The 72089-nt window shown below is 40.9% G+C and overlaps 3 protein-coding genes across 3 annotated transcripts; 1 reads left to right on the top strand and 2 right to left on the bottom strand.

Annotated features, from left to right (window-relative positions):
• Window positions 1-1428: 1428 nt before the first annotated feature.
• Window positions 1429-26604, bottom strand: ptpn9a (protein tyrosine phosphatase non-receptor type 9a). The gene is made up of 13 exons (XM_030424969.1): window positions 25923-26604; window positions 16710-16853; window positions 11652-11741; window positions 9265-9389; window positions 8865-8970; window positions 7984-8094; window positions 7218-7534; window positions 6628-6715; window positions 6217-6286; window positions 5658-5736; window positions 5381-5531; window positions 4513-4720; window positions 1429-4350 (listed from the first exon to the last, which is right to left on the bottom strand). Exons 1-13 carry the CDS (start codon window positions 26004-26006, stop codon window positions 4160-4162), a joined length of 1764 nt encoding a protein of 587 aa, XP_030280829.1. The 5' UTR covers window positions 26007-26604; the 3' UTR covers window positions 1429-4159.
• A 6668-nt stretch (window positions 26605-33272) lies between these two features.
• On the bottom strand, window positions 33273-42195 carry snupn (snurportin 1). The gene is made up of 9 exons (XM_030425486.1): window positions 41958-42195; window positions 40157-40321; window positions 39554-39740; window positions 39221-39325; window positions 36762-36858; window positions 35838-35935; window positions 35595-35672; window positions 34998-35078; window positions 33273-34827 (listed from the first exon to the last, which is right to left on the bottom strand). The coding sequence occupies exons 2-9, from the start codon at window positions 40312-40314 to the stop codon at window positions 34507-34509; spliced, it is 1125 nt and encodes a 374-aa protein (XP_030281346.1). The 5' UTR covers window positions 40315-40321; window positions 41958-42195; the 3' UTR covers window positions 33273-34506.
• A 2624-nt stretch (window positions 42196-44819) lies between these two features.
• Window positions 44820-71721, top strand: snx33 (sorting nexin 33). Its single transcript, XM_030425485.1, has 2 exons — window positions 44820-47237; window positions 67971-71721. Exons 1-2 carry the CDS (start codon window positions 45806-45808, stop codon window positions 68222-68224), a joined length of 1686 nt encoding a protein of 561 aa, XP_030281345.1. The 5' UTR covers window positions 44820-45805; the 3' UTR covers window positions 68225-71721.
• The last annotated feature ends 368 nt before the right edge of the window (window positions 71722-72089 follow it).

The raw sequence follows: 72089 nt of genomic DNA, 5'->3' as shown, positions 1-72089 counted from the left end.
AACATGTCTGGAAACTGTCCCGTCTCGTTAGAAATGTCTATGGGTTCATTTTTAATGTTGAGCTGAGAACTGTAATTCTGTTGCCTTTCACATGACACTTTCATTTGATCAACTTGTAATATAACAAAATTGATTTAGTGCAGCTTTAAAGTTTTTCATTCAAGGATTAGTTCAGCCAGAAATAAAAATTCTGTCATTATTTACTCATCCTCAAGCTGATGGAAAGTTGGTTAACATTTTATAATCCACAAAACATCCCTGGAGCTTCACAGCACTTGTGAAAAAAAGCTGAACTCACTGTACCCTCTACTTCAGTTGCTCAAGTGAATGCTGCAACACTGTTTTGCTGTGAAGCTCCGGAAATGTTTCTTGGACTATGAAACTTCAACTGATTTTCTTTGGACATGAGGGTGAATAGATAACCGAGTTTTCATTTTTGGGTGAACCTGTCCTTGAAAACATATTAAAAAAACTGTTTCACCATTGTTCATCTTTCTCCGACTGCTTCCTTCTGATTTTATTTTTCGTGATATTAGATTTATCTTAACCTCTCACACCTACAAATCGTTTTTTACTGTTTGTTACAGTTATGCGCTTATTTTGTATGCCTTGCTGAAAAGTGTGTCTTAATTAAGTGTTACCAGTGCAATATCTGGGAAGATTGGTTTAAAACAATAAAAAAAGATCACAAAATAAATATAGTACTGATATACATATTAGTACTGATGTTATGTCAAAGATGTCAGTGTATGGTGTTGCAGAGATATCTACAGAAGCTAGCATGCTAACCAGTTAGCTCCTGCCAAAACTTCTTAGCTTGAGATGTAAACAAGATCAACCAGTCTGTAACATTAGCTGTGTGGCTAACTGAGCTAATAAGCTAATTGCAGCTGCTGCTAGTGGTCACCCTGGTAGTATGCTAGTCAGTGGTGGTTCTAGACCAGTTTTAATAGGGGGGCCAGGTTGGGGTCGGCTTTTTTGTTAGGGTGCACATACAACCCGGAAAAAAAGGTAAATCCCTCATTCAGACAAAACAGTGTTTACAATTACAGCAATTTTGATTGGGTAGTAAACTGCTGAGACACTTTATTTCTGCCTTTCCCTTCAAAACAAAATCATTGCAAGAAATCTGTCATTGTATTATTGATGCACACTCCCTGTCGAGGGGGCCACAGGGGGGTCCAGACTCGGAATTACGGGGGCATTGGCCCCTGTTGGCCCCCCCCCTAGAACCGCCCCTTATGCTAGTATGATGATAGAATTGCCAGATGTCCAGTTCTTACATACTGCACCTTTAAGTCTTTGACCAAATAATAAGACCAACTAAAAAGTCTTCAATCACCAAATTCTTGATTGGGAAATGGGAACCATTTCAATTGAAATCCGTGCAGTATGTCATTAAAAACACACAAACACTTAACAAGTGTATATGTTGACAGTTTGTATTTAATACAGTATAGCTTGATTCAATAGTCACACGAATGATAACGTAATAGGTTATAATAAAACAAATATAAAATTAATGTAGATAACTGTATATCCTGGGTAATCATATGAAAACAGTTGTTGAATACAATAGAAAAATAAAATAGGGCACATTTTGCGTCCATCATTGAAAGGAAAAATAATTCTAATGAAAAAATGAGAGTGCACGAGGATGGCAGACTTAAAAATGCTTCACTACAAGCAAATTCAATATGAATTCTGTAGTAAAGAACACTTTTTTTTTTCACCCAGCAACAGCATAATGCAACGTATGACACAGACACTCAGTTTTTGTACATGTACTCTATAATAATGGCAAGATACTGGGACCAGATGAAAGCACGGATTACAACCACAGTCTGTAGAACTTAAAGAAACACAACAACAATGAAAATATACTTCAGACAAGATTTCTGACTCTCAAGTGCCCAAGAAGGACTTAATCGGGTGTAGGCACAGATTTGTGCATGCTTCTTTAGCTATTCTGTCTTTAACTTGTGGTTCCCCTGTGGAATCCTCTCGATTTGTCTCACTAAAGCTCTACGCAGATGTTTACAGTGAGTCCAAAATATTGCTAAATGTTTTTATATTCAAGCGTTGCTAAATAACGATCAAGTTATCCCAGCATCACATGTAGACCTACAGAATTACTATTACGTTTTATTTGTCATCCCATCATATCGCAATGAAGTCTAATCTCAGATCACATCGGGAATAATTATTTAAAAGTGCTAAGACATGATTTATGTAAAAAAAAAAAAAAGTATTGCACTACTCATGAGGTCTTAACTGATGACTTCCACAGATGAACACAGACGTACGCTTCAGTTGGCATAGTCACTTTAGACTGCTCTAAATGTGTTTGCGTGTGCATGTGTGTGGGCACTGAGCAATACACTCCCACAATCGCTAAAGCATGATGGCACTGCTAGTGAGCAAAGGCGGCCAGGCACTGGTCACTATCTCTACTGCGAGTCAGGAAATCTAAAAATATTCAGGAGAGATGGAAGGTCTGGGGTTCAGTGAATACATTTAGGAAAACAAAAAAAAAAAAAAAAAGAAAAAAAACAACTAAAGATGAATTCACATGGACAGCGATTTAATGAGTGATCACAGAGAGGGGGAGAGTACTACCTGATCATCTTGGATGTGCTTTAACTCCTCTTTCCTGCCATTCGGGGGGGATTTACTGAGGCAGAGGAGAACGAATCATGCAACCTCCTGGCAAAATACTTCTTCACTGAATTGTTTTTTTTGGCGATATGTTTGGAAAGTTTCACCTCCTTGTGTTCAGTATGACACTCCTGAGACTATGCAGAACTAGCTCGTACCATCTTTACGTGACCCATACTGTATGCTGAAAATGCACTACAGTGACCACAGTATTTCCTGCACACAGGAGGTGTAAAAACTAAGCCAACTTCCCCCCAAATCACCAGTAAAGTTAAACCTATTCCTGTTGCATAAAAGTGGTGATCAAGCTTGACGATCGGAATAAAAATTGTTTCATATAGTTAAAGGATCATTTCACCCCAAAATTGAGAATTGAGTCAGTTTCTTTCCCAGTCTTACTTGAAACTCAAATAATGGCAAAAGAAAAATAAATACAAGTTTACCATTGTAGTTCCATTTCAGCTATATTCAAAATTAAGTTAATGCTTACTTTGTGCACCTGACCTAGATAGTCGTCCGTACGTGCACAGAATTTTTATGCCTATGAGGTATTTATTTGGCCATAAATCAGTTTTTCCGCATAAGTTCCATGGAGAAAAGTCTTTGCTTTGCTAACGTCGGCATTTAAGGCTACTTCTTAGATTAGACTGAAATGTAATTTAAAATTAAATATGTTGTTTTGCAGTGTTACAACCTTAATGGTGCAAAATCAATGCCATGGCCACTTGTTGAATTCATACTCAACAACAAATACTTGGCCCAACATCACCCGAGTAACTGTTCACTGCTGCCAACTGTAGCTGCCGTTAGCTAGATAGCTCAGTTAGCCACGCGGCTAGCCGTCTGGTTTTTGGCGTTAACGCAGCTGACACAAGTGCTTTGAACCCGGCTGGGCCAGGGCTAGCATGCTTAACATTACAACACAATACATCTTAATGTCAAAACTGCTATTCCTCCACATTCTGTTTACAAATTTAGTGAAGTCTTGAATGTTGCACCTTTAAGTTTTAACTAATGAGGGAAGAGTAGATACTGATAGAACTTTTATTTTGGGGTGAAACACTCCTTTAAGTTCCCCTAAACAATTCATTTAAAGTGGCAGAAAAACAAACAGAATAAATGAAAATGATCCCAATCACTTCACCCAATGTGCCTGACCACAGAGCCACGGAACTGCACAACACAAGAGCAGTTTGTCCTCGCTGCCACATACTTTACGAGACATTGTTCAGCGACAGAAACTAAATGTCACATTGTTGGAAGCGAGAATGTTAGCACGTTGAAACATCTTAATGTCAACACTCAAGACTTGTCTTGTCATTGTCCTGTCTTGGTCTGGCTTGCAAATGGAGAATGGCATAGTTTTCAACAGACAACTTCAGTGAGGAAGTCTGAACTTTCCTGGGCTCACTAATTGGTCACACAACACAGCTCGGAGTTTACAGATTGACTGCAGAGATCTCAGGGTTCATGGACTGGTTTGGGAAGTCAGGGCTGAAGCTCACTGATTGGTCGGGAGCAGTCCCTGCCGTTGGGCGTGCTCCAAAATGGCATTGTAGCAGAAGTAGTACTGGTCCGGGGTTTGAATGCTGAAGGCCCTCTGTGTTCTCATGCGTCGCACCGTCTGGCACACATTTAGTGAGCCTACGTCCTGTAGCTGGGACAGACAGATGTCCAGGGCACAGAAGGTACCTGCCGACAACATGGGTTCTTAGCAGTGACACTTAAAAAGAAAGGATTATTTACAACGAAGCACAAATGGCCTTTTTATAGTTTTTAAACAATATGTAGATGAAGACACATACCAATAATCACACGTCAAGCTTGTGGAAAAATACAACCTCGGGACCTCACCTGTTCTCCCAATCCCTGCACTACAGTGGACCACCATTGGGGGTCCCAGTGGGTGGCCTGTCCACTGAGGTCCCAAAGCCTTCACCGTTTTCCTCTGCTGCCTCTTCACAGCTCCCAGGAAGTCAATGAGAGTCACTGCTGAGGTGGGAACGCCGTAGTCAGGCCAGCTGAGGTACTGGAAGTGACTCACTTGTCTCTGTTCACATGTCTGAATGGATACAAAACTATTTTTAGTTTCAAGCTTGTTTTACATTTGTTGCCACTTTTAGTTGCATTGCTCTTAAAGTGTTGGCTTGATAGAGATTTTCCCCAGTCAGAAATATGTTTTTCTGATATTCCGACAGGACATGAATGCACCATTAGCTTAACTTAGCTTAGCATAAACTAAAGACTAAAAACAAGGGGAATCAGCTAGCTTGGATCTGTACTAATTAACGCTGTATGCAGAAAGATGAACATTGTAGTTTCATAGAGAATTATATGCTAGAACTATTTCTTGGCTTGAAGCGGGGACTTCCTGACGTCTTTTCTGGATTCCTGGCAACTTCATGGTGATGACAAGACACCATGAAGTCAAGAAACAGTTCCAGCAGGGCTCCTGGAGGAGAAGGATGTCTGGGCTACATTACTTATCCTGCTTCCATCTGACCCAGATAAAGAGAGGAAAACAGATCTCACTGGAGCAACTTCTATCTATCTATCTATCTATCTATCTATCTATCTATCTATCTATCTATCTATCTATCTATCTATCTATCTATCTTTGACTCAACTGTGCATGTATTTTCCCTGCGTTCGTTGACAAACTGAATACTGCTGCTTTTTGAATAACCTCCCCACATATTCTCTCAGTGGTCCATCTGTGTACCTCAGTGTTGTGCAGTTCGAGGGTGGTGTGGTTGTAGTGGGTGTGGTGATCAACCCTTTGGTTAACCACTGCCATATGGCCATAGACCTCCTGCCCCCCTTCCTCCAGAGGCCAATACTGTCCACACTTCCTCCGGCTGCCCTCATCTGTCCTGCAGCACAGAGACGATTACATATATTTAGCACACAGTTCCAATCCTTACCAATCTCATGAAGGCGCCCCTTTTTCACTCAACAATCAAGAATGAATGATTTTCACAAAAATCTACTCAAATTACCTGGTTGTCATGACGATAACAAGCACGTTCTGTTCCCACACCATTCTCCAGAAGTCACTGTAGGTCTTTTCCAGTGGTCCTAACACAGTTTAACAAGAGACGTCAGTCAAGACTGTTGTATGTACCTTCAAGCACTTGTACATCCACCAGCTTCTACTGTCAGACTGAGAAGTTCACCCTTGATGTCTTCAGTAAAATAGTACTTAGAAGATACTGGCATCTAAAGACCCACACTAGGTTTCACAGATTATCTCTGAATGTTCTTCAGTCATGGTGTACCCCAAGGTTCAGTACTTGGTCCAATGCTAATGACAATTAAATAATCCTTCTTTATATATTGTGCGGATCAACAGGTTTAAGGAAATCCAAACCCACATCTGGGTTCACCTTTTGATCACAACTTTAAATTGGATACATTTCATACATTTCGTTCTTCCATTCTTGGCAAACATTTCACGTCACCATCTGTGTATCAATCTCTAAAAATTTATGAATATTTAAGTGCTCCAGAGAACCATCAAAAGAGCGTCATCTAAAAAATATCTGGCAGTTGTCGTACCTTGAGTACCAATGTATGCATTCCTCTGTTTGTAGCCATCCATGAAGCTTGCATTGATGTAGTCTGATCTCTGTAGGAACAGTGAAACTTTGGCATAAACATGGCAGGGATCCTTGCAAAATCTGAAGTGCAGTGCAGTTCAAGAAATCTCTCAAAGTGAATGGCGCTAAGATCTGAATGAGATTGTTTCAGTTGTCCTACATGAGGCTAACAGGGTATTAAATAATAAAAAACAACAGATTGAAAATCCGTTGGTTAAACTCTCCCTGGCTGGACTAATACCAGCTCGCTTGTGAAGCTGGAATACTGGCAGTGTGGCAGCCTTGGCAGCTGAGAGTGACCATGAGTGGAACTGGCTGTCTTTTTTCTTTCGATATTAATGACACATGTAATATTTAAAAAAGCACCAACCTCGTTCCTTCTGGCTTTCAAACGAACTCTCGTTTGATCAAGGCACAGCACATCTCCATAGCGATTCTTCTCCTGATTGTAGACTGATCTGCAGACAAATAAGAGAAACAATTACCAATGACACTTAAGTCTTGTATCCAATACTCAAAATGACAAAAGTAAGCCTGATGTCCCAGGTTTTAATCATTTTTGTGCATTAAAATTTCCCTAGGCCCCAGGTGGCATATTCTAATTACTTGTTTTATATGGCGAACAATCCAAATATATTGAATTTACCATCTCAAAACGACAAAGACAAAGCGGTGCAAATTGTGGCATTGTTGCTTTAATTCATTATCAAATTAGCTTCAGATCAACTTTTTGTTCGGGTCTAATCCATTCATTGTTCATTTTACATCATCATTTGTCTACATCTGCTACCTTTGTGGGCTTACGTCCACAGTAATTAGTCGCCTGTTGAACACAAGTAGCCTAAACTAGGACAGTTTCTCTGGGAAAAGTAAAAAAAAAGATGATAAGTAAGACAACTTTGTAATAAATATCCAAGTCTTCAGCATATATATTCTTTATCTCTGCTGCTGTAAACTCACTGTGCACAGTGAAAGGTTCCAGGCGGCGGTTCTTTGCGGAGCTCCTCATACTCTTGATGGATGCCCGAGCGCTGGAGCCTGCCGAGGAGTGTCAGCAGCTCTTGCGGGCGCATGGACTCAGGTCCAGGGACGTGAATGGAAGCGTCTTCCACTGGGATGCCCACCAGCTCGTCCACTGGGTCTACGCGGCCGTTTTGGCCCGCCAGTAGCTGCTGGTTCCAGCTGTACATTTCCAGTGGCAGCAGGCCTCCAAGGTGCTGGGGGAGACAGTCTCTGGGGAGGTGTTGGCGCAGCTCGGCCATTTTCACCATCTGGACCTTGAATTAGAAGAGAAAGAGGTCGACAGGAGCCAATATGGGTACATTTCATGCAAATACCTCTGCTCAACATGTATCTACAATGTGAATACTTCATTTCATGTCATTTATTTATTAGCTTATTATTGATTGTATTAATGCTCGTGTAGTAATTTACAGAAAGCCATCAGGTGACTTTGTCCCTACAGCAATCCATACTCATGAAATTCTTCAGGCACAGTAAGGTGGAGGTGTGACTGACCTCAGTGAACATCCCGGGGACACGTGAGGAAGCAGCGTAAATCAGTGGTTAGAGAAACCCACCTGATCAAATGATCACTTACAACAATCAATGGCCCTGAATTGCCCTCTCACTCATTGTACACCACTCCAGATAAACCAGACAGACTCTTTCAGAAGTCTTGATCGGTGCAAATGTTAGAAAATGAGCAACAAGCATCTGGATTTACCCTCTCTCTGAGTTTCTCCTTGAGAAGCAGGCTGAGCAGATTGTAGGGCACTCGAAACCAAACGGGAGCCCCAACAATCAGCACCTTCTTCAGCCTGGCAGGGAACGCCCCCTGGTGGAGAGAGGACAGCACAACTTAGAACAGACCACTTCGATCACCCATCAACAGAACTTGTTTCATCCTCACTTGTTATTCATTACGTTTTCTACTACAGAAACTGACCAAATGCGGATGCAGATCAACATGCCGCATCAAGGGATTGAGGAAAAGTTGACGAAGCAAACAAAACAGTTTCTTTTTGTTTACGTGCTTCAAAAAAGCAGAGCAGACTTCGTAGACCGGCGGTTGGTAATTGCAGGTCCAAGAATTTGCTTTAGTCTTCTTTGAAAGTCACAATTTGGACAATCATGTGCCAGTTTGTTTGGTTTGAGATAAATAGGGATCCTCAAAACAAGACTTGGCCTGTGTTTTCACATAAGCTCACCCTCTTTTAGTTAACTAGTCCTTGAAAACAAACACACATATGTACGCTTTCTCCACCTTACATTGCAGTGCTTCACATCTGCATGTACTGACTCAAATGATGAGCTTAACTCATCCACTCCAGTCGAGGTTCACATCAACATGTGATGCTGACATGTCTCCGTTATTGACTAGATGATATGCAACTAGAACACTTAGGTGCAGGCCTACTTGCAGGTACCTGCCAAAAAAAGCACCACTCTTGAGAATTACACAGTCCACAGTAACTTAACAGTTATGTATCAACCTGGTCCTGGAGAGGAGTAAATACTACACCGTTTCTCAGCAGCATTAATCTCATTGGCTTTGTTTGGCAACTTTTGTTTGGTTAAAACATGAAGTGCATCTGTAGTTCCAACCTTGAGCAGGTTCAGGATCTTCTTGCTCAGGTCCAGCTCAAAGTTTGTGTAGTTGGAGCCTGCCATGTCGTAGATGAACACCAAGCCATTCCTCTGGGTCTCAAAGCTGTGGGCGAACAGAAGATCAGGCCTGTCAGTTAATGTTTTGGATGTCTTTACAAACGGGTCAGATTACAGCTTGCATATGCAGCAACTCAGGAAACGGACAACATTATGAGATATGGGAACACTTCAAATACAGCATGGTTGCCGTGGATGATTAGGACTCCCTAATGGAAAACTAACCGACTTGGAGAATATTTTAATATTCTAGTGAAAAACATGGCTGCCAAGTATGGATCAGATAACACATTTTTACAACTTCTTTTATTTTCAGGCTACAAAAAGCCACTGTCGTCACCTTTCCACCGCCCGATCCAGGAGGTAGAAGAGGGCCTGCAGCACCACGTGGTTGCCTGTCTTGTTTGGGTGATGAAGCTTGGCCGTATACAAGGCAATGGAGGCCCCTGATGGGTCCCGTACACTCTGTAATACACAAAACTAACAGGTTATACCAGCATTCAAGTTGGTGTTACAAATTTACATGCTTTTCACTTCCAGCTCAAACTCCCTGTACAGAACTGATGACAACATCAGCAATGGGTTAAATTCTTTTTTTGGCCTCCCTCAGTTCTCCTGAGAAAGGATGCCATCAGGGCTGAAACTAACAATTATTTCCATTATCGATTAATGGTTTTGTCAATAAAATGTCAGAAAAACATGAAAAATGCTCATCAAGATTTCCCCGAGCCCCAAATGAGGTCTTCAAATTGCTCCTTCTGTCCAGCCAAAAGTCTCAAATAACTCAGAGGCTTTTCATTTACTATCACAACTTACAAAGAAAAGCAGCAGCTCCTTATATTTAAGAGGCTGGGCCCAGCAACCTTTTTTTAACATTTTTGCTTTAACATTTAAGCGATTAATCTACCAATCAGCTCTTTGCAGCTCTTGTGCAATGCGTCACATTTCTGATAAAAACATTTGTATTCTGAAGGTTTAATCTCTCTTCGCCGTTTCTCCTTTCCCAGTAACTGTGACCCAATTTCTCCTTAAACGCATGAATTCTATGAAGAAATCGTTACCAGGAGGAGTCATGTTTTTCGAGGAAAGTCATGTGGTACTTTTAACCACTTGACTTGAGTTTAAAGTGTGACAACGGGGCAGCCTAATGGAAGCTGCGCAGCAAAACAAATGAAGGATGAACAATGACCACAGGGGGGCACCTCAGTCCATGTGCTGATTACTGGCACAACGCCAAAAAGGGCTGTCGACAATTCAACAGGAGGAACAATTGTTGTCGAAAATGATGCTGCAGGTCTTACGGCTCCTTTTCCTGCTTCCTGAGACGGACACAGAACTTATATTTCATGTCAAAACCTGATCAGTTCAAAAGACTGCTGGTGTCAGAGGAACTGCAGGCTCCTCACTTGAATGAAGCCACAGACCAAACACACAGCGACGCGGCCCCTTTGTAAGCAAATAAGCCTGTGTTCTCGGGCAAACGGGCTAAAAATACCTCAGACAGGATATGAAGCCCGCTGCTGAGGCTGGAGAACTCCGACGTCAGACAAGAGGATGTGCAGCATCAATGCCACTGTGGCACGTCAATGGGGAAGGAAGAGGGGAAGCGACAGGAGAGTGCGTTTGTGTGGGCGTGCTCTGATCGTTTACGGTTGTGATTTGGCTGACAAAAGGCTAAATTTATCTGGCACAGGATATCGACATGGCACATCAGTCTGTCAATAACTTGCACCCAAAAAGGCCCGTTAAAACTCTTCATTAAGACAACTTGCTTTTAGAGTTTGTTCCCTAAAAGTTTTTGTGAATAAAAAATGAGCTCATTACATTAACAAGTTCTTTGAAGTGTAATGTATTGATCTACAAAGCAGGCTGCTTCCCTGACGGGTCCAGAAGAAGCCGTGTTTAACTCAAGGGGAAAAGGAAACGCATCCAAAGCAAGACAACCCAACAACTGTAGCGTGTTAAACAGGGAATGTTACAAGAACTATATCGACCTTCGTTCAGAACAGACAGAACTGTACAGAATCCACAATAACAAGAACTTCACATAAAACCTGAGGCCTTAACAGCCAAATAAGGGAAAGTAAGCTGAAACGGTAAAAATACCAAAACCTACCATGCCTGTCTCACCATGCCTGCAGCGCTAATCTTTAAAAACAGGTCACAGGTATACAGTGTCAGTTTTAAGAAAGACTCAGTGGGTTCCTAAAAGAGCTGCACACTGTAGTTTGTAGCAAATGTTACTCAAACAGGAGTTAATGGTGCATTTTGGTGCTCGAGTTAGCATATAATCTGTCTCGTCTGTTGTGTTTTCAGGAGATTCTGGACAGCAACGTAGAACAAAAGTTGTGTATCAAGTTTTGGACACAGATAAAAAGGATTAATTCAGTTGACTTTGGTCTTCTAATTTTGTTTGTTTTGTTTGGGTTATAGAATATTGCCTTCCTTATTCTGTACTTGTTCTGTAATATCACATCAGACTAGACTTTTCCTTTTAAAAAGCTGTCAAACAACCGCCATTGTTGACGAAAAGCTATCTGACATAACTCAGACAGAAAGCTTCTCGGTCGAGGAAAGTTTTATACACATAATGTTTAGTCACACTGCCAGCTTCCTTCCTCACTCTCCAACGTATCATCTGTCATTTGTCCCGTCATATGTCTGGATGTCTGGCTCTGGACATTTATTGTGAAAATGTTACAAGTTGTATCTTTAGGAGACTCTTACCAACACAGTAAACTTCCCACTGAGCAGCTCTGAGCGCAGAGGTTCTTCCTGAGGCTGAAGTCTGACGATTCCTTCTTTAAGACGTGTTTCCTGCAGAAAAACAGATCACAGCAGGTGAAGTCAGGCTGTGGAGTGTGACTATAACAGGCTGTCAACACTGAGGTGGATTCCTCCCTGTGAACAATGGAGAATTACACGCCCCACTTTCCTGCCAGGAGGATCCCCTCTCTGCAAGGTTTCCATTTCTTTTCTGCCCCCCTTGAGGTTGTGTGGGAGTTTCTTGAACTCCTTTTTAGAGCCAAACATGGGGTGGAGGTTTTTTCCATTGACTGTTGTATTTACTATTTCTTTCTCTAAAACAATACAAGCGCTTAACTGTAATTGAACAAACCTCACCCTAAATATAGGATGAACCTGACCTCCCAGGAGGTGTCATGAAACCCAAAATAATTTCCCATCATTTTACTTGAGCTGCTTTTAACAGAGGGCTCGGTTTTTCATAGAGACTTTTGCACTCGATTGTGGCATCGAGCTAATTGGGCTACCCCAGGGCTAATGCTAACTACCAAACAAAACATTTATTTCTTCATATCAGGCCCTGCGTACATGACCAAGCACCTCACTTTGAATGCCAGCTTGGCCTGTTTGCACGTCCCCCACCACCAAACAAGCACTTCACTGGAAACTCCCCCCCCTTAGTTTGTTCTGACAAATTACTTGTACCCAGCCCCTGTTCCTGGTGCTGACGCAGCATTAAACCGAGTTAAATGAACTGTGGTGTGGCAGGGGAGACTAATCCTTTTCAAAGTCACTTTCGAGGTTTTCACAAATGAGTCACGTTTATGCAGGCCAACTATTCATCGGAGAAATAAGAACCCACCTTGGTGATTGAAGCAACTTTGCTCTAAAAAAGGTAGGTGGTAAAATCCTGCCACGTCTTGAAGCTATTCAGGTCATTATAGAGTCTGTGCAAGACGTCTGGGAACTTTCCGTTAGCTGCAGTGGATAAACCGGAGCAGATCTGAGCAGATAAATCCCACTTTGCATGTTCAAATCTGGCCAGAATTGCAATTTAGAGCAGTGTAGACCATTTAGGGAGAAAATGAGACATTATCCTCAACTCCCCGGTAGTTATGAATTGACTCGGAGGAGAAGGTCTTGATTATGTTATTATATAGATGTTATTTTGAGATCATAAAGTAAATGAGACCTGCAGGCCCAGCCGCCGGAGGCTTCCTCTTGATCATCATTTTCCGGTTTGATGGTAATAATATCACCAAGGTCACCGACTGCTATTTCTGTGATATTTAGGGAGCAGACATCTTTTTCTGCTACATTCGGTTCTAATCTGTCCTCAGCGAGTCCTCAGACTGCTCTTATCTTGTTCTTAGCTGTGGTGTACAATCAGGTGGCCTCTCAATGTCCAGTACGGTCCAAAAGTCTGAGACCACAAGTCAAAATCCTTTTTTATACTATTTTTTTCCATTACAAATGACATTAGTTTTACAGTTTGAGTGAAAAGTTGAATCTTTGAAAAATGTCCAAGAATTTCAGAGTATCCAAGTAGTCCGCATTTTCCCCTTTCACTTTAATGACAGCATACCCTCCAGCTGGCATGGACTCCACGAGCTTGTACAGAACTTGCTGACTCCACAGTCACTTGTCCTCGACCCAAGTGAACATAAATGGGGGCACTTGATGACTGAGGAAGCCAGGCTGTTTGTGACATCACAAGAGGTTTTGCCATGACTCATGTTATCCCAGCATGACATGACAGAGTTACACAGTCCTGTGGAGTCCAGGCCAGCTGGAGTGCATGCTGTCATTAAAGTAAAAGGGGAAATTACAATATACCTGATTATAATTGGCCCTCAGTATTTCCTAAGACTGCACTTATCTTTTTCCCAGCTGTGGCACAATATCAGGTGACCTCTCATACAGTGGGGTCCAAAAGTCTGAGTCCACAAGTCAAAATGCTTCTATTTTGTAATTGTTTCAAATATAATACTATTTATTTTACTACAGATTATGATATAAGCTTAACAGTTTGAGTGTAAAGGTGAAACTTAAAAAAATGTCCATAGATTTCCCAATATCTATTTTGTGTGTCCCTCTTTTGCTTAAATGACAGCATGTACTCAAGCCGGCATGGACTCCACAAGTTTCTGTGAAACTTGATGACTCATGTTATCCCAGCATCTTTGGACAGTGTTCAGTAAAAGTTCTTGGTAAAAAGCTTGGCTTTCTCAGTCTTCAAGTGCCCACATAAATGTGGTTCAGTCGGTGCAAACTTGTGGAGTCCATGCCAGCTTGAGTCATTAAAGCAAAAGTGGGACATACCAAATACTATGATATACCAAAATTAGATTTAACTTTTAAATCTCGAATTATTAGGCTTATATTATCATTTGTGATGAAAAAAGTTGTGCAAAATAGAAGTATTTCAACTAAGGACCTCAAACTTGGGACCCTACTGCAGATATACAGCCAGCTGCTATAGATAAACTCTAATGCATGTTTTAAAAATGGTTTCAATTCTCTGTTCTCCAAAAGGCGGTGGTTAAAAGCCTAACAAACAAACAAACAAACAAACAGGAAACAAACAGGAAACAAAAAAGGAGAAGAACAATGTTCAAGAATGTTGCTTAATGTTGGAGCTGCTCAAAAACAGCCCAAAACTAAATTAGCCAATGTACAGAGAAGCCATGTGTCGACTCTTTTCAGCTATACATTATAAAATATTCAGCTCCATAAATTTTGTTTTGTACGAGGGCTGTGAAACTTCATGTTCCTCATTTACTCTGACCTCATAACCTCAGCTGTACCAACCAATGAACACTTATTTCGTGATAAGCTCTGAGCTCTCTGGGAGGCTGAATAAGCCTGCATGCTGCTTCTTGAGACATCCCCTCCCAGTGTTTAGTACTGTGTGTGTGTGTGTGTGTGTGTGTGTGTGTGTGTGTGTGGCTCCAGGGTTTTGGTGCATCTGTTCCAGCAATCTCTTACTTGGCTTCTGAAGACATGTATTCAATGAAAAGGCCTCGTGTTCCTGTGCTGTGGATGTAGTGAAGTGTGCCTCCATGACATCTACCTCTCTACCTCTGGGTCGGCCTCTGTGTTGTTCGACCGCTAATCTTTCGGAGCAAATAGATTTTAAATGCCAAATGCGGCAGATATAGCGAGGATTGTAGGATGCAACATCGTATGCTGTCTTGATTTTAGTCATTGTCCTTTGTAATATGTCACCAGTTATCTCTGTTCATCTGTAATCATTCGAGAAGATAGTAGACTGCAGTTACATGTCACAATCGCCCAAACAAGAGGCTCGTATTTTACAATAAATTGTGGAAACAGTGACTGACTTTTAGAGTGATAACCAAGAAACACAAAGCAGACACATTGTTCCACTGTGGGTGTAGATTAGTCTGATAACGTGAAACAGAAAGTGTGTACACTCATGAGTTATGTGTTTCCAGAAAACTGGAAACTATGTTTTCACCAAAACAACCCGAGTTATAGCTGAGACGAGTTTGCCTCGTCTGGCTCTCAGAGATATCAAAGTGAGCAGGTTTTGGGTGTTTGTTGGCTTTGGTGGAATCTGTGGATAGAAACCAGAGCTTATGCCTCGAACATCACTGTCCCTGAGGCCTCGCTGTCTTGACCCAGTTGTGAAAAAGAAAAAAAAAGGTAGAAGTATTTGATAAACAACACCTTTTTGCACGGTGACAGGGTTATGTATTCTGGCTTTATGATATTCACAATTTTAGTCCAACAGAGCCGAGTATCGAATCTCAACGTAAACAAAGAGAACAACCAAAAATGTGTGGGTAACATCAACGATTTTGAATGTTTAGGCTTATTTACTTATTCTTTGCACAAGTTAACTTTTCTCGCATCAAGTTCTATAGTGGTGGAATGTAACTAAGTACTTTTACTCGAGTGCAGTACATTAGTACAAATTTCAGATACTACTTACTTGATTATTTCCATTTAAGGCAACTTTAGAATCATATTTACGTCTGAGATGTGGTGGAAAGAATAATAGCTTTAGTTTTGAGTTAATTTTCAGTTACAATTTTCCATCGCCTCTTTGTCCAGTTGAATTTGATGATTTTTAAGTGTTTCTTTATGGGTTGCGAACATTTTCCTACTTCTTGAGCGAGATCAACTATTTAAAAACCTTTTCTAAGATCAGCTGGAAAATGCATCGTCACAAAGCTGAAAACAGGCCGTTTCTCTGAGTTCGTGGGGAGTTGACTTTTCAGAGATATGTGGCTCTCACAAGACAGTGATCCTCCGAACATACGATCATTTTATAGAATATAATTAATTGTTGTAGATTAAACAACCCAAGAGTATATATGTTGTATGTATGTTGTTTGTATGTATATACAGTATAAGAGGTATATATTACCTTAAACTTCTACACCAGGAACCATTTTCTGCAAAACAACAGTACATTTTGCTTATAACTAAAATGCTGTTACTTGTTTTGAATCCGGTACTTTTACTTGTATTAGAGTGATTTCAGTGTGTTAATAATAGTTTTACTTGAGTAAAGTAGCTGAATACTTCTCTCACAAGCTTTTTAACGATCCTGCATTGATTTCTGCACATTTTTTCAAATGACAAAAATAGATTTAAAATGTTTATATATCCAAAACTAAAGTGCAAAATGCCAAATGTCGAAATGCTTAAGTTTCAATAGACACCCAGGCTTCACAAGAACTTGACTTTACTTGGTAATTATTTTGAACCGTTAAACATTAAAAGCTCCAACCTCCAATGTCGACCCGGTGGGAATGATGTAGAGTTTTTAGATCTTGGCCTAATGTTCTCAAAGATGGGACACATTAGCATATTTATAATTACCAAAATTTGCTCGGCTAAATATTGTGACCTAGACTGCAGTCCGTAGGGGTTTATAAAGTGATTATAGTGCAAACTGCCCATTTGGTCAACCAATTAATATGCTGACATTAAAAAATAAAATCTCAGTAGCAAAATCCAACACCCACATATGGAGCGGCCACCTCCATGAGTCTTATGTCCTCTTACCCTGTAGCTGTGGAATAGCTCGATGGCCCGGAGGACGTCAAACTTGCGAGCCATGAGGAACTTGACGGCCAATTCCCTGGACAATGGCGACACTCCATGCTGACTGGTCCACTTGTTGATTTCCTCCAGAAACTGCCTGGTAGCCTGAAACAGACACAGATGTGGTCACAAACTTTGTACTCACATAATCGAAAGGGTCAATGAGGAAGGAAGTGAAACTGGGCTTTAAACTCGATACATCCTCAGAGGAAGTGCTATCTAAAGCCTCGCAGAATATTTGATAATGTTATGGCCTGGTGAGACATTTCTATGACAGCGTTTCAAAAGCTGTTGTATAGTATGAAGGATGAGCGGAGCCTTGCTCGCAATGTGTGAACTGTAATTTGTGCAGCCATCCATAACGACGGGTTTCACACAAGTTATTTCTGTTATTTCTCACATCACGTGTGTTAACCACAGCTATCTTGGGGAAAGTTTGGGCACTTTCTGGAAGCCATGACAAAAAGAAATTCAGTGAATGGTTGCGCTAAAATGAACAAGGAGTGACACATGTAAATGGAGGGTTTTGTTCAGTAAGAGAAAACTTCAAGTTCAGAGTGAACAAAGTGAATGAATGATAAAAAGAAGGGGAGAGGAAGGATTGCTGCTGGAATGGTATTTATGACATGACACTGCAATTATGACGGGGCAAAATCCTGAGACTGTTAATCGTAGCTGGCAAGTTCTGAGGCATCAGCTAATGAAGCAGTTCTTCATTGGCAACAACATAAATTATGTTTGCTGAAAGGATGACACAGGTGGCAATGAAATTGTAAGTTTGATTTGTTTTCAGAACACAATTTTGGTTCTCTATTCCTCTTCACCTGGGCGGCGATGATTAATTGGCCATTGAACCATGTAATGGTAAAGCTTTCACGTGTCAGGATGAAGAGACTAGTGAGTTTCTTGTGAAATCTGGCTGCAGCCTAAGGAAGGCAAAAGATTTCTGATGACTCAAGTTTAATATAAAAGCTAGGGTTGGCAAATTATTCTAGATGCATTATTGGTTGTGTTTGTAGAAACATCTCTTAACATCTTGACATCAATCTATAAATCAAATGTTCTGAAAAATAAAATAACTGATTGAGCATGAGTAGAGACTTCCACTAGGCTTGGCGGATATGTTTCTTAAGCTAGCACAAAGCACACCTACAGCAGCAAGCAGTAACTTTCAAGCTGGGTAGCATTGTCATACGGAGGTATGTTTGAGACGGCTACTTTCCTTGTGTTTATTTGATTGTGGTATTAACAGAGTTGTTTGAGTATTTTTTGCCTAGCAAAGCTGAGAGGGCACGTAGAACGTAGCCAACTAGCCGCTGACACATGTTAGTGAGAGCTACAGGGCAGTAGCTTTCAAAATTTAGCCTTTTCCTGCTAATTTCCACTCCAGCTTTAAGTCTAGCGAGATTTTTTGCAATATGGAGGCAACAGAAACCTAACATTTGTAAAAACAAATATTAGTGTTGATGAAGTTTCCTGCAGATATAGAAACATTAGCATTCACTTAGGCACCTAGTGGATATAATGCCATTTTCACTTTTCTTTTAGCTCTGTTTTGGTCTCCACCAACTCACCAAATTGGGCTCCTCAGCCACTGAATGGACCTCTTTGTTCACCAGCAAGTGGCTCACTGCGTTGTCTGCCATTTGGTGGCGGTAAGGTAAGCATACGCTCAGTTTATATAGCTTTCACACTGAAAATAGCTGCTGAAAATTAGAAACTAAAGGGTGAAGATGCAGGCTGTCAAGGCAAAGTTAGGTTAGTTAATTAATTAACGTGGAGTTTGCTAGCTTACACTGTTAAATCGAACATGATGTTACTAATCAAATTCATATCATACACTGCACTTGTAATTTGGAAATGGGGTTTACCACAGAGGCCTTCCCCCCATCTTGTGAATAACTTGTGCATGTAGCCAGCAGTCTTTCAGAGGCTTCCTGTCCCCTCTGCTCTTATTATACTCTCCCTCAGGAACCCACCCCCACCACCCTCCGCACCCACAGAGTTAGCGAGTCAGCACCCAGTGAATCGTCAAAAGGCGACAGAGGAGGCAGTGAAAGCTCACACTTAAAACACAGGGTTCCGCTTCTCTGCCGAGCCACAGCGGCGGAGGGGCAGGCGAGGGAGACAGGAAGTCAAGTTCTGGGAGTCCACAGCTCTTTAGGAATACAAAACGATCACTGACGAGCGCTGGGCCTAAAGACAGGATGCCACTGTCTCCCCTCAGGAAAGCCAGTGCTTTCACAGACAGGAGGGCCTGCAGCTTCTGCTCTGTTCAGATGCCTTAACATGCAAGGGATGAGGGATGATTGCACCTGACAGGGCTGACGTCGGTTCATATCCGATTCTCATGGCGAGAAATGTGGAGGGGCGTTCTTAGGACTCTGAGCTTTTCTGTGAATTAGAGAATGGATTTCTGATCTTTCTGAGCTGATTCAACAATACTGGCATAAAACACTGACTTTTTCAGTTGACTTGTGAATATTTCAGACCTACGATCTACACAATTTGCTCCTACAATGACGTGTTTGATGCAATATTGTGTTTTAACGTGCCAATGGAGAAATTCATAGGCTATTCTAAGCCTGGTATTTAATCTACAGGGGCATTTCAATGGTCTAATGAGAACACTCACACTATTTTAATATCTAACTAGGTGTCTATTTTGAGTCAAGAAGGCTACAGCTATGCTAAGTTTAAGCAAGGAAGTTCATTATTTCCTTTTGTAAAGTCTTTGTAAATAAAAAGCTCCACTTTGCGAGCTTTCCAGTGTTTTTAACCACATCTCATTATGTCTTCGGCAGATACAGCATTCTGACATCATCTGCATGTGGACACCAGACCAGAACTAGTCACAGCATTGACTCGGAAAAGGGTCTAAATGGTTGTAGACGGCAAAGAGAAAGATCAAGGGAGGTCATCCACATCCCCCGGCAGAGAACACTCTTGAACATATGACTTGAAAGGTCTGGACCCAGGCAACCTCTGACCACATGACCCAAGTGTTCCATGATGGCCCTGCAGCTTAGCCAGCTCCAGTCACCGAAGAAGACAAGCGAGAAGTGTTATTTAAACATGTTTTTTGGGTAGTTTCTTCTCTCCCTTTCGTCCAGCTTCCACTGGGTGACCGGGTGAAACTCGCTGTCGTTCCTTTCAAATCTTCCGAGCTAGGTGGGTGTGCAATTAATGGAGCCATTGATCTGGTTGGAAATCACAAAGAAGACGACGGCTCAGGGCCTCAGAAGATTGATGAGTGGCTGAATTAAATCTTCTGTCCTCTAAATGACGGTTCAGTTCAAGTTGGTTCAAGCCGGACTGCTGCGAAACCAAACCATCGACTTCCGAAACCAGATGGACAGAAAAAAGACCCGTGAGCCAGAGCACTGATTTGTCTTATCATTACAAAATGATTTAGTAAGATTCAGAGCTGGAAATGATGCCTTCCAATTGCGCACTTTGCTTGACAAATGACTGAAACAATAAATCACTTATCAAAATATTGGACATCGCAATTATTTCCGTCAACGTATCGATTAGGAGACTGCAGTAAGACTAATATATGACGTCGACAAGACAAAAAATCTGTAGATGCTTCAGAAAATGTTGTGAAAAGGTTAGCAAGGATTACTTCTGGGGTTAAAAATGCATATTTTGTTTCCATACTTTGTAGTTGTGTGGATCTACAGTGTCACTGTCTTTGCGATAAGAATATGTTGGACATTACCTAAAGAATAATACACTTTTCTGGTTCCTGCCTTTTAACAAAAAAGTCCATCGGTCCCGCTGAACGTGAGCCGTCTGCTCCTTGTTGTTGCACTGCGAAGCCTTAATCCTTCGCTGTTGGCCAAAGACAACTTCCTGTCAGATTGCTGTCAGGTACACTCGGGTTTCCAAGATTTCACTGTTCTGACAGCTGCTCTTTCTCTCTTAGCCTTTTAAGGAGAGCCTGCCAACTCCAGGCAGTGACCCTCTGTTCCTGGAGAAGCCGGTCTTGTTTGGTTTTTCTGCACTAGGGGCCATATCCGCTAGAGTGGAATTTGAGGATGAACCAGTTTGTTTTCATGATAGCACACCAGACTGCACTGGAAGACTCGCTGCGGAGGAGTGACTTATTCAAGTCCTGGAGGATGCATAAATATTTGCTTGGCTCACTCCAGCTCTGATATGGAAGAAGAGTTTTTCCTCAAAGTTCCTGATAACAGATTTTAAAACGCTTCATTCAGGCTCTCGCTGCCTGAAAAGAATCTAAATAGACTGAGAGGTCAGAGAGAGTGCATCTCTGATCACAACTAGCGTTTCTTTCTATTTTGTAAATTCTTTACTGGTTCTGTTGACTTTACATCCTCGGATTGTTCTGAAATACTGACGCGTACACTGTAAACACATGGTTTCCGACGTTACGTAATCCTGTTTGCCATCATTGGAGGGGTTGACAGTGACAGTCAATAACTAATTGATTAGGTCCACTGTGGCTGGAACCTGCTTTGCGGTGAGTAAGTGGATGAAGTTGTGGTTGGTTCTTTGCCAAATAGTTCTAAAAGCAAGTCCACAGGTCCACATATGTTGACCCTGCCCCAGAAAACTTGCTACTACAAGGAAAAACTATTGAATTGGAGAAAAACTGAAAGAACTTTTGATTAAGGTACTAAACGAACACTTCCTCTCAAAGCCTTTACTGTCACATCTAAAGTATTACAATTAATGCAATTGTGAGTGTTTACAGACTTACCCACAGCAACCAATGTTGTGTGTTTTTTTTTTTTATAACCAGCTATTCATATTAACTCTGATTATGTGTTTTGTCAACAGTAGCTTCGGTCCACTTCATATCTGGTGTGAGACACCAGGAGACAACAAACAAATATTAGGATGGAATAGTTTGATTTCAAAATACGGGATTATGTTGAAAAATAACAATTTTCAAGGAGTATATTCGAATTAAAAACATGTTCCTGACCCTGAAAAATAACTGTTCACTTTAATATATTTGCAGGAGCAGGTGAACTTGGATCTTGATTCACGAGACAAATGTGATTCTGATTTGATAAATCATTTAATTTTATACAACAGTTGTGTTTGATGTTTTGATAATGGTCTTTGTATTTCTGTGGCACCTCGTGTAATCTTTTTAAATGTATTGTGGTGATTATCGAGGTGCTGTTGAATGTTCTGCATGTTTATTATTAAGGGCAGTTTGGATGATGAACCACACCCATCATCATAGAGCTGATCTGCTTGTTGGTCTGCACGATGTTTAAATGTGTGTATGTTTTTTTTGCTTGACAAAGTTTTTTAGTTTGACCCGATGAAGATGGTTTTCATCAAGCTTCTGTGTCATGGAGTTAATGTGCAGACGTTACCTTCTTTTCACGATTTCCTAACAGCCTTGCGCCTACTGTGTGTAGACAAATCTTCACATTTGAGAAGCTGGAACCATCAACGTTCAGCACTTGTACTTGAAAGCAACAGCAGAGCAGGATTCATTTCACCATCACAGGCAATACTACAGTCCTGTGGGCTGTTCACCCTCGCTTATTCAATATTTCACGAGAGCCGTAACTCAATTACAAATGTTAACCCTGGCTTATCAAAGGGTCATCTTTCTTAATCATATTTACGCTTTCATCCATTTCCATTTCAGAAACTGTTCCACCTACAAGCTTCACGCTGAGCTTCATCCCACCACCTTCTATTCAGGTTTTTTTATGCAACAACTGCCCACACTGATGAATCCTTCCAGCTTCATGCTGCTAACCGTGACCACACATGTTGAGGATGGTTTTTATTATTTTGTTCACTGTGCAATGTTGCACACCGCAGAATGTTTTCGTTGTAAATATACAAAATAGGGTTTACAATAACAACTGTGTCTGCTGCGCACGACTGTCTTATATTTTTATTACTAAAAGAGCCACAAAAAGTTAAAATGTACCCGAAAATTACGTGTTTTTTTTTTAACCATTTAAAAAAAAAAAAACTACCTTTACTGTGATTGTTGCCTTTCAGGGTAAGTTTTAATTGACCACTGATACAGCTCTATTGACCGCCCGAGTTGTGTTTTCACCAGTGGTCAGAAGGATTACACTAAAACTACTGAACAGATTTCCTCAAAACCTGGATGGAGGATGGGTCTTGTCCCAGAATAGACCCCATTAACTTTTGGTGCTGCATCGGATAAAGAGTTCAGGATTTTTTTTCTCACTTTCTTTAACACTGTGATATAGGGTGTTGTTAAAAGTATCTGGAATCTGTAAATGTATAAGAGGACTGTTGGGTTTTGGTGGAGGTATGCACTCTACTGAGGGCCATTCTGGTTCATTACTGCATTTCATTTGGATGCGTCAATGTCAGGGCGAAGTTTTTTTTGTACATGCTGTCTTACTGGCATAACAATTGATTTGTTTTTATTGGTTACTAACTACCATCATGATTCTTTGCTACCAGAATTGGTCATTAATGTCTCAGTATTGACATGCTGTCTGTTATATCCAAATTCCAGCGAGACGGAGTCACTCTGTACATGGTGACTCTGTCAATGTCTCAGCTAAAAGACATTCATATGAAAGGTTATGGGAAGTCGTGGAGGGTGACTGCGCACTATAATTACACCTCAGTCGCACAGACGGGGCAGATGCATTTCTTTATTATAATGTTTTAAGACGAGTCATGGCTGCCCAGGACATTGTCTTTCCAGTAACTACTTGATTACAGATGCTACACTAATCTATTTACAAATATAGGACTGTTGTTGCAGAGCGGCACTTCAGCGAGTTCCATTTGGCACGGGTCGATACCAAAACAGGAAGTCAATAACGTCACTCTCTTTATTCCTCAATTCCTCTCACTACACTGCTTCCTGGGAGTAGACTCCGCACACACGCACACAGACACACACTCTCTCTCTCTCTCTCTCTCTCTAAAGCACATGATAGACACACACACACACACACACACACTCTGTAACTCATAAACTCCCCCTTCCCCCGAGTCTAGTGGAAATGCTTTTAACAGCTGCCTTTAGAATAAAGTTCCACTGCACCCGTGTACGCTCCCGAGAGAGCCACCCTGCCACACACACACACACACACACACACAAACACACACACACACATACACACATACACACAATCCACCCAAACACCCCCCACAAGGCTGTGGATGTAATGAGGGCGTCCGGTACCCTAGCGGGGGCCCTGGCTCACACAGGAAATGGAGTAGCCAGATAAGGCTTTCTGCTGGCCAGATGATGAGAGGAGTCAGCGGGAAGAGAAGGCACGAGCCTGACCTGCACTGAAGAAGAAGACTCTGAATGAAATCATACAAAGATTCAGAGAATCTAACTGGTGAAAACTGACTGCTATTCTTCCATAGTCTGTTCTGTGCACAGAGCAAAATGTATAAAAGTCTATTTGCTCGGCTCAGGTTAGGCTGTCTTACATCTGGTCATGTTTATGCCACAGTGAGTTTGACTGGCAACATTTAAACTAAGATCCAAGATAAATGCCATCATTTACTCTCGGTTGCCTGTAGTAGTGCGATGATTAATCCATAAGTTGTCAACTATTGACTGCTTTGACAACAATTGGTTTGATTCCAGCTTCTATAATGTAAATATTTTTAGTTTTCTCTGCTACTCTGTTGCAGTAAACTGAAGGTCTTTGGGGGATTGACAGAACAATACGGGATTGATCGACATTTCATACCATTTACTCAACAACCAATCGATAATTTAATAAATATGAGTTTATCAATGAAGGCTGACCTGGGGAAATTCATCAATCCATGAGACATTATACGGGTGCATAACACTCAAACTGAAATGATTATTAAGTTAATCGACTGACAGAAATAAGAAGAGTTTCTGTTTCTCAAAAGGTAATATTGTTAGGTTTTCTACTACTGACATTCTTTTACATCTGCAATGTTAGGTCGATTAATCAATCAGTCAGTGTAAAGGAAATGAATCAGCAAATTATTTTGATAATAGGTTGACAGTTTCATTTTTGAAGCGATTATTAAAATATATGAAAAGGAAATTCCCCCCCCGTTGATAATAAAATCAAAGTGTAGTCTAGGCTAATCGATTAATCAGCAGATTCATGGGTGATCAAAATAATCACCAGTTGCAAGCCCCACTTTTTTCTGAGGAATGATAAACTGATAAAGACAATATGCAGTTTGGATTAAATCATTTTTGGAAGAAGATCAATTTCTTCACTTGATCAGATCACTTTGAATAGCGTATGCAGGGGACAACATCAACAGCTTTTTTAGGAGAGATATCTCACATTAAAGGTCAGAACAGTCAAACTGAAAAAGGTGCATCGTGTAGTTTTGGGGAAGAAATTTGAATCAGAAGCCAAAGATCTTCACTGACTGATTCTTTTATGCCTAAAAACAAACTAAATAAACAAACTGTCTTCATTTTCATGACTAAATAAGCCATTACCACCTTTCTAGCTTCACACAGTGCTCTGTGGGGACATATTTTAATCTGAGAGCAGCTTGTTTACACACTTATTGAAAAAAGTGTTAAAAATTAAAATAGTAAAACATCAAAAATGACATAGTGCTCCTTTAAAATACATCTCCTCCCCCTTGATATCGGTGCAAACGTGTGAATGGATGCCTCATTAAACACACTTGGATGTGAGTTCCTTCACAGCCACATCAGCAGCGTAAGAGCACAAGCGGAGTTTTCTACTGTATACATTCCTGAATGGGCAATATGTGGAAGCCAGAGAGCGTTTCCAGCGCTCCCCCCCCCGGCGTCATGTCACGGTCCGTACCCACGAATGAACTCCACACAAAAAAAGAGCCGACACGGATATTTTACATCTGTTAGGGGGGGCTGATTGAGGCGAGCTCGGCCTGTTTCGCAACACTCGAGCTCGAGCTGAGCCGCTGGAGAGGAACTGGCAGTGATGCAACCGGAGCAATAAAGCGCCAGAAATCGATACAATGTTTCCGCTCCGCTCTCGTTTCGCAACGGATCCATTGCGCAGCGCCGCCGCTGCTCGCCTCCGGTGCGCAACACGCAAAACGCACAGGGCCAAAGTACCTCCAGGTGGGGCCGAGGGGGCTGGAGGCGTTTCGGAGGCGATGTGACACAGAAAAAAATAGGAAGAAGCAGAAGAAAAGAAAAAAAAACCCAAAAAGCTCGTCGGGGCCTACCTGTTCTTCATCCGCCGATAAAGTAGCTGCCATGGTCCCCGCGTAGTCTCCGATCTGCCCGTAGCCGAGGCGAGTCCTTCTCATGAAAGTGGAAGATGACGGAGATGTCTGCGCGTCTGTCCCCCCTCGTGTAAAAACAGAGGTTAGGGGTTGTCCCTGTGGCTCAAAGTTGAAGGCATCTGAAACGCTGCAGCATGAGAGCCCGAATGTCTCTTCCTTTCTTTCTTTTTCTCCCCCCTCTCTCTTCCCCTCTCTCTCTCTCTCCCCCTCTCTTCTTCTCTGGATATAATGTTTGAGTTTGCTTCAATCTGCCATCCGAACTAGACAGAACAACAACAACAACAACAAAAAACCCTCCGCGGATGTTGGGTTCAGATTTCACGCGAAAAAAGAAGACAGGGGAGCATAGGGGGGAGAGAGAGAGAGAAAGAAAAAACAAATGAAGACAGCACTCGAGTCGAGCGAGCTTTAGACGAGGCAGGCTGTGTTGCTGATCGGCTCGATGAGAAGTGATCCGCTCCTCATCCACCTCACCGAGCACAGATCACAGGGCTGCGGCTGCCCGCTGACTCTTCCATGCCATGAATTGCAAGTTTTTCGCCGTGAACGTCGCCTTTATGTTGTGGAGACGCACACATACACACACACACACACACGCACACACACACACACACAGCCCTGAACAGTGAGAGAGGTCGGAGGCTATTCTTTCTGCGTGTCGCTCTACCCCCTGGTGGTCAGAAGCAGAACATGGCAGAGGCCCACGACCTCCGCCTTCATTCATAAAAATAGGAGACCAAACTGGAAAAATCACCATTTTGAGTGTCAGTGTTGCGTCTTGAAGCACGAGGAGGAAGACCAGACTCATTTAGACCCTGAAAACCCAAAATAACTCACTCTTATTAAACACAACTTAAAGGTCTCATATTATGCTCATTTTCAGGTTTGTGCTTTTATTTTGGATGTCGGCTAGAGAATGTTCACCCAAAAAGCACGTTCTTCTTCTCATAGTGTCCACTGCCCACCTCCATTCAACCTCCTGTCTGAGCGCTCTCTTCTAGTGCATGTCTCTTTAAGGCTCCCCTCCAGAAAACGCTCAGTCTGTTCTGATTGGTCAGCTCTCTCAGGCCTGAGCAGACGCCATCCACCGTGTTGCTGCATGTGCTCAGCTTTCCTTCCAATCTGGCCTGGTGGCTACTCGTGGTATTGCAACAAAAATAAATCTAAAAAGCATTTTTTTTCCCCCCATAGACAGCCGTTATAAAAGAGACATCTGTAAAACTGCTGACAGAACACCAAGAACTGTTAGCAACGTTGACTATCGGTGATGTCATCGCAATATAAAGTCTACAGAAGGAACTTGCGGACTTGGTCTTCTGCACATACTCAGTGGGCTGCATAACCAGGAAGTAAATGCAGAAGCCAGAAATCTTCTCATTGCATTTCTCATATGTTTGAATGGGCGGCAACTTTCCATCTGGTATTTAGTTCTTCTGTATAAATCTATGCATCAGCTCTGACAGTATTAATGTAACCACAGCTCTGCTGGGGGCGGTGACTGTGTAGTTGTGACATCACAACTTTAAGGAAGTCCTGCTGACTCGTTTAAAGGAACAGTTTCTAAAAACATGCTGTGTGCATTTCTCTGCGGCTTGTGTTTTGATACTTTAAAAGTATTTATACAGCACCTAGACCTGCTTTATGATGAAACAGGGGTGAAAACTCACTTTGTACAATATAAGACCTCTAATTTAACATTATGAGTTGCTGTATGCTTATTCACTTTCTTGCCAAGAGTTAGCTAATACAGCGATAGCAAAGATACGAAGACTGTTAGCCAACAGAAAGTAAATAAGTGTATTTCCTAAAATGCAGCTATTGCTATATCTAAGAATAAGCCACCTGTCAAATACTCAAACAGGGGGCAGCATAAGGCCTATCTGCTGGGTGACCGCTAACTGCTGCTAACTGTAGCTGCCGTGATTAACTTTGCATCCGGTGGTTGGACCAAGCCCCTAGGAACAGCCTTCGTAGAGGCCAAACCGTGTAATTACATCACCTGAAGCACCAGGGCCCTAAAAGACATTCCTTTTTGATCATCACAACCCTAGAGAAATGACTCGTTAGAATGTCAGAATGTGAACCATTTGTTCCAATGAAATTACGAAAGTATGGAAAAACTGCAAGATTAAATCATTTGAACTCCATTCCAGTCAACCAAGACAGCCAACCAGAAGTTAGCCGTCACGGTAGGCAGCAGTCTGTAGTGCACACACACTGTGTGCAGCACAACACGGAAGATCCAAGTAATTTTATTGCTGGGAAGTCGAACTTTTTTGACCTCAAAATTCCACAGAGCAGCTTTCTTAGGAATGAAAGGGGCTCATCCTCAGTCACCGTGTCCTTTAAGTCACAGTTTAAGAAGTGAGCATGGTTTTGTGGCATCAGAGCTAGTTTGGGAACAAGTTGAAGATTTGCGAATATTTCCACACACAAAATATTCAGCCGCCTTTCAAATGAGTGACAGGGGGTTAGCATGCTTTTAGGAATTTGTAGCTAACATATCAGGTTAATTATTTTTCACCATGGAATATTTTTCAATGTCATGAAACATATCTGGGGCGGAACAGTTCACCAAATAATGAAAATTCAGTCATTATCTAGGCCACTCACTCTCATGCTGGTGGAAAGTCAGATGAGCTTTTGAAGTTCACAAAACATTTCTGGAGCTTCACAGCAAATCAGCGCTGTGGTTTTCTCCTAAACAACTGAAATAGATGGGGAAAATCAACCAAAACAAAAAACATCAAATGGCCCTATAGATCTCCTTCAGAGTAAGATGTCTCTGGAAGATATTGTTTACACCCTTTTTAGGTCCAAATCTTCACTGTAACTGCTGAGCTAAAATGTTATTTATTTTGTTAACATCCTGATGCGTGCTCGTGTTCGTGCACCCACTCCAGACATTGTGCATGCTAATAATCTTTGGCTCAGCCGCTACAGTGAAGAAAGGGTATAAACAATAATAACTTTTAAAATCAATTTGGGATCCTGGGTCTTTTAGGGATTCAGATTACACCGGATGAGCTGTACGGATGAGGTTTTATAACTTTGTAAAACAAGTACCTATTCACTTCAAGTGTTTAGGAGAATGCTGCATTGTTTTGAGAACTACAAAACTTAACTTGACTTTCCATCGGCACGGGGGCATCGAGTTGATGATGACTGAGTTTTATATTCTGTGTGAACTATTTCTTTTTATTATGTTGCTTATCTGTCACTGTAGTCTGCATTTGAAACATCCTGTACTGTGCACATCTTTGCGTTAGCTATTAGTCTTCATCACAACAGCAATCTCCAAACTACCGTATCACTGCGCATTACCAATGCATGAAATAAAGTGAGAGGAAATAACTAACAGGGGCAGGTCCTCCCGTAATAGTCTGTTGCAAGAATAGCAATTTAATTAGTGAAACTCTCGACTCATGCATCCCCCTGGCTACATTCTTACCCGGTACAGTTTACAGGAATTGCATGACATCATAGGAAACAGAAAATACCCGACAGTATGATAAAGTCACTGTAATACGACCCACGAACACAAGGCAGGTCTCGACAGGAATATTATAGCCTGCAGATATCTTTCAGCAGGGAGGTTAGTTCAAGTGCAGGCAGGAGATTGCATTTCCTGCCAGACTATTGATGGGCTTTAATTCATACCTTGATGTGTTTTTAATGAGGCTATAAAAGTATTCTTATGTATAACATGGACCGCATTGAATTTCTCAAGGCTGTGTTAACTTTCACATCATAGATTTCTTATTATACCTGGAGATAAAGACACTTAGGCTGTCCCCTTCTCCGACTTCAAGTGTTTCGGTAAGAAAAGGTCGGAAATGATAGGTACGTTCACATGCTGGGTCTATTTCTTTTCCCACAAATAGCCAGACCCCACAATAGGGGCACTGTAAATAATGAGGCGTGAGAAAGTCTGACTTGAAAACCAAAGGGAAAAGGGAGTGGACAACAATAGACTTCCTGTCCAAACCAGCTGACATGTCATTTGGGAAAATGTGATTGGTGAAGCCAGAGGACTGCCCACGTCGCGTCAACTCAGAGAAGAAGTAAAAAAAAAAATCGAGTGCGTCAAATGTTTCAGAGATGGAAGATTTAACCCATCAGACCGGTTGGTAAAAGCTGGAGAGGAAGATAAAGTTATTCATAGTTATCAATAAAAAAAAGAAAAAAAAAGGAAAAAAAACAACTGTTTTCTTCAAGAGTTTGTAAAATGCACAGTCGGTGGATACCTCTGGTTCAGCATCAGCAACTCTGGGCCCAATATAATGATTCTAAAAGGCTGAATGAAAATATGATTTTACTGGATTTGATAAGAATCACAAATGTCCTGAGAAACACATGTTGGACCCTGAGCCATATTGGTACTAATGAGGAGAAGGAGGCCATTTCCTCTTACACTGAGCAGTTCTGCTCACACTAATTACTGACACAATAAGCATTAAGCATGGTGAACAATTTCAAAGTCCAGTGTGCAAAACAAGAATCATTGTGTTTTCATTACTTTTTAGTTAGTTTCATTCTTTTATATCTAAAGAGGGAGCGGCCCTCTTCCACAGAGCACCGCCATGTTTGGAAAATCATATGTTTGACAGGTGCTGCAGAGGTGCAGAACAGACAGAATTCAGCTCACCTCCCCAGAAGTCTGGTGACATGGTTTTCAGCGAGAGAGAGGCTTAAAGTAAACCAAACTTGTGCGTGTGCAGGAGACAGAGCGCTCTGATAAGTCTGACTGTGGACTCACAGGTACTCAGTTCCTGGAAAGTGATCGGTGTTGCTGACTAATAGCTGGATTCCTGCAGTAACCGCATGCCTGACTTTGCTCTCTGTGACAGGGCTCTCGGTTTAGGGGTGACTCAATGCGAGACAGAAAACATCCGACTGTACTCGATGAACAAACATCTTCTTCTGAAATTCTACAAGCCTGGAAGGGTCTAGTACTCTGGACATTTTTGCAGAAATACTGCATTTGCACATTTGACCGCAGATGTAATGAAATGGGCGATGAAACCTGAAACCAGACAAAGACATTGCCCATATTGTGTTTTCTGAAGCATCATTCACAGGAATTTAAACCTCAGAACCAAATAATCAATTTTCCTTGTTAGCATTTAGGGAGAAAAAAACAAATCTCACCCAAAACGCAGAAAAAGCACATCATAATCAGCTCCTGCTAACTACAGTTTTCTGCACTCATTCTTATCGTTTGTCAGTGTGTAATGTTTGATGCTTTCCAGGAGTCACCGCGTGATGAGATGTTGTATTTGTGGTATACAGACTTTCCTTCGCCTGCACCTTCCTCCACCTCAGTAGGTGATCTCATGTTTCCAGGAATAAGTTCAACAGTCCCCACAGAGGGGTTGTGAGCGTGTTGTTTTCACCTGTCGATGTTCCGTGTAGGTGGTGAGAGCAATAGTGATACCATCATCATAAGAGCAAGAACAGGAGAAAACAAGACTTTTTTTTTTCCATCGTAGAAAAAGTGAGCAGCGCACAAACACAAGACACAACATGTCTTTTGGCTGCAGTGCATGCTGGTCCAAGTGAGGCTGCCCTGTCTTTCTAACATTTTACATTCATGGAAAGCTCTACAAACTCCATTGATAGCAGTGTTGTAGTTCTGTCTTGTTATCTGCAACTGGGACACAATATATGGCACCTGTATTGCATGAAATCCAGCTCATAGCCATGAAATCTCCACAGACATAGCAGACTTGGTAGTGAAGAGCTAAGTGACTTGTCATCAAATTAAAAGCCAGTTTATTAACTTTCTACCACCTATCTGTGACCCTGTACCTCAACTGTAAGTGATATTGTTGTGAAGGGGAAGCACCTAGGAGCCACAACAAACTGGACACAAAATGGTTGACTGCAAACTCTGTGTGGAGGATACAGAGACATTTTAGCCCACTGGGAGCCTCCAACTCAACAGCTACGGCCTTTTTAACGTCCCACAATGCTCATACATACCATAAAGTCATGCTCACATTAATTTGGTGTGGATGAAGTTGACTTGCCTGCATGCAGCCCTGACCTCAACCCCATCAAACGGGCCGGGCGCTCTCTTCAAACATCAGGCCCTGTACTCACACATTCATTTTGGGGGATTTTGGGGCTTACATGGTTTTAAGCCCCAAAATCCAGTGTTAACATGCTCTGAATTTTACAGTCAACAGCACACATTTCTTTGAGTTTTTTCTTTGGCACATCTGGCTTTGAGCTGAATGCTGAAGTCAGCATGCTAACATGCAAATTGCTGACTGTTAACAGGTATGTGTGTAATGTTAGCATGTTGTCATTTGCTAATTAGCATCAAATGAAAAGTACAGCTGAGGGGGGAGCGTTGGTTTAGCAGGTGTTTAGTCATAAACAAAAGCTTGACAAGAGTATTTGATGATGGTGCGAGATAACAAGGTTGGAGATCACGTCAATGTGATTAACTCCTCCTGAGATGACCATGGCTGTCTCTAGTAAATTTCATAGCAATCCCGGCTATAGCTGTTGAGATCTTCCACTCAGAGCCATAAAATATAAACCTCATGGTAGCACTGCAAGAAAAGTCAGGGATTCATTATCTTGCGACCGTAAACATTAACAAAAATATGTACCAATACCATTTAGTTGATCACGAGATATTTCACAGGGAACTTAGAGTTAGTAAAAATGTTGATGTGCTGACTGATTTAGAGGAAAAGCCAGGGGAGTGCTGCAATTGTCAGGCTTTATCCTGGTGGTACGACCTTCGGTAGGAACTGTAGACTTGTGTGTCAAACTGTATTCTCACCTGAAACAGGGAAACAAAGGGGGAAAGGAAACTCTGCTTAGATACTGTAAACTACCTCACATAGTCACTACCTGTTAAGGGAAATGATCTTGGGTGTTCTCTCTCAGATGTGTTGGTACAGGTCGCTGAAACCAAATTCACAGCCCTGCCAGATGCTCTCACGTCTTTTCCTGTTGTCAATTTCCCCCAGCTCTTCACGGTTAGGCAAATGACACAGTAAGCTCAGCGCGGAGGGAAAGAGATACTCATGATTTCTGCTGATCAGCAGCAGAATGACTCATGTTTTACCATACACTGGAACATCAGCGACATGCACTTACATTGACAGAATGTGTAAAGTCAAGTCAGAGGTGTGCAGTTAAGATTACATTTAAAGGAGTTTCTTTACTTCATGTTAACTTTTATAAATTATGCATATAAAAACTTTAGCCTTTTTTTCTGCCTTTTACATACGGCCTGTCAATTATTGCCTTATAAGATAAGTACACAAATGCTTGCAACATTTATTTTTTAATGAAATGAAATGCAAAATAATTAGTGATCTCAAGATAACAGCATTAAAAAAATAATTGCGAGCGCAGCTGTTCTTGGCTTCCGTATATTTGTGAATGGTGGTAATAGTGGTAAAAATGTCCAGGATTTAATTAGTTTTTAATCTAAATAGTTTCTTTAATTTCTGTTCAAGACTTCATTTGGTTTAAGTCTAATAAAGAGAATTGGTTACACTTAATTATGAGCATTAGCTTGATCACAAGGCGTGAAGTAACTGTGGATTAATAATCTGGTGACTGATCATCTACTAAGTGTGAACTAATCACATTTACGTGATTAGACAATAATGTCATTGTGAGTTGATAATTGTGAGCTACAGAAATTCATGACACATCCTGCTTTCAACATGTCTCTGAACTGCATCTTCTGAAACAGACCTTTAAAATGATGGCACAAATATAACGAGTGGGACCACAATGCAGACAGTGTCAGCCAATTAAAAAAAACAATTTATTTAGATACATACGCTTTAAAACATCTCTAAGCTATTCTAAATTTAACATTAAATCGTAAAAGTTCATGTCACTGCTGCTGACCAGGACGATCGCAACCCACAGGGCGGTCAGCAACACCTTAACTTCCAAAACAGTAGACATCCTACGAATTCTCCGTTACTGCTGCTCAAGCTAATGATCTGCTCAAAAATTCAGTAAGCATCAGTGATCATGGTTGACAACACTCGATATGTTTCTTATTTGAGATCTGCAAGATGTGCAGAGCAGCAAAGTGACAACCTGACCACAACATTTACTGCGCCGTACTTTGCAGCAGATCTCATATAAGAAAACCTCTCGTCCTCTTTTTTGATCTTATATGACTGTCTGCAGTGTGGTGAAAGGGATTTACAAAAAAGACTGTGACTAAGTAATTATAGTGGCTAAATCCTGTGCAGTTACTCTTAAGGAAACTAATCAGTTTCGGAGTTCTGTGGCAGGTATAGGTAAAGATGTCAAAGGCAGACTTTTTTAGCCATATAAAACACATACGTAGGTAGCATAGCTCTACTAATCTGCACTCTGAGGGTGTCCTGTGCAGTGCCGGATTAGAATTAGCCATGCTTTGCAATTGGTCAGATCTGCAAAACCATTCAGCAGACATTCTAAAGAGCTATATGTGGGCCACCACCACTCAGGAGGCTTGAGTTAGCAATTTGCATCTCGTTAAGCCTCCCACTCAGAGCTCCATGTGTGCCTCCCTTATTGGCTTTTGATTCAAAAAGTTCACAGTGTCCCCGCTGTCCTGGCTCGGGGTGGACAGGTACTCTAGCTCGTAGCCTCCGCTTCTGTTGGCCGGCCGGACTTCAGTCGATGTTTTCTTGTGTTCCAGGATCTGCTGCAGCTGGTGGCTAGCGTATTCAGGCTTGGTGGTGAGGGCTCCTTCGGGAACCTCTATGCCCAAGATGTCAGTGACCATGTAGGGGCGAAGCCAGCCCACCAGAGGGGTGCTGCCCGGGGTGTAGTGGGTCTGCTTGTGGTAGAAGAGAAGTCCATCCACCTACAGCCAGATGAGATGCAAACAAAATGTCTCTCTGTTTGTGTTTCATATAAAGACAAAGAATCATCTCCCCAAAAATCCTCACACTTAGCATTTTCAAACACTACTTGCAATGTGCAACACTAAGGTGTTTGCTGGAAACAGTTGAAGGACAAGAGAACTTTTCTTACGCCGAAACTGTACTCAGCTGCCAGGGCTTTCTGAATCGACTCCGCTGTGCAGTCAGTGCTTTGGAGGCTCACAAACCGGAACTGTCAGACCAAACAAAACCAGAGCACCACCTTGTTAGTTCCAAACACAATTTGTCTTCTTGTCAAATGTGAGAAATTGCTTTCCAATGGCAAGTTTACTCTACAAGGACTAAGCCTGATTTAGCTCCTGCTGGGCTCTGCCACACGAACGCAGAAGATTAAAAGGTGGAACTTAAACTCAAAGTTCACTCAGGCATCCTAAAAGCACCATAATCTTCCAGATTTGTGTGTAATAATCACTTAAAAGCCCAATTAGGACCGAAGGACTGAGGATGGAGTTTGCCTTTCCTTTGTCTCATTCCCCCCTGAGGAGATTTAAGTTCAAGTAGAGGTCTTTATTCATCCCACATGTGGAAACAAGGTGCAGTGAGGCACAAAGCACAACAAGCACAAAATGCAGGAAACCAAGATTGAATAAACATTTTACAGCGTCTTATCCACCAATTCTAGGAACTGAAAACTAGGAAGGAAAAATGGAACACAGAGTGAGGAGGCTCTATTCCTGCTGTTACTCACAGGGTTGCGTTTGGCAATTTCTGATAGGCCGTCCGCCTCCTGAACTTTGGAATGGAGCCAGTAGAAACGGAACTCGGTCTGTTGATGAGAGAACAAGCGATGTAAACAAGAAAACTTTTTTGCGAATCCAGAGCCAATGAGATGGGCAACGTGGCAAAAACGCACATCTGTGGCCCAGACTTTGCTACTTAAGCAATTAGACAAGCATTCCTGGATTGTTGGAGGATTAGAAGTCAGTTTTACCGGGCAGTCGTAGACCGGGTGGCCTCTCCAGCACATGACATCCAGGATATAGTATGTTCTGTCCACCTCGCTGTAAATGCAGTCCAAGATCGTGTAGTCTGCAAGAAAAACATACACAGGGCTATTTATGGATTTAGTGTATATACCGGTGGAAAACGCATTCATAATCACATATTTATGCCAATATTTACTAAATAGAAAGACTTAAGAGGACTTTTAGAGTCTCATAATAGAAGTACTCTATACAAACTGTATCTTCAAGGGGTTTGATGGGATTATTGATTGATACAAGCTGCACAAAAGTTACAAGTTAAGATATTCGGTTGTACAAATAACTTTTTTGATCCTGTATGATATTTTGGAACAAAAAGTAGCCAGGAGATTTCTAAAATACCAACATCCACCCACCACCACGAACAGTGCTGCAAGGCATTTTGGCAACAAACACGGCTGTGGAAAAAAGGCTGTGATTTTTGACCTCCTTACTGTCCAGTTGTTTCCTTTTATTTCCCAGTAAAAGTTTTAAAATCTCTTTCAATGTGGAAGTCGAGGATCTAAGTCTATGTTTTATCATTGTGTTATAAACATTAACCTATAATTACACTGTATTTGGTACCTTTGTAACATCTGGGATCTGATCTAGAATTCAAAATAAAGGTCTGTGAGTTTGAACAAAACTTCAGTCCATGGTATGACTCTGTGATGGCTGTCCCACCAGAAGGTAGATGGGTGTAAGAGGATAAATAACCGTCTGTGATTATTGCAATAAAACGTAAGCTTGATGTTCCTGGAAAGTAAATTGAACAGGTAAATGGGAACAAGTGGTGGAAGCTACTGCTGGTCCATATCTTTCCTGTGAGGCTAAATTGCCCGAGCTCACCAATATAATAGACCACTGCGCTCCACATACAACGGACCACCTACCTTTTCCCATGGCTGAGTTGTGTCGGTTCCCACCGGGCAGCAGGGAGGGGAAACGGTTCACACAGTAGCCGCTTTTAGTGTAGGCCGCAGTGGAACCCTACAGAAACACAGTTGATACATGAGGGAAATGTTACTACGGTGGCAGCTACTCTCCTCTCTGTCATTTTAACTGTTAAACTCAAACTGAAATTTATTTTGCCAAGTTGTTGGCTGTAAGAAAGAGAAAAAAGATCAGATCATTTGATAATTTGGTATCTTCTAGTGATTGACCTTATCTTGGCCCCAGTGTTTCACTATCATGCATTACATGATACAAAACTCTTGATATTTGTAAAACAAAAACTATAATTAATTTTAGATTTTTTATAGATTATAATTTATTCAGAATCATTACAACAACATTATTTGGTAATACAATATATAAAGGGCATAACAGATCACATCGCTGCTCCAGCTGAAATGATTAGCCGGTGACAAGACAATCCTCACAACACGACTTCACTGGAAATATAAGAGCCATTTCTGAGTTATCGCCCAGCCCTGGTTCAAATGTATCATAATTGATGTGGATTTTCTATTTTGTTTGCCCTAAATGCACCTAAAATAGGAAAGTGTAACATACTTCAATTCCCAGGACAACTTGATGATTGCCTGATTAATGGCCCCATTTATAGCTTCCATTATTCTCATGCCACCATCATTTACAACATTTGGAGTTGTTTTGTATTAGTCAATCCCAGCAGACACTGAACATTCTAACTTGATAGACTTCTTGATAGAATTGGTGCCACAAGAGTTCCCACAGAGCTGCACAGAAACTTTTGAGAAGATAAAAAGCTAAAAGTGTCACATTGTAACTCTGAAAACTAAATTTGAATTGATGCAAGGAGATGAAACATGTCGCATTCAGTTTTCCTCAAGCAACAGAAACCATCTGCCGTTTCTGTTTTAAGCGTCTTCAGCTCTTGTTTTCAGTCTCTGGTTTTGTCGTCAATGAGGTCAAAGTCTGAAATAATGAGTGAGGAACCAGATGACTGTCAGTATGATGTGGCAGGTGGTTGCATCACAGGGTGTGGAGTGTATGTGACACTCGTACAACAAATATTTGTGTTTGGCAATAGAGGAAAGCTGTAGTCTAGTGCCAGAATGACAGGACAGGCATGTTTTACCAGAGTTACCAGTAATCTGCATCTCAAGCTGATGAGCTTTTATTACTCAATACCCACAAAACTGACACAGTATGAGGTAAAGGAGGCAGTTGCCTTCCGTTCAACACATAGAAGATGTTGTAAGAGAGTACATTAGAAAATCCCCCATGTTATGATGGAGATGATCTTTCTTCACAAGAAGATACTGACAGCAAATTTCACTTCCCTTGATATTTAGATGAGATGAGGCTTAAAGGTGAGATTGGACGTTTTTTGTTGTTGTGTTGTCATGATGCTTGAATTTCTAACTTCTATACAATACGTTGAAAACTATATATATATATATGTATAATATATATATAATATTCGATTACATTTTCAATCCCAAGTGCAAAAATTGACACAACACAGAGCATTAAATAAAGAGTTTTGTGAAAAGATATAACAAGGCTTAAAAATGACAAACTATGCTTTTGTCGACTTGGTTGATAGCAAGAAACAGTAAAGAGGGTGTCTTGAGCTGTTGGTATCGACAATTGATACCAACAACTAAAGAGATTGTGATAAACGTAAGTTTCATCTCCAGGCTCCCAACATTTTCTGTAGACAAGAGGTTTCAAATCTTCAGATTAAAAGTGTTGCCTATGGGCCTTGATGGTTATATTAAAGATAAAATGTTTTTGAGGATGTGATGATCAAGGCAAAACAAGCATATTGTAGATATTACCAGTCTCTGACTTTACAATACTATACCATACTATACTATAAATACCACATTGTTGTTTCCCTTTTAGCCCATCTGCAAATGCACTGAGGCCTGGTACTGTTCCACAACCCTATATCTGATCATGATACTACTGCTTTAGAAATTATACAAAAAAACCTTTTGTGTTTTGGCTAAACGAGAGCATTCAGAGTAGAAGAAAATTGGGAAAACAATAAAAAATGTAACACCCTCATGTCTCTTTTTTCACCAGGCACCTTTCACAGCAAAGAGGAAGACATTCCATCTTTTCTGATCTTTTTGTTCCCATGTTATCATCTAATGACATGACATGACATGATTCAGATTAGAGAACATTCTGACTAGTGTCGTTCATCTTAATTCAATTTCGAAAATCGAAATTTCTATCAGGGCTGAAAATGACACATCAACAACAGCAAGGATGGAAACTAGTTCAAAATCCAAAAAGAGGCAGCTCACACATTAACAATGTGGTGCTTTGAAATAATTATTGTTTTCCTTCATGACTTCTAAAATTCATGGACCAGAGCCAGAGAGCGTGTAGAAGAACAGTGACAGGTTCTTACCTTGGAGGCAACAATGAGAGATCTTTTCCCCACAGGACAGACCACCATCAGCCAATCAGTGTCCAGTTCTGATGGCACATCCACCAGCCACTCTGACAGCATGATCTATGGAGAAAGAAAAAATCTTTTTTACATCTTCATCAAAGCTGGATTCAAGAGTCAAAAAATGGTCAAATGTTGGAATCCAACAAGCTTGTTGTTGGGCAGTCATTCTAGAAACTCATGCCCCCTCTGCTGGCCAAGATGAAGAACACATTAAGATGGAACATAGGTTAATGTGCTGTCGTTCACTCATGAATAAGATCTGTGGGTAATAACACATAAAGCACTGACCTGGTTTGCGTAATGTTTTGGCAGCTTCCTCCTCTCAACCTCCATCCCCTCTTCCTCCTCTGTGGTATCGTCTTGCCCCCGTTCCCCCTCCTCTTGTTTCTCCATGTCGTCCTCTCCATCGCTGTCTGCCCCCGTCCAGTCCCCATCAGCCAGACGCCGCGCATGGTTGACGTAGTTTAACCTTTTACTGAGATAAGTGATGGAGGAAAGACACATTCCAATATTTGCATTGTCTTATTACAACATGAAAACATAAATGAGTTATTTATCTGTACATAAGCCATAGTAGTCACTCAAAACATTTTGAACTAGAGCTGCAATTTATGTTTATTTTTATTGTTGATTAATCTGTTGAATATTTTCTCATCCAATCGATTTGTTGTTTGGTCTATAAAATGTCAGAAAATGTTGATCAGAGTTTTCCCAAAGGCCAAGACGATGTTCTCAAATATCTTGTTTTGTACCGAAAGATACTCAGTTTACTGTCAGAGTAGAGAAACCGGGATATATTCACATTGAAGAGGCTGTTTATTAGGCTCTGTACTAATGTCCCTTCTTCAGTTAAAACCGCATGTTGAAAAACTGAAAGTTCAGGACATTTACCTTTTCTGCAGGTCAAGAAAGCGCCGGCGTCGCTCGCTCTGCTCCAGCACGCTGTATTTGCTCTTGTACTGTGCCAGCCGAGGGTGGGGGGCGGCCGTACTGTTGGGCTCTTTGGACACAGCGAAGCTGGCCGAGAGGGCTTTGGTCAGGTCATCCATGGGGACTCTGTTCAACCAATCCAAATATGGTTATACACATTATTTTCCCTCGTTCCCTCTCAGATTCATCATGCCCTCCCCTGACACTACTAGTGCTTTTTATATTGTGAGGAGATGTGTAAGATGAATTCATGAATAATCGTAAAATTCAAGCCTGAAAATGAAAATAATGGCAAAATTCATGGAACAGAACATATAGAATCTTTATGAAGATTTTGCAGGATTGGCTCCATTTCGGTTTGCTACAACACGTGTTACTGTTACGGTCTTAGTGTTGCAGGTCTGTGCGTGAATTTTGTGTTGTTTCTCCTCCACTTGCCAACCTCTCCTTGCCTCTTTGCCTATGAGTGAACGATCGCACCTGATCTCCCTCACCATTAGGCCTTGGTGATTTATAAGCTCCGTGTGAAATCACATGGGGAACAGTTTGCCAGGCAGCTGTAGTGTTCTGCGTGAGCCAGAATCTTGATTGGTAAGGTGATTTCTTCTATTAAATTAGTGATCAAACATTTAGCGCCAGAGTTTGTTCTGAACTATGGTAACATTGTTTTTCTATTTTTTTTGTTGCAGGCTGACAGGCCACTTCCTTTTTTTTTTTTTTTTTTTAAAAAAAGGCAATTTCTTTTTACATTTACAGCAGACACTTTGAGTATTCTGGTAGTTCATAGCCATTTGTGCATCTGTTTGACATTTGCATGATGGCACAAGTGTTCTTTTCCTGTAGTATGTTCCTCCAAAAACAGTTATAATATAGCTGATACCAATATATCTGTGACAGGCCAACATCTGCCCATAAAATCACCCAACCGATGTATCAATCATGCTCTATTTTAATTCACACTGTTATAACACAGAAAAAAGCAGCACATTTGAGCAGCTGTGAATCTTTGGCACATTTGCTTGATACATAAGTAAAATAAAACGTTGTTAATAAAAACCGGTGGCAATGTCTTTACTTTGATTTGACTAATAATTAGACTTATCCTTCCAGAATGAGTACAGATGGCTTTTTGTCTATCGCAGTCTTTAGTGGGGTACCATCATTAGATCCCTGATAGTAGCATAACCCAGCCAGTCACCATGTAAACACATATTTACTGGTGATTATCAACATTAGATGTTGCGCTCATCAAAACTCCTTCGCCTCTGTCTGACCCTTACACCAAACGGAGTCAAACACCACAGAAGAAGAAAAGGGGGCTTCATGTTGTTAGCTAATTCCAATGCAAACATACATAAATGTATGCACCAAGCTAAGAAAGTATGACAAAATGTAACGTCGACTGTTATTGGCAGAACGTTTCACCCACATCACTAGGGCAAACAACTTCTACTACAGGTGATGAACCCTTATCTGGTGGGTTTGACGGCATTCTAGGACATGGAAAAAGCCCGGGGACTGTGTCAGACTGCTTCATCAAGCTTAGTTAGCTAGTCATGTATATTAGCATGTTAGCAGTTGGTAGCATTGCGCTAAACCTGCTAGCAACATGTGGGCCGACCAACCGTTAGAAACTCTGTTTCACGAGCGGGACGTTACTGCTTTAATTTCCTACTTGATGCACACAACTATCAGATACAAGCTAACTGCTGGACATGGCGTCTGGTAAGATGATAACTGGTAACATTAGCTACAAACATACCTTGGACATTCGGGGAGGCTGTTGTTGAAACGTCACGCTGTCATGTTTCCCTCCGAAGTGAGTCTAACTGCGGACTCACAGAACCGCAGGACACGCCCACTGCATGATGCAGCCTCGAAACGGGCACAGTTTGGTTCGGTTGTACACACCAGAACTGCTCGGGTTGATTTAAGCACAACGATAAATTGGTAAGGTTTTAGGAAAAGACCATGGTTTAAGTTAAAATACGTTTGTTAATACAGGAAGTTATTTCAGGGGGCGTGCCATGAATTAAAGTGGGCGTGTCCTGAAGGCCTTCGTTTTTTAGTTGGCCGAGTAAACACAGCAAACTATCCCGGAGTTAACACAGAACACCTTTGCACTTCATAGAAATACTGAGAATCTGGTGCGCACATGAGCTTGGGGGTTTTCTAAAACAACAATAACAGCAACAACATCAGACAACAAAACAATCTTGTGTGACTTAAGCATGTTTGCCAGGTCTCTATGTATGTGTATAAATACCTAGTCGCAATAATAACACTTATTAATTGTAATGATTATTATTACTGCCTGATCCCATGATGTGTAAAAAGTTAAATTGGAACTTTAGTTGAGTAAAAAGTTACCAGCTACATTCGTAGAGGGGAAATAGTATTAAGCAGTATACACTTGGAGTATTCATTGAAGTGTTAGGGTTAGGTTCCTCGGTATGGAGAATTACTGTTCTGTAGGCTATTGTACTTAACGCATAGCCTCTATAATCTAACTCTGATTATCTTTTTGGTTTTTTACATTTGTTTTGATAATCCATAGAGCTCTTTGAGCTGTTTTAATACGAAATGGTACAATGCAAACACAACTGGAGGATAGAATTCTAACATCTTATGTTAAAGTAATATCTGTACAGAATATGAACTACAGCTTTATAATGTGAAGAGTGGTGTTAAAATCTGTTAAAATCAAGTTATCGAGACTATAATATGCAAACATATGAAGATAATACATAGACTACCACTACTACAACAGATGTTACTGTGGTGGCTCAGTAGTTGATGAAGTATTTAGATCCTTTACTTGAGTGAAAATACACTACAATGTAATTACGCTAGGAGTAGATCGTCATGGCTTTTTCAGGGCTGATACAGATTATTATTACCCATTATTCTTAATCAAGGAAACTGAAAACCTGAGCCTGAAAAAACATTTGCAGTAAAAATGAAACTCTGTGTTAATATTTTGGACAACCAGTGATGAAATAAACCTAAGAACAAAAATATTGTTCTTAAGAACAATTTTGAGGTACATAACTTAAGTAATTCCATTTTCTGCTACTTTATACTTTCTTTCCACTACATGTATTTGATAAATTCAGTTACTTTGCAGATTCACATCATTTTATTGTATACAGGATAGTTATTGTGATGTGTTACCAATCAGATAGTGTTGTGGACATGACGCAGTGTCAGAGGATTCTGCATCAGAGCCAAAGTAGCACATTTTTAAAATAGTAATCTGCCAGAAAAATCACTGACACCGATAATTGGGAAAATGCTGAATATCAGCCAGAGCCGCTAATCATCTACCCCTAAAATATACTTCATTACAAGTAAAGGTCGAGTCCTGAAAATGCTGCTTTGGTAAATGTATTGGGAAATATAAAAAGTAAAAGCACTGAATACAGAAAATGGAACCTGTAACTGTTACACAATTATACATCATACCATTAGATTATTATTGTTTCCAACATTATTCAATTTAGAGCTGGTTGAGTTGAACTGATTATTTACAGTTTATTTATTTTGAATTGAATCTGCAGATTATTTTTCAATTAATCAATCAATGCTTTAATGTGTTGATGCTTTCAGTTACCCAGAACCAGAAGTGACATCCTTCACAGTGCTTGTTTTGTCCAACCAATACTTACCAATACCAACACTACAAATGACTGAAAATAAAGTTATCAGAAGGAAAGAACAAACTCTTACTTTGTAAAGGAACTAGTAACTAAAACTATCAGATAAGTATAATGCAGTAAAAAGCACAACATGTCCCTCTGTAATATAATGGATTAGTAGAGGGTGATGCTGATACCAGTATTAAGATATTAGGGATATTCTTATGTGCAAATAATACGTATATCCCTGTAAATGTGGTTATCAAACACATGTGACAAAGATACATAGAGAATGGAGGCAGGATATTTTATGGTTTAACAATTACCTTTACTGTCCAAAGTGACATAATTGGAGAGAAACAGTAAACTTGAATTTATTTGAACTATGAATTTTATAGTTATTTCACCTGTACGCATCTTTTTTTCTGCATGATGTTCCTCCAAAAACGGTTGAAATATAGCTGACACCAATATATCTGTGAGGGGCCAACATGTGCCCATAAAATCACCCGACTGATATATCGGTCAGTTGATTTTATGAGTGAAATTATATGATAATAAATACTGGTGGCAGTGTCTTTACTTTGACTTGTCCAATGATTAGACTTATCCTTCCAGCATCAGTATAGATGACTGTTTGCCTATTACAGTCCGTAGTGGGATACCATCATTAGATCCTGATGGTAACATAACCCATCCAGTCACCATGTAAACACATATTCAACGGTGATTGACAACATTAGACCTTGTGCTCATCAAAACGTCATGTGTAAACTAATAACTAAAGCTGTCAGATAGATATGATGCAGTAAAAAGCACAATATGTCCCTGTGTTATTTAGTGGACTAGTACAAAGTGCCATGACATCATCTTCATCTAAATCCCGATTACATAAAGTGGACCCTTGATGTTGTAATCTGCGTTGCGGGCAGTACTCTCTTTCTCCTGCAGGGGGCGGTGTTGAGCTTCTCCTGTGTCACAGAGTATAAAGGCGCTGATGAGAAAAAAGAAAAAAAAGAAAAAAAAGAGGCGATGTTGCCTTCAATTGTCCGAGCCTCACGTCATGGAAAGAGTTACTTTGTTGCAGTGCGCACAGGAACAAACCCAAAGAAACAACACCGAGCCGTGATGAGAGCTGATGCTCAGTAGGAGGAAACTTTTTTTTTTTTTTTCTCGGATGCTCGTTGTGCTCCTTTGTTTTCTTTAAAGGATCGACTGGAGATGCGCAGGAACCTGTTTACAAGGAAAACGCAGCAAGTTTCAGTCTGAGGGAATGCGAACCGGGCTCGAACCGCACAGGGATACCAGTGCTCATCCCTCCGTTCCTCCTCACGCCATGGCACTTTGTCTCGGAGGTGTGTTTTTCATCGAGGACCGTGTTGAGGTTCTGCAATGAGAATCAAGTGTCCCAGAAGTGAACAACGCGAGGTCGCGGTCCAGTCTCTGAGGATTAAAACCACCGTCTGTGCTTTTGGAGGAGCTCTCTGGTGAAAAGCAGCTCTGTTTTTTGGGTTGTTTTTTTTCTTGGGAACCTGTTGTGTTCGTGATGTGGAAAGAGGAAGAGGGTCTGTTATGAGAGAGTCTGTGTGTTATAGAGCCTTTAAAGCCTGAAGTTATTGTCAAGACTTTTATGCAGGGAGGATAATAAGACAATAGAGTGAGAGCCTCCATGGGCTGAGGATGCTAGTGGTCACAGGAGGAACATTTTGATTTTTGTGGCAGATAGAAGTCACAGTCTTATTAACTGTTCACCTCTCCTGTGTTTACTTACTGTCATATCATTAATTTACATCCTGTGCTGTCACACACCTGAGCCTACAGCTGCCATGTAATTTGAGATGAGTTTAAATATTACAGTGAGCTAGTGTCAGATGATTCCAGCACAGCATGCAGCAGCACAGTAGCATCGGTATCATCTAGGCGCTATGTGCATGTAGAAGTTGTTGCTTTAGGAACCTGCTGGAGTATCAAGATGTCAGTGAAAGCCAAAGCACTCTACACTTTTCTAAGTGAAAACAAAGAGGAGATCAGTATCCAGGAGAATGAGGAACTGGTTATCTTTGACGAGAACTCGGTGGACGGTTGGTTTCGGGGCGAGAACAGCCGAGGGGAGAGGGGTCTCTTCCCTGCCTCCTATGTGGAAATTATTCGCACCCGCTCCAACTCTAACGTGACCGACTGCTCCATCAGCCCGGCAGGATCTTTAGGAAATGACTCCTCCTATTTCCCCTCAACCCCAAACACCACACTGCATTCGCAGCAGACTTACTATGATGACGACGACGACGACTGGGACGACTGGGATGACAGGTCGACAGTGGTGGACGATGGTGACCACACTAGGAGCCCTGGGGCAAACGGGCATGCCCATCAGAGTCCCCTGTCCAACAACCCCAATGTGCACTACCGGTCCAAACCACACATGGAGAGACAGGACAGCATTTCCAGCTCGAGGAAAGGCAGTATGGTGGGAAGGAACTTGAACAGATTTTCCAGCTTTGTCCGCTCAGGGGTCGAAGCATTTGTGTTGGGTGATGTGCCCATGATGGCAAAGATAGCGGAGTCGTACACCATCGACATGGGTCCCTTGGGGCCGGGATGGCAGGAGAGTCCTCAGCCTTTCTCCTGCTCCATTGAAGACCCAACAAAACAGACAAAGTTCAAAGGCATCAAGACATATATTTCATACCGGGTCACGCCGAGCCACACAGGGCATCCTGTTTACCGGCGCTACAAACACTTTGACTGGTTGTACAACCGTTTGCTGCACAAGTTCACTGTGATCTCCGTGCCTCACCTGCCTGAGAAGCAGGCCACGGGGCGATTTGAGGAAGACTTCATCGAGAAGCGCAAAAGGCGACTGATCCTGTGGATGAACCACATGACCAGTCACCCAGTCCTCTCCCAGTATGAAGGCTTCGAGCACTTCCTGATGTGTGCTGACGACAAGCAGTGGAAGCTGGGCAAGAGGCGGGCGGAGAAAGACGAAATGGTTGGTGCCCATTTCATGCTGACCCTCCAGATCCCTAACGAACACCAGGACCTTCAGGATGTAGAGGAGCGGATCGACACCTTCAAGGCCTTTGCTAAAAAGATGGATGACAGTGTGATGCAACTCACACATGTTGCCTCGGAGCTGGTGCGCAAGCACCTGGGTGGGTTCAGGAAGGAGTTCCAGCGACTGGGAAATGCCTTCCAGTCCATCAGCCAGGCGTTCATGCTGGATCCTCCTCACAGCTCAGAGACCTTCAACAACGCCATCTCCCATACAGGCCGCACCTACGAGAACATTGGAGAGATGTTCGCAGAGCAACCTAAGTATGACCTCTTCCTTATGCTGGACAAGCTGTCGCTCTACCAAGGCCTGCTCGCCAACTTCCCCGACATTATTCATCTACAGAAAGGTAAAATCATCAATGAGTCGTTTCAACATGTGAGAGATTTATTTTATTTTCTCACACGTGCAAACTGTATTAAAAATAAACTAATAGTTAAGAATATTAATAATGATTGCGTCCAAAATCAACACAGATGTTCGAATGTTTCCGCAGCCTCCCATCTGATTTTTATTCCTGCAGCTTCAGTCATGTTTTAACTAGGTGTTCAAACACAACTTCCTATGTTCCAATTTAGACTGATTTCAAATCTTTAATGTGCCAAAATGTTTAAGAAATACATTCCAATTCACAGATTAGACCACTACAAGCAGCAGTCAGTCCTCATTACCTGAACTTAGACGTACGATATACATCATTTTCTACAATTTTCAATATATTTATCCCACCTACCACTTGTTCATAAGAGACTAATACACTGATTTCAGTAACCTGCTCCTGAAGGGAAAAATCCCTGGTGTCTTCCCTTCCTGTCTAACCACCATGATGCAATAAGGAGTTTGTAGATTATCACCGAGTACATGCAGCTTTGGTTGAAAATCAAAATCGTCCTAAGAAATTTCTGTAATAAGCCCGTGGACTCGCTTCTAAACGTCTGTGAAGTCGAGCAGGTGTCCTCTAGCTGATTATTATTGAACCTAAATACACAACCATGAATAAGAACTTTGTAACAAGTGGAATTCCCGTCACCAGCAGCAGCTAGGCTGGGAAAGTGTTGCCAGAGCATCAGTAACAGTGAAGAATAATAATCAAAGTGTCTGCTAATGGTAACAAACTAAACTGACGCCCTGTGATCACGTTTTGTTTCTCTGTCTGCGCTATTTATTTAGTTCTGGCTGACGGATTAGGTCAGGTTGCGCCTCCAGCATCTCCTCTCCCCTCATCACAGACACACACACAGAAATGCCATATGAACCCAAGAGTGAAACACAGTTTTGTTCAATGTGTCAGTCTGGGATGAATATGAGGTCAGAGTGTTTGCCTGCAGACGCACACACCCACGTACTGCTACGTTCTCCCACTTAAACAAACACTGTCATAACAATGATGGACTTTGACAACCTGAGCAGACAGGTATTTGAAGAGAAGGTGGTGTAGTATTTGAGAAAAAAATCCCTTGCTAGATGTTTACCGCATATACTGATTAGATTATTCAGTTCTTTTTCAAGCAAAAAGGTCTAACACTCTCCTGTTTTAGCTTTTTAAATGTCGAGAGTCACAGCTTTTCTTCGTTTAATAACAGTAAACTGAATATCGTTAGGTGTTATGTAAAGCAAGCAAAGCAAAAACATTACAGTGGTACTGTAATAAAAGGTACACTTTGTTAGATTTTAAGTTGAAAACATTGAAATATTAACTAAATGATCTGTACTGTGTTCGGAGATATTTGCTGAAGTTGGCATACTAAATTACGCTAACAGTGGCTACACTGGAGATAATGCTACATGTTTTGAGTAGGAACTCAGCAGGTGGCCAATTCTTATTTGTTGCACGATTTTAATACAGGTTATACAAAATTAAATTATAAACTAATTGGACATTTACAGAACACATACTCCAATAGAGAGTCATACCAGAAGTGTCTCCTGACGATATACAATCCAAACTGTGTATGTATCAGAGAGCTCAACTTTCTAAGAGTAGATGTCACTTTAATAAAAACTCTTAATACTATTAACATTAGGTTACGTCAAGTGTGTCTACAATAACTGTCACTAGAGACAGAACATATTCCAGCTATTTACCTGAGTAGTGACATCAACATTGTGTTTAAAATGGATGTTTGTGTCTTGGTTCACCCAAGATCCCTCTTGGTTATGTTCAAAGTTTGATGAGACAAATAGGTAACAGTTTTGTTGTGGTGTGATATTACAACCAACAGCCATCATGTGACAAGGACACCCGAGTTGGGCTGGGCTGGGCAGTCAGAATTAGTGATATGTTAGATGACCTTGGTCATCCTCTCACAGCTCAGCTTTTAGTAAACAGTGAGTAAGGTAGTAACTCTTGGAATCCCTTTTTGAACGTCACCAGTCATTCCTGTGGTCTTTTGATTGGGTGGTTCCTTTTGACATCTTGTAATGTAGGTTCATTTTCTGCTACATTATACTTGTAGTCCCCTTTGATAACTGTGGTTACCCGTCATATATATATATAGATCATCCAAAGTAGCTCCTCTTTTTTTTTTTTTCTTTTTTTTTTTTTACAATTCCTTAGTTTCATTGGGAATCGGATACTAGTAGTACAGTACAGTAATAAATCAGTAACATCATTGGCTAATACTAGTAGTGTGAAAAATGCTCATGATGCAGATTATCGGTCTGTCCCTAACTACTTCTTTCTGAATATGTATTTTACTCATCATACCTTCACATATAAATATCTGAATCAGTCAGTTTCTTTAGGGAGTCACTGTGGTAATAAGTGATTCAGCTTGTTTGCAGTTATCAGTTCTCATAGCAGCTGATGTTGGAGATTCACTACTTGTTTGGTGAAAGATCCTGATCCACCATTGCAGTAAATGGCTTCATTTGCTCTCATGTTATTAGCATAACGGTGTTTAATCAGTAACCTCACTGGCCTGAAATCATGAAGCACACCATTGTCCTGTAATGGTAACATTCCCGATTTGAATACTCTTTCACAGTTGTGTTTGCGATAGCTTATTTTCATAAACCTCCAGGTGAAATATTAGTTCTGCTCCAACGTAGTTAGATGTTTTTACTTTTACAGGACAGTCAGAGCTCTGTCATATCAGCGTGCTGTGTCGGCTATCAAACAAATACCGTATCAGTAAACTGGAGTTAGTTTAGGCCGAAGGAAAGGGCTGCTACCAGAGAGTTATCATCTCCTTCAAACAGCTGGTGATCATTATCACAGAGGTCATTTGTGATACAATTCAGCTAGTTACGTGTAGTCACTCCACCCAGGAATGAATGAGAAAAACAAAGCCATCTGAATGATATCCAAGGGTCAGTTCACCCAAATGACAAAAATGAATATGATTATTAAACCCTGGTGGTGTCAGGTCGTGCCAAAGTTTGAAGATATCTTGCTGTGAAATGTCATTTTTTAAATGCCTGGAGCACCCAAAAAAATTGAACTGGCCCTTATGTAAAAACAAGTATCAATAAGTAATTCCTCTTACACATGAAAAGTTCAGCGCATAAGCAAATACAAAAGCTGCTGGTCAGTTGGCTGATTCCTAAACTTTAGAAGGCTGCTGAGTCAGTTTTCTAGCTTCATGGCTTGTGCCACTCTTACACTCTTTATGTTTTACCATGATCTCGAGATTGTCACTTTGAGCCACACCGTTGTCATTTTAAGGGAACAACTAGAGGAAATGAAAATAAAGAAGGTATACAGGTATTTAAATGTTTTATGCAGACATACTTGGCACAACAACAACAAAATATATTCTCCTCTCAGGATGATGAAATATTTGTTTTTCAGAATAATATTTTAAAGAATTATTGTAGAGCAGGCGATCAGGGTATATTTGCACAGGCCAAACGTGTGCAACCAGATTCATGTAATATGTTCAGAGTGATGATATAATATATCTTAGGATTTCCAACTGACGTTGAAATTAATAACCATGGCTATCTTTTGGCAAGTGCAGTCAAAATACTTGTGACTATGCAGTAGGGCTGGGCGATTAATCGAATTTTGATCGCGATTTCGATTTTGGCTTCTCACGATCATGAAAACACTGTAATCGAAGAAAAACGATTAACGTGCCGCCGCGCGTCGTGTATGCAAATTACTGCGCTTTAAATGCACAGTGAACGCACCTGTGTCGCCTACAGCTGCAGCAGTGAGTGTGTGGATCAATTGTGGAACGAGCGATTGACAACATGGCAGAAAAGCAGCCTGAGCCTTTAGTTGAAAAGAAAGGTAGGACAACTTCGGTCATTTGGAGACATTTTGGCTTCAAATCGTCGGACGTGGAGCAGAAGGAGATTGTTTGCAAAGTCTGTCACACCGTCGTGTCTGCACCCCAGTGCAACAGACAAATTTATTTTAAGTGGTCTCTGACAAAGTATTGAAGGACAGCGAGAGATAATGGAGGCTGTGACATTCATGCTAGCTGAGGACATGTACCCTATCAGTACAGTTAGCAACCCAGGCTTCAAGACACTGGTCAAGATTTTGGACAAGCGGTACGTGTTGCCATCACGCAAACATACAAATATTATTATCATTTACTTTTTTTCTTGTTACTAATCTATCTGGTTGTTTTTCTAAAAGTTATTTTTAAAGTTGAGTTTTGGTGGCTCAATAAATCCTTTTTTTTAAATCAGTGAATAATCGTGTTTATTAATCGTGATTTCAATATCAATCAAAATAATCGTGATTATTATTTTTAGCATTATCGTCCAGCCCTACTATGCAGTGTGTTTCTCCACATATTTTGTATTTCATATCTTTGCAGCTGTACTCTATTTTGGCCTTTTCATATTCTTGGCAACAGCAAAATCAAATTATTATTATTTTTTTTTTAAAGATTTTTTCTGGCATAGACACCTTTATTAAGCAGTAGACAGATAGGAAATATGGGAGAGAGAGGGGGATGTGACATGCAGCAGAGGACCTCCGGCCGGAATCGAACCGGGGTCGGCTGCGTATGTGGCATGTGCTCTAGCCACTCAACCACCTGCGTGCCCAAATTATTGTTTTTGCTTAAAAGTTACTATCTGAGGCCAGATTTTGTGTTTAGTTCTGACCCAAAAGTGTCTTAAGTAAAAAGGATTGAAAATTGCTGTATAATTGTTCCTCATTTAAATAATTATTTTTGCAAATTTTAGGTTATTTTATTCAAGCACAGTTTTTATAAAGTTGATTGTGTTTGATTGTGTTTTTATTCTGTTCAACATTTTGGGTAGTACGTTTTATTCGCTTCCATAGATGAAATAGATGAGGAGATTGAGACCAATATCATGTTTGTACAGTAAATATATGAACCTGGAGCCAGGAGAATGTTAGCTTAGCTTAGCACAAAGACTGGGAGCAGGGGGAAACAGTGAGCCTAGCTCCTCGCAGCACCTCTAAAGCCCACTTATTAGCACGTTGCATATGGGATTGTTTAAATTCCGATTTCCGTATCTGAAATGCCTCTGATGCTGTTTAAGATTTGGATCAGTTATCAGCCAGAACGCAAGTTTAAGCACCGATCCTATATTACACAATGTCTTCATTAGAATTTGGGAGCCTACTACTTCCTAGCAGTGTCCCATACATCCTTATGCATCTTAACAGATTGTTGTACTCCCATAGCAGTAGCACACATCTATTAGTGGCAAATTACTTGGGTAACTTCAAGGACATCAATAACATAAGATCAATGCAGGGTTGCAAAATATACTGGACAGCTGTACAGCACAAACATACCCTCAGGTATCAGAGTGGTACTTGTTATCAACCTATAAGCAAAGTTTAGGTTTCTGAATCAGTATTAGAAAGGAAAAAAACTGTATCATAAAATTACTAGTTATATGTTGTTCGCTAAAACCATTCCAAAAACAATGTGATGAATAGCACTAATGCATATTATATGCTGGACTGTTTTGTAAGCTGCGTGTACCTCCTGAACTTGTCATTGTCAGGTTGCCAGGTAACCACTGGCAAGCTATATATGAAAAAAGGATAATTTTGGTAACCGTAACCAAACCCCACTTGATAGCAGTAGAATTTCATTGCCAAAAGACATGTTCAGTCAGAGACCTTCTTCCCTCTGCTGAGTCTTCCCCACCAGTCCAGATAACGCCCCTTGATGTGACTTGTGTTCTGCTGAACCAGATACAGCTGTGGCAACACTCAGAACACACAGAACTGAGGTCGACCCTTTCCGGTGCAGTCCTCCTCCTCTTCATCTGCTCATTGCTTCTTTTCCTGCCTGACTTTGCCCTTCACTGAGATCCTTTTTCTTTGTAACTGTGATCCTGGTGAGCATGTGAACTACAGGAATGTTAACTGTCTTTGAGATGTGGTGTTGGGCAGCAACTGCATGTGGCCTTGATAAAATGGATCGAGGGAGGAGAAGGGTTGTGGGTTATGTCAGAAAGCTGTCAGGGTGTGCTCCCTACATTTCTTTCTCCCATTTTCTCTGTCCTGTTTTGTGTTTCAGTCAACAGATCTCTAAGCCTCTTCCCTGTTTGTCTCTGTTGTTGCTCAATCAGCGAGTCAGTCTGTCTCAAAAACGTACCTCTGTTTCGTTCTGCTCTTCACATCTGTCTTTTTCTTTTTGATCTTTTTTCCCCCTCGTATCCTTCGAAAGACACCTAGATCAGAATTGTCTGGGAAGCAGCTGTCCTAGTTTATACATTGGAGAGAGTAAATCTATAGTTGGTCCAACAGCTTGGTCCTCTAACTGCTATACTTTGAACCTCTGCCAAACTAATCCCATCGTTAGACCTTGATCTCATTTGAATAAATCCTGATCTGAAGGGTTAATCACATTCCATTTCTATAGAATAAAGGGCTTCTGTGGCTTTTGTGTAAAAAGGCAGATGTGAGCACTGCTGGATACAATTGCACTGCCTACTATTTATTATTGTTATTAATTAGTTATTTGTTGGTGATCCTGGTCTCTGAAAATCATTATTCTGTTGAATGGGTAGCACTTTATTGAATTATTGTACATAATCATAAAGTGAGCAATACAGGTCTGGTATCAATTTGATCTTAATTATTAAATGTGTAATATATGGATGTATAGACACATTAAGGCCCAATCCCAATGCACCCTTTGCATGTACTACTATGTTTATTACTACATGTCAGGTAGGGCGAAGTGTTAGGGCTACATGGCACTCCAAACAAAGGGTTATTGGATTTCTCTGTCATTTCAATGTATTTTGGTCCTTATTTTTATAGCAAGCATAAAACAAATGCTCACTCAAGTTCACCGGTGTCTTGCTAGATAACTAACTAGCTAGCTAACTACAAGGTTGGGTTGGTTTCTGATTTTGCAGGTCCGGTGTACAAGCTTAAACCACTTAGATTTTTTTGCCAACTAACTGAATTGGCAATTGTATAATGTTCTCTTCATGTTGAGTCGAAGACAACTAGCAGATTGTGGCTAGTCAGCAGGAGCCCAGGGTTAGCTGATTAGCTTCTTCTCAGACAGACATCCCCAAGAGAAGTCTCATCAGAAATGAATTGGTACAGGTTATGTTGAAGCTTATAAGCATTACATGCTGTTTTTGTAGCCTGCAGTAGGAAGCTTCATTTTGATCCTCTGCTCCTGTATGCCCTGTTACAGTTACTACAAGATGCTGATAATTAAGGGTGTCACGATTTCGATTTAAAATCGAAATCGATCAAAATTAGGTCACAATCTCGAACTTCGAATTTAAAAAATGGAATCGTCGATGCTGCCACGCTCCCATGTCACAAAAAAAAACACATCCGTGTTGAAGTGCTGCGAGTCAACCTCCTCTAACTTAGCTACTAGCTAAGCCAGTAGCTATTAGCTACAGCCAGCCAAACAGCATGGTGTTGCACCATTCCTGTTCGGCTCCCGGATCGTGGTCGGGAAGCACAGGGGAGATGATTTCCTCCAGGGCCGAAGTTTGTGTTTACCTTCGGGGTGAACCCCTTTCACATGTTAAGCTGGTCGGGAAATAATACCAGGGAGCTTTGCTGTATCTGGAGGAGCCGTTGCCTTTATTCACAGCCAAACTGCAGCCTATATTGTACACTTTATTGCTGTCGCCAGTACTGCTACTCCTTTCGCTTCTCCTTCCTCCGCACGTACGCACACTCCCTCACTCTCGCTCGCCCACACACACCTTACGCACACACACCTCATGCACCGCCCTGAAAGGGGCTACGCCACTCTTACAACAATGGCAACTGCAGATGCAGGAGACCTATCGACAGAACATGAACCCCCTCCTCCTTCACTGAAGTTGCCGGTCAGGAAACATTTTGGATTTCCAGTGAGTTATGTTGACAACGTTCGCGTTGTCAACAAAAAAGCCACAGTTTGCAAGCTCTGCAGAAACTAGATGGCAGGTTATTTTGTTTAAGTTTCCAATTGACTGAAGATATAAGTCATTGTTACATTATGTTGTTAAATTTGACAATGTAGTGTGGCGCATTGCGAACAAAGGTCAGATATTATATTGCATAAAAGTCTAGTCTAAAAATGGCATAGCAACCTGTGCTTTAAAAAAAATAAATGTAAAAATCGAGAATCGAATTGAATCTTGACCTTAAAATCGAAAATGTAATCGAATCGAGGATTTGGAGAATCGTGACACCTCTACTGATAATACAGTGTCAGCACTTTCTGTATCTGCTTCATTTCTTAACTTCTTTTGTGAAACATCTTCAGTAAAATGTTTTGGAAAACTCATTGCCCTGCAAGCTTCACATAGGTGAATACTTGCACGGTCGCTGTTGCCATCTTTTCTCAATTTTTACTCAGCTGAAGTCTTATCCTTTTTATTATTTTGATGTTAAACTTTAAAAGAAGAGAAGTTAAGTTAAATGCGTAGTGAAAAGTGAAAACACAATGTGTTGCAGTTGCCCTGATGGACTGCAGTGCTGCTACATTCTCATTGATGGGTTCTTATTATGTTCCTCTTGGAAGCAGCTGAGTCTTGTGTGACAACTTGTTGTGACATTTGGTGTCACTGGTTCAGTCTAAGACCTTTTAACAAACAGGTTAAAGATGCTGCATTTGGTATCCCTCCTCTAATGTCATTGCAGACTGGCAGGGTAGGAGCAGAGGTTGCTTAGTTAGACTATAAAGCACCTTTAGCGGCTAGGTATTGAAGCAGCGATCGTTTTTAGTTGATGACGTGATTGATAGTGTGAAATTGTGGAGGAACTATGAGCATTCATTCTTTTCTATCTCCATCAGATGAGTGGCAAATGGCGTTGTCCATGATGCAGCTGCAGATGGCATACTGGAAATGTCTGGTTGTGTCTGTTTTGGTAAACACTATCGATGACGTATGGGGGTTGAGGAGTAAAACCTGAAAATGGGATGGACCCTATTTCAACAGGTATTCGTGTGATTGAAGCTGATATCATGTTCTGTAGATTTAGTAGCTGACAATGACTGATCTGAGATACAACCACCTGTTGAGGCTTTGTATTAACACAAAAGGGTGCACAATGGAGTGAAACTGACCTGCACCGCTGTGTGGGTATCGGTCCAATCCGATCTGATCACATGTTGTGAAAGATGATATCTGAGGCATTGGCTCTGAATGAACTCTGGCTCTGCATCACCTGCTTCCCCAGAGTGACATGTTGTAGAAAGTACGGGAACAATTTCTGTTGAATATTTGTGGACAAACCAAAACACTTAAATTGAACTTGAAGTTGTGGGTTGGCTGTAGAGGGCCACAGTGGAATAAATGCTTGAAGTACAAGATTATAAATGACCTCAAACCAAAGTAAAAGTCATGACTAATGAGCTGTGGGAATCTGCAGTGAGTTTTTTCGGAATTAAAAGAACCAGACTTGTGCTATTTCCCATTATGTTGCCTCTGTTTTTTGACATCTCGATAACTTTAAAAGGGGCTGTCTTTTCCCCTTCGGTTATTACTTACTGTGAGATAAAAACCCTCTGTGATCCAGAGCAAAGCATTATTCAGTTTGAGAGTGAGCTTGCTCCCCGGGACGTCTCCAGCACGCCAGGCTTTTACTGTGGACAAGAGGTTTAGTTGTCCTCCATATGGCAACACACTGAAAAAACACATGCAGGCTTTATCAGTTTGAAGGAAAAGACATTTTGTTGCCAGCTCTGAGGGAACGTGTGAGCCAAATGCCCACTGATAAAGAAGGGTCGTCTCGCATCAAGTTTTGGTATTGTGCCTGTGGCACACATGAACCTCTTTGTGTTTTGTCCTAACAGTTCTCTGTTGTTTAATTTTTCTCAGTGCTGACCAGGAGCTGATGGCGTGTTTGTTTTAGTTGACAAACATGTTAGAGATTAACATTCCTTTCACTGGTTACAACCTACAAGGAAATATCACACTGTCAGCAGGTAGATTAACCTCGATCTGTGAAACCATGGCTTGGGTTTCAGGAGCGTGCAGCGGACCAGTAAGGGCACCTTTTTAATGTTGATTGTATGGCTACAGTCCCATTGGCTGACTGCGGCGACTATGGAGAGCAAATGTTTTCTCTCTTCTGTTTGCTTTCTTATAAATCTTGATAAAGGTTAGAGCCTCGTCTCTGCACACACTGTCTGTCCTCACGCCTCTGCATTCCTGTCTGCGTTGGCCCAGTGCACTGTTGTTTCACACTGAAGGAGATTACAGATGTCTCCAAGAACTTGGTCTTTACCACCGTCGCCTCCCTCCTCCTCGCAAAGAACCACAGATGTTATGTCTAAGTGGCAGTAGACTGAAAAAGGCTTTAGGTAAGAGAGGAGTTAGCTTACAATGAAAAGACCCCTCGTCATTTTTCTTTATACTCCTGAGTAAGACAAAATATAAGATGCCCCCTTTACGTTTTGCTGTAAAATGCAAAACGTAGCACCATCACTAACTATGACCTCAGTTACAACATCCTTCCATAGGGCCCCCCTCACCAGCAAAGTTCAGTAGATAGTCAGCTTATTTTCATACAGGAGTATGAAATCAGAAAATGCTTCCTTTTCTTTCTTAAAAAAAAAGTTCCACTATACATATTGGAAATACAACATGTAGGACTATAAGAAAGAAGGAACATGAATATGAGAATAATTTAATAAAAGCCGCAGTGTTGGAGCATTAAGCAGCTAAGGAGCCAGGTATTTTTCTATGTATTGTTCATGGAAACCACAAAGGATGTAAAACATGACTCTTAAGGGGAATAGATGCGTCAATTGACAGCAGATGGCTAACATGTTTGCTATAAAAACTTCATAAGCTGGTATTTGACCGATGTGTTGTCAGTTTTTCAGCCCAATATGTGGCCAAAAAATTCATTAATGCCGCTTAAAGGCAGTGCTATTTCTAGTCTGAACGCCTGCTAAGAATGACATGATTTCTTTTTTGCATTATTGCCTCACAGCTGGAGATGACAGGGACAGCTGGCAGCTTTCTGTCTGGAGTTTGCATGATCTTTCTGGCCTAAAGAAATGCAAGTTGGGTTGACTGGAAAACCTGAAGATGGCTGTAGATAGGAATGTGTTCGTCTTTCTTTATGAGTTAGCCTTATGGCGACCTCGACAGGGTGTACCAGCTGGGCTAGGCTGTACTTCCAGTCAACCTTTAATAACAAAAGTGGTTCTGGAGGTTGAATCTCCTGCTGCGTGCCTTGCATTATCATGAATAAATGGAAACTACAAGTCATTGCCGTCTGTATTTGTTCACATTTTGATCATCTCCTTTGGCATCACATTCACCAGTTAGTGTCTGTCCATCTCCAACACAGCTCATGTAACCCTAAACTTTAACATAATCTTCTTTCTCTCTTTAAAATGAACGGAGCTTTAACTGTCAAAGGTTCTGGCTGTCCGCCAATGTAGCTGTAGCCGTGGTAACGCTGACACGATGCTTGTGGTTGGCATAGAGACGCCATTCCTCAGGGGAGAGCATTGTTCACATTGCATTCTTTGGTCTTTTTCTTGTGTCATGATGTTGTTGTGCAAGCAAGCGATCATCAGCGTCGGGGCACTGGAAAGTCTTTCATTTGGAAGGACGTGTCAGTGGAGGTCGGATATCCACTTTGCTCGGAAGACTTTATTGTGTCGTCAAGGACAACTAACCACTGGATCAGCCAAATGTCTTTAATCGCAGGAACATCTTGCATTTTTTATTTGCGCTGCCTCTCTCCAGCAATTGCAACACTTCTCTCTAGACAAAAATTACAGAGCAAACGCACAGAGAAAATGATACATCTGTTCCATAACAAAAGAGCTGGAGCTGTTCTAAATTAATTTTAATGTCACCGTCAGAAACACAGCAGAAAGCCTCAAGACCCGAAGGGTTTTCAATACATCAACGCTCTTGTCTCACAAAGCATAAAGTTATATTGGTGAGCTATACAAAGGAATTATGAGTCACAGTAATGTTCATGCTGGTCGTTTATTTTATATCATGTGTGACGACACAACAGATTTCTTTCAGTGTCTGAACTTTGTCAGACTGGCTGAGTTAGAAACACTTGAAACTCATAACAAAGCGAGACATTTTGTTCAAATGGTGGCTGGAAATCCCAAATACTTCAGTACACATCCATTCCAACATTTGATTCAACTTTGACAACTCCCTTCTTTCTAACAAAAAGTAGGAAACCTGAGCTGAAAAGGGGATGAATTAAATCTCCTCGCAGAGGAATGTTGTGAAATAAACACAGGGCTATCAAGTGGTGATTCATTGTACTTCCCTTCACGATCGGTGCTGAGTGTGTCCCGCTTAATAAACAAATACATCTGTTTAGGAGCATGTCTGACAAGATGTGTGGATTTATAACACCATCTGTGTTGTAAAAGTATAGAATAATTTATATCAGATTCAATCTTATTAAAAGAACATCATCTGTTGAACATATTTTTGCATGGCTCGACTTTAGAGCTTTGGCTTGAGCTTTGAAACTGTTTGAAGTTTCGTGTTTGTTTCCGACAGTCATGGTAGAAAAAGGCGTGGAGGTGCACAACGTAATGCTGAGCCTGTTTCCGGTAACTCATTTTCTGTGCCAATGGGGAAATATTTGTTCCAGCCTGCCATTGCCCCTCTTCAGAGTAAAAATTTGCCATACAACTAAGTGGACGAGGATATTTAATCAGCACATTCCAGCTCAGGACATAAACTCCAGGACGGGTTTTATCTGATGCTGCTGTAAACACTATTACGGTTAGCTTACTCAGCAGTGGGTTTTTTCATGTTAGCGTGTCCTCGAGGCTTTTAAGATCCACTTTAAACACTGGCAGATATGGCAGAGTCCTTTTGACCCTGTCATGCATTCTTTAAGCTGTGTCTCTGCTTCTCTTCTCTTCTCTTCTCTTCTCTTCTCTTCCTCTTTTTTTCAGTTCCATAGCACATGCTGTTCCTTTCCTTTCCTCGTTCCCTTCTCCTCTCTTCCATCAGGACTTACTATCAGTAAGTCATTTATCTTGCTCTGTCTTGTCATGATGGAATAAAGGCTAGCATTTAAAGTGGCAAGATTCTCCAGTAAAATCCTTTTTTTGTTAATGAGACCGTTGCAAAAAACTAATCTCACTGCCAGCGCAGATGTAAATGTGACCAAAATTTAACTCTTTGGTGAACTTTTCAAATTTGTGCCATCTTGACGCTGCTGTCCTTTGAGTAAATGAAAAGTCAGTGATTTCTAGTTTAGCCTGTATAGTATTTAGCCTTCCTCTACTATTCACTAGACTCCAAAAATTTGGTTACAGATAGTTATGAGACAGGATTGTGTGATATAGGCTAAATATGTCTTTGTATACTGAATTAACCCTGTGAATTTAAGCTGGTTGCTGGTTAATGTTAACTAACAGCTAGGCTTAGTTCTCAATCTTGCTAGCTTGATCTCCAGTACAATGAGTTCCTATGGTTAATTCAAAAGATACATCTTCATCAGTGACAGTGTAAATTTATTATCCCCAAGACACCAAGCTAACAAGTAAGCTAGCTAACAGGTAAAACCAGTCACACCATTATCCTTTCAGGCAAGTCTGACCACTATAGACAGTTATTCTGGGCTAATGAAACCAGGTCGCTATCCAAATAAATGGGGAAAAGGCCATAACTCAACTTACCATTGTCACCATAGAGAGAGACAGAGCAGAAGTTATATAGTCTATAAACAAATGACAGAGGGATAGGGCAGCTGACACAGAGACACTATTTACCTTAGTAGTATTCATTGTTACGCTAAAATGATTTTGAAGCTGTTATTTTAAGATGGAAGAGCAACATAATGTTGCTTTAAGTGGTTCGCAACAGTTAGCAGCAAACTAAATATTGGCTACCTAGCTCTCCTGGCTGAGCTTCATCAGACATCTATAACTTGTGACTGTACCGAGAAAATGGGGAGAAGCCGAGCCAGCTGTTGTGCTTGAATCATAATAGCCTGTATTTGACTTCTTAGCTGTTAGTCTACCAGCTCACCAACTAAGCCTATTATTAACCCTGCGAATTCTCTTTTACATAGACTAATATACATTTTGTGCAACTTCCTGTTCTTTTTCTTTTTTGTTATTATTTTTGAAAGGTCAACAGAGAACAAATGTCTCATCAGTTCACTGTGGTGCTTGACACAGACGTCAACCCCTCCACACAGACACACACACACGCACACAGTCACACACACGCAGACTCCTTTAGTAAGAGTCAGTGTTTTGTGGTGACAGGCCTCATTTGTCCCCGGCTGAAAAATGTTTCTGTTTACTTGTCTTTCAATGTGAATAACATCCACTGATCGTACTCAGTCACGTTAGTTCTTCCTGTGTTTGAAGTGCTTGGACCAAATACCCAGATTAGTATATGTTATAGTGTACTGATGAGTCATTCTGATTAAGCAGATTTGGAAAGGAAGACTACACCACACGTTCTTGGTTTTGGACATTAAAACAGTTTAAGGGTTTTCAGATTTACAGTATCCTAACTTAATTGTAATTTAATATTAAGTAATGGTTGTTTCACTACCTCTGTTCACCAAACCATAACCCATTATCTTGGAATGGAAAGCGTCAGGCCCGTTACCTGCCAAGTATCTTTTTCCTTTTTCTTTGCAGAAGAGAAAATTAGGCCAAGTCCAAGTCTTAAAGGAAAAGTGTGGGTGTTGTGTGTTTTGTGGTTTGTATTGCAGCAGTGAAGTCATTACATACTGGGGGCTATGCTTTTACATATTAGCCCAGTACAGTTTCTCTCCTCACACCCCCACAATGTGTTTCACAATTGGAGATTGTATCAAACTTAACCTCTGAAGGGAAAGTACAACTTTTAGAGGAGCATGTGCTCTTTTGTAATGATGGGGTCATTCATTTCATCCGAGATAACATTTTCTCAGTGACTTTGTTTTAGGAACGTAATCACTGTTGCTCAAGGAAGGTAAAAGTCTAATTACATTGTAAGGAAAATAAACAGTTTTTGTCTGTTCTGATTTAAACTGTTTTTTCAGCTAACTAGAAAATCTAACTAATGTCATGCTACATCAACCCAATCATCAGAATAAATGCTGGCAATGTACGTTTCTGCAAACCACAGATATGTTCCAACTTATATTTGTTTTTGTTGCAACTTTATGTTTCTTATGTAAAATTTTGGATTTTATCTTCTGACAACACTGTGTTAATGCCCTGGTGAGGCATACATACAAAAACTACTTGGTTAGGGTTCGGAAAATATCATGTTTTGGCTTAAAGGAGACCTATCATGCTTTTTAATCTTTTTTCTCTCGTGCATGTAAAAGATTTTGAAAGTGAATTCCACATAAACAGAGGCTCAGCTCTCTCACGGAGAACACTGCTCCCGAAACGCCTCGTCAGTAGTCCCAGAATCTGTGACATCACATAGTCGTACATTTGCAAAATTAATGCCAGCGACAAGTTTGGCACTAAAGAATTGATTTAGAGCAGCTGCTCTTCTGTTGTTAGCGATGCTGGCTCACACGTTTGTGAGCTGACCAATCAGAGCCGACTTAATTTTCAGTAAGGGGGTCCTAAAGAGACGGGCGCTAAAACAGAGCGTTTCAGACAACGGGAGGAATACAGTGATGCTGCATGGGACAGTATGTGAAAACGAATGGGATTTTTGAGCACTTAAGCATGTAAACCTGTTCTACTTACCAAGAACTAGAACAGTTTAGTCACCTCAACCACGGCTGAAGATGTCCAGTTTTGTCATTCCAGTCAAAAATATTGTTTTTCACCACGGCTGTAAATATCAGAGGCTTGGCAGCCCCGTCTTTGCCCCACATGAAAGTCTGATCATAAACAAATAATGTGAACACGATATGACAGGTATTACAAGTCTCAACAAGTCAGTGGTTTGCAGAAATGTTATTTGACAACATTCTATCCTGGCTGCATATGGCTTCCTGCAGACACCCATTATAGTAAGATTTCTTTCCAAACAGTCGATGTTCGTGCACCACTTATCAGCCCACGTTATGTTATGTTGACTGGTTATATACTCTTTGCAGGGCACAGCCGATGTGTACAAACTGCCGTCTACTCAAGAGGCTCCACTTCAGTTTGGGCCTCTTTCTATAAACGGGAAGATTGATTTAATTAGCTGTGGTTAGCCCCAGCTGAGAATGAGTTAAAATTAGACACACTTGTCTTAAAAATGCCGTGCACTAATGTTTGGATGTTGAAAGAATCCACAGACTGTGCAGAAAAATAATGCTGGCTCTGCTAAAAAAGGACCTCAGTCATGGGGAATAGGGAAATGTCATCATCAGTCTTATATAAATAGAAGCACCCCATGCTGTAAACAAGTACAAATCTTTAAAGAGGGACTTCCGTTCTCAGATTTCATGTTCTCAGATCGATGTAGATGTCGAGAAGAAGTGCTGCACTTCCTGAATTCATCCTGCAGTGACCCTGCGCCCAGGGAGGCCTGTGGGAATGAGGAATTTAGCAGATGCTTGAGTTCAGTCAGCCAGAGGGTTGAGGTCAGAGTTAATCTTGACCGTCCTCATTCCTTTTCTCCGTGTTGCACACACACATACTGTATGACTTATTAAGCAAGACAGGGTGACTGCACGTCTGGAAAAGTCTTCAAAAGCGTTGGATTCTCTTCCCTCAAAAAAAGGCCTTTGTCAGGAGACCTTACTCTTTTATTATATAAAGATGGACTTGTTTTAACAGCAGAATATATATGCACGAGGCTGTTGCCTGTAACTAACACAAGCTGGCACTGTCATGTTATGTCCTGCCCGCTTTTGGCAAAGACTTAATTTGACTTGAATGTATTAATCATGTCTCTAATTAGTTAATCCACCCACCATTTTTCTGTCACTAATGCAGGTCAAGGGCACCCTTGATTAATTATGTCACTAGGAGCTGGCAAGTGCTGAAATAAACAGATGTAATTAGAAATAATTCTGGACCATTTAGTCAAGTTTTCAATTTTTTTGCAGGCGCGATCATGAAACGATTATTTAATTGGGTTGTATGTGGTATTAAATAGTCTGAGATTTAGAAAAAAAATATTAACACAAGCAAAATGCACCAAAAACACATGACGTATGATGACATAACATATTCTCACACAAAAAGACAAAAAGAAACTATGGGACATGAAAAAGTACATAAACAACAATATAAACAGATTGACCAATACCAGTTCATTTAAAAACTGGAAAATGTAAATGATGGGTAGAGCGTTTGAATTTTTGATTTATTAGCAACCATAGAGACAATGGATAGTTTAATCCGGAGGGACATGAGACCATATTTCAAGGTAATACAAAAGGTTTTATACCCAATGAGCTTCCATTAGACAACAGCTAATATGATACTGATACGATACAGTTTTGATATGATCTGATTAGGAAATAAAACACACATAAAGTAATTCAACAGTAATGTTAGTCAGGAAGTTGCTTAATGCTAACATCAGCTAATGAGTCATGTTGTGTTACCTTGATATAAGGATGAATGTGCCTCCACATTTTCAGTGTCCATCATCTATTTAGTTGCTGATCAATTGGGAAGCTGTAAAGTGACAAGTTTGTCAGATTAGGAATAAGGTCTATTATCTTATTGTTTTTCAAAAGATATTATCCTCGCAGGTTTTTAAAAAAAGAAAACTTAGATTCAGATATATTTTTGATTGAGCTTTAAGTATAAATGTTTTACCTAACGGAATAATTGTATTTAAATCGAGGGACAATTTTCGTTCAGAATAGCCAACCTGATTGTAAATTCTGAAATGTACCTTGGGGAACGCTTCAGAAAATCTGTGGGAAAGCCTTATGTACATTTTCCCCTCCCCTGTACAATGTCGTCCTTTTTCTTTTCTTTTTTTCCCTTTCTTTTCTTTTCTTTTCTCAGCCCTTCTTAATCCCCTACAGCATACTAATATCTACGAAGCACAGACCCATGAAGCTGTCACATGTGAAATAGTTCTGTTCTTGCTTTGGCCACAGCCATAAAACACGCGGTAGCCGGTCTGGTCTGGCAAGATAAACAAATCTGGTGACTTTCCACACCACTGGCCTTGTATCATAGAGCATTTAACTGTGGAAAAAGAGCCATATACATACACAGTATTGCCTTTTATTCTGCTACGGCCTTTCTTGTATTGTGTATCTTTAACAGAATGATTTGCATCAAGTGAGAGTGCAGATCACTTAATTCTGATGAGATTTTGCATTAGCAGAGTCAAGCATATTGAAAGTGGATCTAATAGAAGGAAACCTTTTTTTGTCGCTGGTGTTTTGCGGTTGTCATAGAATAACATTGCATCAATTAAGGGAGAAGATATTGCTGCGAGGAAGAACACATCAGAGCTTTCTTTATGATGAGATTTTTGCTTTATTGCTGGTCCAAAAATGTTGATTCAACCCCCCATTACTCCCCGCTCCGCGCACATACACACGACCACGAGTGGCGTTCCTTTATGTCCCACAGATCTGGTGATGCACATTCTCCTCTCATGTGGAAAACAGAATACATGAATGTAGGTCAGTGCTACAGACTGTAGTCCACACGCCTCCTTGCTGGAACAGACTGGAAGTGCTGTTCATGCTTTCCCAGACTTCTGCCAGGAATTCCATACAAAATCCAGGGCGGCATGAACTCACAGATAGAGTTAATGGATAAAACCTGTACGCTGCATTGGATACATAAAAGACAGAGCGACTTGCAAGCTTGTCCAAACTAGTCCTGCAAGCAAGTTTATCTGCGTGATGAATGCCCGAGATCAGTCTTCTTCGCAGTTTTGAGCTCAGCTTGAGCTCGAGACAGACCCACTAATCTGTTGGGAAATGCAGCGTGGCGACATGCCATCAGGCTGCCATGTTCTTTACTCGGAAAGTGACGTCATGGCAGTCTGGGAGAATGTGGTTGAAACTTGTCCGCATCATCTGAAACTAGACGTTTGGTATGCAGGGAAACAAAAAGTAATTGTGTGGTGTGTTCCCTGCTTTACCTATAAAGTGTTCAGCTTTGCAGTCGTTAATTTCTGAAGGAAAAGTTACGATGTTGGTCCTTACTGCAGCTGACATGTTACTGTAGCAGTTTATTTCATATATCACAACGTACAGAAAGCAACACAGACCCACCCAAAGAGCAATGAAAATCTGAGACTGTTTTTAAGACTACATTTAACTTTTATTGCAGCTTCTCTGTTGTTTTGGGGTTTTATTTTTATCCTTTTATCAGAAACACATTTTTACAAGCCCCTCAGTGACTTCTGACTTACTCTTTCAAGTTTATACATTGCCTGAAAGAAAGTGACCATTTAGCTGATAGTGACATTAAAAGATCAGTCCCACCAAATATATATAAACACTAACCTCCAATGAAATTTGGCCATTCACATAGTTTTGGTTGCATTTACCCAGTCTCTCCATATTCAGCCCAATTCAATGAGGATACTTGGAAACTTTTTTGTGGATGTGGACATTTGAATGATTTAAACAGCAATCAGCAGAAGGAATCAGTGTAAAACTCCATTCAACAGATTTCTTAGCTACTCCATTTTGGCAGAAACTGGTCCTAATATGAAAAAGGTTGACAGTTGGTTCAGTCGGTTAGCCAGAACAACTAGTACATTATGTTTCTGGGAGGTCACTACAGGTTAATTGTCCTGATGTAGTGGCATCACATGTAGTGATGTAATGCTTTAGCATACTGACATGGAGGACTTAGGTTCTAAGAACGGCAGCTCGGCAATTTGGTAATTTCTCTGGTTGAAAGCAAAAGCAAAAACAAAGCATTTGAGTGAGGCTACATGTGGTCTTTGCTGTTAGCAGCTGTTAACTAAACGGGCCATACCACAAATTTGCGGTCTCACCTCAGAGCTCAGAGCTCCCCCAGGGCAGTTCAAGCGACAATAATATCATCTATCGCAAATGTTTGATATCGCCCAAGCCAACTGAATAGGCCAATTGCCATTGACTCCCAAACAGCAGGACCCTGGCAGCATACCAGCGACAGCGAACCTTTGTTGTCTAACTCTCATTGGGTTTAGACAAGAAAGCTAAATGGTTAGGTGAAGGAAAACATTTTGGTTTGGCTTGAAATAACTCTTAAGTTACCAATGTGCCATTTTTACATACCAAACCTCAGTTGGATAATGTACGTTAGGCAATTTAACTGCGTAAGTTGAATTAACTGTTCATTTTCTCTTTCACATTGGAGACTAAAAGCTGTCTCCTGGATGAAAGTCCTGCAGTTGTATGACCCAATAATCCCTCCCTGACCTCGTCCCTATGCAGAGTTGGCGCTCTTTATTCTACTCTGCTTGACCTCTTGCTTCGCTGCTATAATAATGATGTAAATGTGAATATAGCTTGTGAGGATGGGCAGCAGGAATGTTATGAGTGGAAACTCCCAAAACCTACAAAATGAAACCAAAGCTATCTGCACGACTAGACATCCATATGTGTAAGCGATAAAATATGTCTGTTTGAGATATTCATCACAGATGGTTATCTCTAAAATGGACAAGTAAAACTGAAACCATTTACATTACCATGCACCATTAGAGGTAAATGGGAACCAATATTTTTATTTTGCATTCAGGTGAACTGACCCTTCATCTCACCCTAGTATTCTGTTCACCTTCTAAATAGACTTCTGTTTTTAAAGTTATGTAATTTTTGATCTCAACCCAGGTGCCTTTGCCAAGGTGAAGGAGAGCCAGCGGATGAGTGATGAAGGGAAGATGGACCAGGATGAGGCCGACGGCATTAGGAAACGCTGCCGGACAGTGGGGTTCGCCCTCCAGGCAGAGATGAGCCACTTCCATCAGCGGCGAGAGGTGGACTTCAAAGACATGATGCAGGCCTACCTCAGGGAGCAGATAGCCTTTTACCAACGTGTTGTCCAGCAACTGGAGCGCACCCTGCGCATGTACGACTGTCTGTAAAAGACACGGAACTGCTGTCCTGTTCAAGATGCCAAAAAAACACAGAGGGGAAAGAAAAGAAGTCTTGACTCTGACATCCAAGTGTTTTGTTGCAGTCGTGTTTGGTTCAGTTTGAAAAGACTTGCTGATAAGTGAAGTGGAAGTTACTGGAGAGACGTGCTAAGCCAGTCAGTCTTTCATTTAGATGGATTCAAAGTCATGTTTTTTGTCCTTCTAAAGACCTACTGTACCTTTTTTTTTTTTATTATTTCTGAAATACACATCACATAGGCAATGTCACAGCATATTGTTTATTTTACATAATTTAAGGTGTAACATTAAAATAGGAATATAGGTTTCAAAATTCATAGTGGATCTATAGTTGATTGTCTTTTAGTGTAACACGCCATGAAACGGGTTCTGTTTTTGAAATTGTCCCCTTCTCTCCATCATCATGCACTTTGGCTCCTCCTGGGACTGATTCAAGTGGTTTCTACGGAGAGAAAAGACCCCAAATATTCCGTGTTTTTTGTTTTTGTTTTTTTTTAAACCAACATCCGATAAACATTCCAGATACTTTTTAATGCCGCATTTTAGGATTTTAAGTCACTGCATAATGAATTGACATTTCACCGCCGTCTTTGTTGAGCGCTCATCTTGCTCAGGTGTTCACTGCCTCAAACTTCATATCAGTTTCTTTAGTGTCTCTTCGCACAAAAAAAAAGTCTGTCTTAACTTTGCACCATGTGGAAGACTCACTGAAACCAAGTAGTTCAGTTAAGTGATGTAATTTTCCTACTTTGTTCATGCAGCAAGTGCCTTTAAGGATCTGAGGCATTCTGATGGAGTGAAACATATTTTTATACATGGACCATTTGTCTGTAGCATGGCTGGTGTTTTTCTGGAATGAATTGTATCTAGAAACAAGTTTGCACATGTTTTTTTTTATACACTATCGGGTCAGAGTGTGTTGGTGTGTGTGGGTGAATGAGTTGGAATGAGTCGACTACTGCGCTGATCAATTCCTCTTTCCGCTGTGGAAGACAAAAAAAATGAAGTGCTATCATGTAGCAGCAGGTTTATCTCGTCAGCTGGTATGCGTAGCGTCCGTATAGTTGAGGTGGATTAACTGGTCGAGTGAGGCAGAACACCAACATGGCATTTCAGTACTTCAACACTTCTGTTGACGCAAGACCAAATTCTACCTCTCACCACAGTTTTGTGTTTGATGTAGTTTGGGTCAATAGCAGTTTAATTTGAGGTTCATATAAATTATTTAAGAAAAACATCTAATATCGTACAGAGTATCTCTTTACCATGCACATGCACAATGACTTACAGATATAGTTTGACATTTTGTAAAAAATCTGCCCGTTTCACGTTCTTGCCACGAGTTAGATGATAACATTATCTCCAAACTCATGTTTGTTTGTTTAATGTGAAGCTACAGCCAACAGATGGTTTAGCTTAGCTTAGCATAACGCCTGGAAACAGGGAGAAACAGCTAGCCCGCCTCTGTGCAAAGGTTGAAGAAAAAAAAAATCTGGCTCGTCTAACGCTCACTAATTAAACATGTGAAAACTTGTTTGTAATTTGTTTAAACTGTAACGAAAAACAAAGTCAATTCACGGTTCTACGGAGTTTATGACGCTGCCCTATCATGAAATAATCAGGCTTTAACACCCTGAGTCAGTACTTTATTGATCCCACTGTAACTTTCGCAATTTCCCCCTGTAGGGATCAATTAAGTATGCATTTTTACTTAAAGTAAACCAACCACGTACCTATCAGCTGTGTGCTGGAGATCCAATTGGAGGCTTAGACACTCACGTTAAAGATGTGTGAGCCTCCTAAATAGCCTATCTTCCTGTGTTATAATGTTTTTAATCAGAACACACATTGTATACCGTGATATTTAGATGTTTCTGTACTGCTCTTGTTCTTGTTGCATGCAGTTAGGACACGGTGATACACTTAGGCTTTTGCATGGATTAAACAAACTATATTGGACGTGCTAGGTGCTGTGAGGTTAATTTTTCAAGCTTCTGAAGGAGCCAGACTAGCTATTTTCTTCTGTATGCTAAGCTAAGCTAAGCAGCCAGAGCCAGATTTGTCCTGCAGACATGAGTCACATCAAACTTCTCATCTTACTCTTGCCAGGAAAGCGAATGTGCGCATTTCCCAAAATGTTCAACTATTCCTTGAATAATAATACACGTACCTTGTTGCTCTTATTCCACCTGCAATCACAAATGCAGTGTCGTGTTTTATACTTTGTTTTTCACATTTAGTGAAATCATTTCTCCACACTGAATGAGATTCGACTGCCTGAGAATTCAGCTCCATTTCTTTACTGTTGGAGTGTTTGTTACTTAAAACGAGCTGTGGCAGTAACGTCACTCATTCTGTTTAACAAGAGAGAAACTTCATTGCAACCTGCGGTCTGCGAGGCTATCTTTAAAGTCGTGTTAACCTCCGAGGTTTATGTGGAGTGACGTCTGCGTTGCACTAAAAAGCATTACCTCACGATGTGCAGGGAATGTCTTTTGCGAGCTTCTCCTCGAGCAGTTCCTGGGTGTTCATTCGTCAGCTGTGACTTTCTCTTTTGTTTTGACGGAGGAGGGTTTGATCTGTTAGCGTTGTGCTTGCGTGTGGATAAAAAGTAAAAATGAAAAATAGTTGCTGTGACGTCTCCGCTGGTGTTTGTGAGGTTCAGAATTTGAAGTCGGGGCCTTATTATGGTCCTCCGATAACACAGAAGTGCTGATTCAGAGAGGCAGGTTTCTCAGTAAACAAATGGTCCCTGTGTGTTTGTGCGTGACTCAGATGTGAATGTCAGTTACTGGTACCGTTCAGTCCACATCTGCAGCCTTTAACTCTTGACTGTCTACATGTGGTGTTGTTTATGTCGAACAAACCTTTTTTTTGCTTTCTTTGCATTTTTTCTTTTTTTTTTAATCTGTCAGCATTTGCACTCATTGCAGTTTCTCCAAGACCAAAGAAGTCAGATGTTTTCTACTGGGCTTCCTCTTTTTTTCAATGTTTTCATGTTTTATTTTTTTTTTACTGTCTTTGGTTGTAGTGAAATGTGCTCCCTGGTTTTGTAATTTTTACCTGTTATACTCTAAGGAAAATGTGAAGAGAGCATTTGGAAAACAGTAAAGAAACACTCAACAAAGGACACCAAAGGCAAAGACAGATTTGGGGCAAACAAAAAAAAAAGAAATCAATGCAAGGTGCAAAAGAAAGAGAGAGAAACCAGTCGAAGAACCTCCAATCAGGTTTCATAACGATGCTTCCCTCTCCTGTTCCAAAGCTGCATGATAAGTTAAGCGCCAGACATTTCACACAAGTGACTGTTGCCCGACATGGATGTGTGACCTGGTGAGTTTGCAGGAACTCTATGCTTTAGTTTCAGTCTCTGAAGTAACAGATGGTGATTTTCAGGAAGTAATTTGTCACTTGATTTAAGGGAAGGGGACTTGAAAATCTTAATAAAAGTAATGATGGTGATCTCTTACTGTCTTTTTTGTGGATTTGTTATTACTGGAATATCAATAAGCAGTTGTTTGAAGTAGCATTTGATACTGAGGCAGACTTCTGTGTTGGTTCTTTCCATTTCTACTAAATCTAGACTATTCAGTAGAGGTGGCAAAAGCACATTACGTTCTTTACTCAAGTAAAAGTGCAGATACTTGTGGAAAGAAAGACTGGTAAAAGTAGAAGCACTGATTAACTTCTTCTTTTAAGCAGAAGTAAGATAGTGCAGGCTCTGAAATGTACTCAAAAACTCTCTCTGATCGACATTTCTACCTGCCATTTCTGTGAGAAGCTTATTGAACTCACATCATATTAATATAATTCAAAGACTATTGAAGGTGTGACA

This window comes from Sparus aurata, chromosome 8 (genome assembly GCF_900880675.1).
Source record: "Sparus aurata chromosome 8, fSpaAur1.1, whole genome shotgun sequence".
Classification (NCBI taxonomy): Eukaryota; Metazoa; Chordata; class Actinopteri; order Spariformes; family Sparidae; genus Sparus; species Sparus aurata.
Note: the sequence above shows the minus strand (reverse complement) of the source record. Positions and strands in the feature narration are given on the sequence as shown.

Excerpts from the sequence above, each read along its gene's own strand:
- ptpn9a (XM_030424969.1), bottom strand. The coding sequence starts at position 26,006 with ATGAGAAGGACTCGCCTCGGCTACGGGCAGATCGGAGACTACGCGGGG. Across the intron at positions 8,971-9,264 it reads CTGGATCGGGCGGTGGAAAG|CTTTGAGACCCAGAGGAATG; the intron begins GTGACGACAGTG and ends GTTCGCCCACAG. Across the intron at positions 4,351-4,512 it reads TGCAGGGATTGGGAGAACAG|GTACCTTCTGTGCCCTGGAC; the intron begins GTGAGGTCCCGA and ends TGTTGTCGGCAG.
- snupn (XM_030425486.1), bottom strand. The coding sequence starts at position 40,314 with ATGGATGACCTGACCAAAGCCCTCTCGGCCAGCTTCGCTGTGTCCAAA. Across the intron at positions 35,936-36,761 it reads CAACTCAGCCATGGGAAAAG|ACTACACGATCTTGGACTGC; the intron begins GTAGGTGGTCCG and ends TTTTTCTTGCAG. Across the intron at positions 35,673-35,837 it reads ACCCGGTCTACGACTGCCCG|ACCGAGTTCCGTTTCTACTG; the intron begins GTAAAACTGACT and ends TCTCATCAACAG.
- snx33 (XM_030425485.1), top strand. The coding sequence starts at position 45,806 with ATGTCAGTGAAAGCCAAAGCACTCTACACTTTTCTAAGTGAAAACAAA. Across the intron at positions 47,238-67,970 it reads CATTATTCATCTACAGAAAG|GTGCCTTTGCCAAGGTGAAG; the intron begins GTAAAATCATCA and ends ATCTCAACCCAG.